Source organism: Chenopodium album, chromosome 24 (assembly GCF_948465745.1).
Source record: "Chenopodium album chromosome 24, dcCheAlbu1.1, whole genome shotgun sequence".
Lineage (NCBI taxonomy): Eukaryota > Viridiplantae > Streptophyta > Magnoliopsida > Caryophyllales > Amaranthaceae > Chenopodium > Chenopodium album.
Window position 1 is genome coordinate 9,243,743 of NC_137857.1, and position 71,565 is coordinate 9,315,307.

At 34.5% G+C, this 71,565-nt stretch overlaps 7 protein-coding genes across 8 annotated transcripts; 5 read left to right on the forward strand and 2 right to left on the reverse strand.

The window, feature by feature from the left end:
* Positions 1-1,143: 1,143 nt before the first annotated feature.
* LOC145612398 (uncharacterized) lies at positions 1,144-4,440 on the forward strand. Its single transcript, XM_081667773.1, has 4 exons — positions 1,144-1,261; positions 1,365-1,471; positions 4,061-4,139; positions 4,257-4,440. Exons 1-4 carry the CDS (start codon positions 1,259-1,261, stop codon positions 4,302-4,304), a joined length of 237 nt encoding a protein of 78 aa, XP_081523899.1. The 5' UTR covers positions 1,144-1,258; the 3' UTR covers positions 4,305-4,440.
* A 1,596-nt stretch (positions 4,441-6,036) lies between these two features.
* On the forward strand, positions 6,037-15,970 carry LOC145610187 (WD-40 repeat-containing protein MSI4-like). 2 transcript variants are annotated; one of them, XM_081665467.1, is made up of 16 exons: positions 6,037-6,167; positions 6,566-6,708; positions 7,607-7,670; positions 8,612-8,698; positions 9,229-9,291; positions 9,755-9,820; positions 9,936-10,010; positions 10,129-10,204; positions 11,899-12,094; positions 12,215-12,296; positions 12,743-12,816; positions 13,287-13,398; positions 13,481-13,555; positions 14,416-14,492; positions 14,858-14,957; positions 15,381-15,969. In XM_081665467.1, exons 2-16 carry the CDS (start codon positions 6,587-6,589, stop codon positions 15,480-15,482), a joined length of 1,371 nt encoding a protein of 456 aa, XP_081521593.1. In that variant the 5' UTR covers positions 6,037-6,167; positions 6,566-6,586; the 3' UTR covers positions 15,483-15,969. The 2 variants fall into 2 exon arrangements, with proteins under 2 accessions (XP_081521593.1, XP_081521594.1); XM_081665468.1 differs by lacking the exon at positions 6,037-6,167 and having other exon boundaries at positions 6,572-6,708; positions 15,381-15,970.
* A 708-nt stretch (positions 15,971-16,678) lies between these two features.
* On the reverse strand, positions 16,679-19,927 carry LOC145610326 (putative serine/threonine-protein kinase PBL16). The gene is made up of 6 exons (XM_081665652.1): positions 19,631-19,927; positions 18,865-19,160; positions 18,640-18,775; positions 17,713-17,849; positions 17,485-17,608; positions 16,679-17,380 (listed from the first exon to the last, which is right to left on the reverse strand). The coding sequence occupies exons 1-6, from the start codon at positions 19,695-19,697 to the stop codon at positions 17,004-17,006; spliced, it is 1,137 nt and encodes a 378-aa protein (XP_081521778.1). The 5' UTR covers positions 19,698-19,927; the 3' UTR covers positions 16,679-17,003.
* An 11,093-nt stretch (positions 19,928-31,020) lies between these two features.
* LOC145610522 (TPD1 protein homolog 1-like) lies at positions 31,021-31,557 on the forward strand. Its single transcript, XM_081665845.1, has 2 exons — positions 31,021-31,081; positions 31,247-31,557. Exons 1-2 carry the CDS (start codon positions 31,021-31,023, stop codon positions 31,555-31,557), a joined length of 372 nt encoding a protein of 123 aa, XP_081521971.1.
* Positions 31,558-34,950: 3,393 nt separating this feature from the next.
* LOC145610523 (uncharacterized) lies at positions 34,951-36,252 on the reverse strand. Its single transcript, XM_081665846.1, has 2 exons — positions 35,875-36,252; positions 34,951-35,829 (listed from the first exon to the last, which is right to left on the reverse strand). Exons 1-2 carry the CDS (start codon positions 36,250-36,252, stop codon positions 34,951-34,953), a joined length of 1,257 nt encoding a protein of 418 aa, XP_081521972.1.
* A 10,544-nt stretch (positions 36,253-46,796) lies between these two features.
* Positions 46,797-52,953, forward strand: LOC145610176 (transmembrane 9 superfamily member 7-like). Its single transcript, XM_081665455.1, has 7 exons — positions 46,797-47,051; positions 47,831-47,995; positions 48,126-48,235; positions 48,385-48,490; positions 48,577-48,689; positions 51,258-51,399; positions 51,477-52,953. Exons 1-7 carry the CDS (start codon positions 46,938-46,940, stop codon positions 52,632-52,634), a joined length of 1,908 nt encoding a protein of 635 aa, XP_081521581.1. The 5' UTR covers positions 46,797-46,937; the 3' UTR covers positions 52,635-52,953.
* Positions 52,954-60,260: 7,307 nt separating this feature from the next.
* Positions 60,261-69,546, forward strand: LOC145611939 (uncharacterized). The gene is made up of 7 exons (XM_081667322.1): positions 60,261-60,415; positions 60,603-63,215; positions 65,604-65,655; positions 65,866-65,941; positions 67,185-67,306; positions 67,391-67,484; positions 69,185-69,546. Exon 2 carries the CDS (start codon positions 60,632-60,634, stop codon positions 63,143-63,145), a length of 2,514 nt encoding a protein of 837 aa, XP_081523448.1. The 5' UTR covers positions 60,261-60,415; positions 60,603-60,631; the 3' UTR covers positions 63,146-63,215; positions 65,604-65,655; positions 65,866-65,941; positions 67,185-67,306; positions 67,391-67,484; positions 69,185-69,546.
* The last annotated feature ends 2,019 nt before the right edge of the window (positions 69,547-71,565 follow it).

The following is a 71,565-nucleotide window of genomic DNA, read 5'->3' on the forward strand; positions in this document are numbered from 1 at the left end:
CCACCAACAATCGCACGTCATCACGTCATCATCTTTGTCGTCGTCATCGGAGTCGTTGTTCGTCACAATACCTTCTCCACCGCACGGAACATTGGGTGTGGATTGTCGCACGAAACATTGGGTGTGGACTCCGCACCCAATAGTTTGTGTTTTTGTAATATTATAAAAAGAATCATGAATCAATATATGATCATTTAGATTGAGCCACGTTAAAAAGACCCTAGTAATCCACTTATAATTCACCATTGAAGTTTTCAAAAGCTCCAAAGTCCTCTATTCGTGAAATAGGTCAATCGAACCATGTAAATCCTTATATTTCTTATAATCATTATATTGCTCTCTCATTATGTACTTGATTGTTGACTATTTTTCCACAAAAATCAATACTTTCAAAACTTACACAAACCTAGGAAATTAGCAAAGATCGCATGAAATTAAAGTGCACCCCTAATTTGAACTCATAATGGTAAATTGGTTGATCAGTGTCACCCATGCATAAATTGGTTTTCCCATTTGTTGCAAAGTACAATCAGTAGTCCATTCTGCTCATTTGTCACGCATAACCGAATCGATTCCACTCTATTTCCTATTACTTGACAAATTATCTATACTTTAGTATTTAAAAACTATAACCAAGAAACTAAGAAAAGACACATGTCCTCATCCATTCTATTACACTTCTCTAACCATAGTGCCACATGTCATCTTACACTATTAATTTTTTATTGCACCATTTTTTTTAATTTTTTCATTAAACTTATACTTAATCTTTCATACACACTTCATCTCTTCATCTTCATCTCTCCCCTTTAATTCAACCTTTTCCTATTCTCTCTTTAATTTTAGCCCTTCCACCTACTATTTAAGCCTCTTTTTCGATTAAAGTTCCATAATTTTAATTTCTTTAATCATGTTTCCGATTACATATTATACCCTATAATAACTTACTGATATTTCTTCACTTATCTCTCAATACAATTTTATATGAATAACCCGTGCATTGCACGGGCCAGAAGGCTAGTTCATGTAAAAATGTAAAACCAATTACTCCGTAGTCTTTAATTTGTAACGTGATCCGGGATTGATTTTCATTACTCGCCTTTATCACTCATTGACTTTTTAACCAATCTCAAAAAATAAAACATAAACCCCAAGAGAGTGTAGCGAGTGCATTTCTTCAACTTGTTTCAGTCTCCCTGAGTTCGCTGAAACAACACAAAAACCTTGAGCAGATCGCGATTTCTCTTCGTCATCTCTCATGGTACCAATCTCTCTCCTCTTTCTCCACTCTTCTTCTTCTTCGATTCTTCATTTTCAATCAATCTTTGATCTGTAATTGTTTCTCTTTTAATGGTGTTTTTCAGGCTCAATCGGCAAAACCCATCACTAGTCCTGTTCCTCCATCGTTGCATCCAACCCTAGCTTTCTTTCTCCTCGTTTTTGGCCTCATTGTCACTGCTTCTTTCTTTATGTAAGTCGATCTCTTCCTTATTTATTGAAATTTTCAATTTCATTGAGTAATTGTTGGTTTATTGGGTCGATTATTTGTACTTTATGTTGTGATTTTGTAACTTATTTGGTGGGTTTTGATGTAAGATTCTTGGTTTTGAATTGGGATTTTCTGTTTAATGTTATATAGATTGGTATTTGTGTATGTGATTGTTGTGATCTAAATCTCTGAATTGGGTATTTTGATAATGTAGTTGAACCATGATTGAATTGTTATAATTGTTAAGGCCTAGACCTTGTGAATTTGATGATTCCAAACCTTGTTCCTTATCGTAATTCAATTTTATGTTTGTTGATGCTCTTGTTGGGCATGTTTGTGGTAGAGTTCAAGTAATGTTTTCGCAATGGAGATGAATTTCATTTAGTTTGTGGAAGTGGGAGGTTGGTATCCGGCTTTTATGCTTCATGAGGAGCTGAACTTTTGCAAATCGGGGATGCAAATGAAACCTCAGTATTACTGTCGCGAAATGGGGGGAGATGGGGTTGGGGAATTGGAAAGGGCTTATAGGCTGTTCATCACTATTCAATTATTCATTAATACTAATACATCAACACCTCATAAACTTATGACTTTTTATGAGTTCATCTTTAGTCCGGCCATTCACGGCCACAACTGGAATCTTTGCATGGGCTAGTGTTTTTTTTTTTTTTTTCCAAATCTTTCTACTCACTTTTTCCAAACCTATGTTTTATTCACAGTTAGTTTTGTAAAACTTCAGGCTACTTTACAGTGTATGTTGTGCTTTTTGTTCCTCGTAAAACCCACCTCCTCCCTTAAGTTTTTTTTTAACCCCATACCTTAGGGGGGTTTGAGTTATGTGTTTAAATTAAAAAATCATCAATCAAATGTATGGTATGGGTTTATATCATTCTAAACCCATACCTCGTACCTAAATTTTGTGAACCAAAGAACATGTGGGGAATAGCATTTCTTACACTGTGTTTGGATAGATAATTGGGAAGGAAAAGATAGGGAGGAGGGGAAGGAGAGGGAAGGGAAGAATGATGAGTTTTCCTTCCAAATCTTTCCATTGTTGAAGAGATCAATTTCTTACAATTTAATCCCTCCATTTCTCTCCCTCCAATTCCTCTCCTCCCTCGGTTGTTATCCAAATGAAAGATTATTCATCCCTCCATTCCCCTTCCCTTCTTGGCTTCTTTTCCCTCCATTTCCTTCAATCCAAACAAAGTGTTAGTCTAATTCTTAAATCAAAAGATGTTCCATTGGTGAGTGGTCCTTGAGATAAGATCAATGGCTAGTGTATATGTGTATGAGTTGTGAATGTATTGTTGTGAATCTTACAATAAGACTTAGAACTTACACAGGTTTATTTTGCTCCTGTGAATCCAGTCAACTGTTGATGAATATGCAGGGATTTTGATACAGAAAACTGAGGTTGGCAGTTAGGAGTTAAGATTATCTTTGAAAAGCTTTGAAGTCTCTAAGATTTTGACAGTTATCCGACCTCAGATCTGACCAGAAAATTAGGAACCAAAGAAGAAGAATAAACACTGAATTAAGTATGACAAACTGTTCAAAGAGTGCAATATACCATTGTGTTATTCTATTTCTTCCATCTCCACATGATTTTTTATGATGGTGCCTGTATTTTACTTTGTTATGTACTCTGACAGTAATATCTTTTGTTCTACTATATAAAAGTAGCTGTCTTATTTTAAGGATGCAAACTTAAGTTGTGGGTAGTAGGACATTTTTTAAATTGCTTGTATGGTAGGATAATAAATGACAATGTTGAGATGTATAAAAAATGAAGCAATTGTAGTATAGCATGATTAAATGAAAGGCATGTTTGGAAGTGCCTTTCAGATTTCTGAACGAGGCAAAACTTTACTTGTTCCAACTTCCAAGTATCAGTCTTTCATAAAGTAGCGGTGAGCAGTTTGAGCACTAATGTTATAGTTGAAGATAGGATTTTGCATTATGTATGATTAGTATCTAAGGGTATTATTGTGTAAATCTATGTTTTTTACTTATTCTTTTTTTTTAGATTTAATTTTCTCGTGTAAATTTTTTGAAACCTGATCGTGCTGAATACTAATATACTTGTATAAAAGTAAGTTTAACATCTAAGATGTAACCTCTAACTGGCTCAACATCTTACTGCTAACATTTATTGGCGATGAGCTATAGCTAATTTGCTAAACAATGGTGTGATTTTTCCAAACTGGCTGGAAGTGTTTGAAATGTTGGGAGTTCTTATCTTTCAATTTGGAAGCAAAGGTGAAAATAATCTTGGAAATCCTGAGTGAAAATGTATGGATTAATATGTGTATATTTCCCATTGACCAGTAGAGGCCAGATTGTTAGGAACATTTGTGCAGCACTAGTTTTATTAGAGAGTGAAATACTAATATGGAGTATTTGGTGTTTTGGACTTCAGTTTGATTTAAGTATGGATTTCGCTGCATTAATCTTGTATGGTATTGGTCGATCAATGTTGATTAGCTATGTCTGGTTATAGGGTATCATTGTTATTGGGGTATCATTGTTATTGTTAGTTCCAAATATTTACTCTAATTTTTATTGTAGATATGCGGCTACTTCTGCTAAGAAGAATCGAAGTCTTGCTAAAGAACTCGTCACTGGAGGAGTTGCTTCTGTGTTTTTGGTAAGCAATTATGCATTTACGCATCATCTAGTTTATATAATTTAACTATCTGAAGTTGATAGCCCTGTAGTAGTGTAGTCCCTCTTGAATTGACACAAATCTTTGTCTCTGTTGCAGGGCTTTGGATCTCTATTTTTGCTCCTATCAAGCGGTGTTTATGTCTGATTTTTAGTGTTTGCTATAGAGTATTGAGTAATAGTTAAAGTTGGCCATGTTTTGACAATTTTCCAGTTCCCTGTGGCTTATGAATCATGAACTGTAAATGGACCGCACCATGGTTTCTTCCATGAATCGGGTTGATTAGTAATGCTTTGTTATGGGAGGCTATGCTTTTTGATACTAATACAAGGTTAAATTTTCAAAATTCTAGTAATGAAGAAAGAAGTTCATTAGTCTTAGCTGAAAGTCAATTCAAAATTCAAATGGTGGATGAAGTAGGACAATCTTTACGACTTACCCCATTAATTACATGATCTATATCACATTAGAAATGTAAGTCGGTCTCTAATCTCTTTATAATTTCGCGAGCAACCTTCATCACTTACGTTTTATCTAGACTAGGTAGAAGAAATTCTAGGGAAAGGAATGGGAAATAGAAGGGGTGGAGGGATTTGGAGGGGTTTATGACCCTCTTAACTCTTAAGCTATATTTCAAAAATTTTGGAAGATAAATAATCTTTATTGATGGTAAATGACCAATATATCCTTAGTTAATTAACTTTATTTTCTCTCTCTTTTCTGCTAACCCTATTTTCTATTTCCTCTCTTCCTTTCTCTCACATGAATGGGAGTTCAACCCCAATTCAATTTGGGGTTTCAACCTCTTTTCAATTCAATCGCACACATGCATATTGTTGACTCACAACATGCATCAGCATGTGTATGATCAATTGTTTGGACTTGCATTTTCAATTTTTAATTCACTATTCAGCTAGTATCTCTTTTCAAGAAGGATGTAGACTCACAAGAATGGCAAGTTTTGGATTCAATTGCAAGTTCCAGACAAGCACATGATAACAATTCAAAAGGGTGGGTTTATGGGAATGATAATAGTAAAGTTTATACTGATGAAGATGAAAGATTGCTACTATAACTTATGTTGCCTTCACCATTGTGAACGAGATGACAGATTTTGAGGAATCATCTATTGGTGCACGTGATTATGTGTAGGCACTTTTACTCCATGAAGGATAGTTAGGCATCCCTTGGTATGTCATGGGAAGTATTTTTGTCAAGTAAATTTTTTTTTTCTTTCAAAGAAATACGACACTACTAGTTATGGAGAGAGAGATTGGATGGTAATTGGGAGAGAGATTGGATGGTAATTAAGAGCATTCACACCAATGAACATTTTTTCCAATTTATCAATCAAACACTAAAAAATATAATTTGGATAATATTTTACAAGGAAAAAGGATTAATCAAATCCTTCAATTATTAAAACAAAGATACAAGATGTTTCAAAAAAAGAAAAAAAAAAAAAAACAAAGATACAAGATAAAATCAAGGTTAACTTTGTCTCCAACTTCAAAAGTTAGCAACACCCATTTGAAGAAATAGAAATCAAAGTGATTTTGCAATTGCTATAAACAAAAGTTTGTAAATCAAGATACTAATGGAAAAAAGAAAGGGGAGAGAAGAAAAACACGTGAAGAAAAACGAAATAGCTAATGTAATCATCTTAAGATACCTGTTCTAACTAATAAATTACCGATTTTTAGAGATGTTGAATTGAATGACTGTGTTAAGTTTAGTTGGTCCAATTAGGTCAAGTTCGGTTCAGATTTTAATCTTACTAATTCAATGTGTTTATATATGAGCAAGTCAAAATTTGAATCGAATCACTTTCAAATTAAGCCGGATTTAGTTGAGTCAGGCCCGAGTCATGGTCGAACAAGCATCTCTCTATTACAGCGTTACTCCGAGAGACAGAGACAGAAAATAAATAGGGTGCTCCCAGCTCCCTAATTTTAGTGTTGTCCATATTAAAAACACAAAGCAGCTCAGTTCAACTGTAGACAAGAATAGTTAGAGCATCCCCATCAATGAGCATTTTTTTGCTCATGAGCAAAAATGGTGAGCAAAAATGGTAGAAGATGTTCCCCATCAATGAGCATATTGAAAAATGCTCATGAGCAAAATGAAAATTGCTCATAGGATGAGCATTTTTTAAGATGAATAGTAATCATGTGGGGTCCACAATGCAAGTAAAAAAAATAATTAAAAATAATATAGTAGAGAGAAATATAATAGGATATTAGTAAAAGTAAGAGAGAAGATGTACTAGAGAGAGAATGGGGAAGAATTTTTTTTGATCATTGGTGGGATAAAAATATGATTACAAAAATGCTCATGGGTTAAAAGAGAGAGAAAGTGGGTAGAGAGAGAATGAGGAAACCAATTTTTGCTCATTGTTGGGAATGCTCTTAGAGAAGAAGAAGAAGAAAATGAGAGGAAAACATCAACAATCAGCGGTTGATGAGAAGTACGCTCAATGGAAATCTCTCGTCCCTGTTCTCTACGACTGGCTCGCTAATCACAACCTCGTTTGGCCTTCTCTCTCTTGCCGGTACTCTACTTTTTTAGGGTTTCATATTTTTTCATTTTCCTGTTTAATTTCGAAATGTCGAATTTTTCTTGCCCTAATTCGACTCAATTCTCGTATTTTCTGGTTTAGGTTTTGTATTTTGATGAATTTGTTGCATTTGAGGAATTTTTTTTTTATTTGCTTTAATTTCTAGCTTCTTTTAGTTGTTGTTCGTCTTCTTTTGTTGTAATGGTGAATTTTATGTCTGAAATTGTTGACTTAGTTCATAATTGTGTTCATTTTGGTTTTGTTTGCAGGAAAAATAATTAATGTCAGTTTAGGTTCTGTTGAGAAATTGATAATTTTGTTTGTTTGTTTGGGTGGTTGTTGTTGTTAAATTTCGGTTGGCTTAATGCAGTGTCGAGTTAAACCTTAATATAGCGCTTTAATGCTTCGAAGTTGAGAATTTTGTTCGTTGTTGCTGATTTTAGGTAGTGTTGATATGGTGCCGAATGAAACTTAATCGTCACAGTTGTGTTTCAAGTTGAAAACTTTTGATAGTGTTGATGACTTGATGTGGTGCTGAGGAATGAAATGAACATAAATTTTTCGCCTTTGAAATTGTTTGACAGTAAGATTTATGGAACTACCTTATTTTCTGATTTTTGTAGTACATTTTGTGCAAGTATAGAGCTTTTATAATAAGTAATATTCCTGCAATTTTTGGGTGTTATAATTGGCATTTTGAAGTTTGAACTTTTGAAGTATGATGTTAATTTCAGAGTTAAAAATAATTAGCAGGTCTAGTTGCGAGGAGTTAAACACGACAAACTCACTTCAAATGGACGCAACTTAATTATTGTCATCCTTATAATTTACTTTAAAAAAAAACCTTTACTGTTAGTGTGTCTTGAATAATTGTGTTCATGGCCTTGTGCAGGTGGGGCCCGCAGCTCGAGCAAGCTACTTACAAGAACCGGCAGCGTCTCTATCTCTCTGAACAGGCATATTCTGCTTTTCCTCCTATCTCTCTCCCTTTAATCTTAATAGTGGTTAATTTCATAGTACATTGTTGTTGCTGTATGAATTTATAGTATAAATAAATAAAAAAAAATTCCCTTAAATTTCGTGCTTAAATGTTTTCATCTAATGTTTTCCGAGTTGCAATTCTTTTAAATTTTCTTTTCAAATTCTAGCTGACATGATTGAGAGACCTCCACTAAGGCACTAATACTCCATTTCTCAACAAGTATGTAGACGTTTATTGTTATAATGGATGCAAGAAAGATTAAATAAATCAACACACAAGAACTCAAATTTTATTTAGTTCACTATTGATGAGTTAGCTATGTTCACGGACAAGTGAGAGGAGAGTTTTATTGATCTTGAGGAAAGTACATTGCCTAGGCTAAAGTGTTAAACCCTTAAGGCGTTTATAGAGTTCCCTTAAAGCGGATTAGGCTGAATGTAGGCTCAGAAACAAAAAACCATAGCCCACACAACAAATAGTGAGTCATTCAAAGGAGGCTAACTGATTTAAGGCATATTCTAACATCTATGATGGAAAATATATCAACTTTCAATTATAATGGATTACATATAACATGTCACTAAATAATTATTTATACCTTATGTAGTTATGTTTTATTTGTTGTCACATTGTAGTTCATTTAGGCAACTTTCAGATTACAAGTCTGATGTAAGAAAACCCTCTTTGCTTGTTTGGGTGAGGTTGCTTGAATTGCTATCTGTTTTTTCTGCTACATGATTGTCCATCTCCAATCCTCCATTAAATTGTTTATATATGAAATTTTCTTTTGCATGAACCCAGCAAATATTTGTCAGAAAGTTGCATTCAAACATGATTGGAATTTAAATCTGTCTTTGCTATTTTAAAAATGGTCCTTTTTAATTGTGATGGTTTTTCGCTTATGTAATTTTTCAGACCGATGGCAGTGTGCCAAATACACTGGTGATAGCTAACTGTGAAATTGTAAAGCCAAGAGTTGCTGCTGCAGAGCATATCTCACAGGTGATCTTATTATCTTATGTTGTTCCCTGCTCTTCAAATTAAGTGCTTGCTTGACCAATTTTTCTTACTCCTATTCCATTTTATCTGTCGCTTATAGGTGGTTGTTAGTTTTGTATATATATAGAATAACTAATCTTTCGTGAATCTACATTAGAGACAGTCATTTCGAAATTGAGTTCAAAACTGTTTATTTTATTTTCGTTATAGGTGTGCTTTTCATCTCATAAGTGGCAGGATATGATTGAAGGATGTAGAATCTGCTTAATACTACTTTTGTCCCAATTTCTAACTACACTATGTAATCTGTGGTTGTGAGTCACATCTGTATTGGACAGTGGAATAAGGGCACGAGGTGTTCCAATTTCATATATATTTCTTAAGTAGATGAAGCACACATACAAATTTTGTAAACAAAAAAATATCACCCCATCCCATCCTGATTCATAAATATTGAAATGCTTTATTTTGTTGATTTTGTGTTCAGTTTTTTCATTTGATGATTGTAATATGTTAATTTCTTTTTGGCATAGTTTAATGAAGAAGCTCGCTCTCCATTTGTGAAGAAGTACAAGACCATTATACATCCTGGAGAGGTGAGGAAAACTTGTTTTTGAATTCTAGATGTTAAACTCGTTCGTATATGCGTGTATGTATTTTAGAATGTTCATATTTTCATGCTAAAGCCTTTGCTCGGAAATATATTATTTGTGATTTTGTGTATGTGACTGATGACTACTTTTCAAACGTCCTTTGTTTGTTTGTAACTTGTAAAAATATGAATAACACTATTCAAGCCTGGTGCCCTGGATAGGCTGTTTTTAGAGAGAATTCAGAAAGATGACAGTTTAAGTGGAAACATATAAAATTGACATACATTATAGCTTATTTTCAAATGTCATCAACTTTGAGAGTGTGTGCCTTTTCTTGAGTTGGTTTTACTCTTTATGCATGACATCTCATGAAAGAACTTTACTCATTAGTGTTAATTTTAGCACATGATTTCCTTTCTGAAGAGAGCATGAGCAATCATGGATTACTCCCAATGTGTTTTTACAGGTGAACAGAATCAGGGAACTTCCTCAGCATAATCATATTGTTGCCACCCATACAGATAGTCCTGATGTAAGCTTTCTCTAGACATATAGTAAACAATTAATATCTAAATGTTATAATCGTCCCTTGTTCTATTTTCATGTATTTTCTCTACAAAAGAAGTTTATGTATGGTTGCATTTTAGGTTTTGATTTGGGATGTTGAGACTCAACCCAATCGCCATGCTGTGCTAGGAGCAACTCCTTCTCGTCCAGATCTGGTATGATTTTTGTTTTTTATTTTTTCCTGTTCATTTCTCGTTATAATATGTCTAGGGTTATTCATTTTGCTTTAATTCCAAGGAATATGCCAGTATAATATGTCATGCTCTCTTGCAGGTATTGACAGGACATAAAGAAAATGCCGAGTTTGCTCTTGCAATGTGTCCAAAGGAACCTTATGTGCTCTCTGGAGGTGGGTAGGCTGTATTATTAGCACTTCTAGTTTTGACTTCATCTTGATGCTCATGTGATATATTTCTTTCTTCGGAATCACATTGATGTTAATATGCTATCATTTTTTCTCATAGCTTTGATATTATCTTGGAATGTCCGACTTCATTGATTCTGAGCTTGTTATTGGCTGAATATACTATTCAATGACCAATCATCTCTTTCTCTTTTTCTTTTCTTTTTTTTTTTTTTTTTTTTTTTTTTTTTTTTTTTTTTTTTTTTGGGTGGGGTGGGGTGTGGGGAGGGAGGGAGGGAGAGGGTAGGATCTGAGAACTGTGTTTGTTCATTCACTAGGTGCGAATATTCATAATTCATAATATTACAAGCACAAAGAAAAATATGCCAATCCAAAAAAAGCGCGCACACAGATAGCTAGTCTAGCAAGCACATATCCTCACCTTACTGTCTTCTATTGCATCCATGTGAAAACTAGCAAGCGATTCAATTGTTTGTAAATCCAGCATTGCGATTTGGAATTTTAGAGTGGTTTTGGTTCAAAGTGGGTTGAAAAATCAAGTCCGGCTTATCCAAATTATAGTTATGGTAATATATGTTGGATCATATTCTATTTGTAGAACAATAAAGTGTTTGTAGATGATTTTCACTCAAAATTAGAAAGTAATATTTGAATATGAAGGAATGAAATGCAAGAAGTTGGAAAGAGGGAACTAGGTAAGTAGTAGTATACGTAGAGATTGGAAAAAAGCTGACTCGATAGAGAGTGAAGTGAAATAGTGCTTAAATAATTGATTTTCTTAAAGGGAATGAGGAACTTATGTAAGGATGTACCATAGTAGTAGTGAGGTGGTTTTTTTTTTTTAGAACAAAAGTCATTAATCTTATTGTAAACATATTATTGTCCTGTAGACATTTTGTATTTACTTCCCTAGTGGTCAGTAGTAATACTTCTTAGGATATTACTCTATCTTAAGGAGATTATTGTTTGATTCATTCCTTTTTTCTGATAGCTTTGTTTAGGGAAATGTAGCATACCACATTACCACTAGGGAAGTAAATTCTTAAGTGGGTTGTTTTCTCTTGAATTGTATCAATGTAACCTGTCCACACTGTTTTACCCTAGCACTACATCAAGGAGGTAGGATACCTATAAATGTGATTTATTGGCCCGTTATATGGTGTACCATTGACATCATAATGTTTTTTCTGAGACGGGTGCCTTAAGGCTGTTGTTTTTGCTCATGGATGAGATTCCAGTGTTGAATGTACTACGATGGGGTATTTGGGACTTAACTGATAAAAGGAAATTGTGTGGTTTGTTTATTAATGTGATCGTGTGTGTTCTTTTTGCCAACATTACTACTGCCTTCAACTTCATATATTTCTGAAAATCAGATGGAGATCTATATAGGTAGATGACAATCATTGGTTGTAGATAATAACCATTTTTTTATTTAGCAGGTCTGTGAAAGATTAATATCCTTATCATAGACAAGCTTTCTTCCTGCTATAGATATCTTACCTATATAACTCCCCTTATATACTCCCACAAAAAGCATGTACAAGGACAGACAATTTTATTAGCAATGGCAGCAGGTTGCTTGAAAATGGAGCTCCATAAATTGTACTTGCATCACTTGCTTTAGTATGCTTAAATTATATTTGCAAAATTTGTCACACATATCAATAATTTTGCAGGGAAAGACAAGTCCGTAGTTTTGTGGAGCATTCAGGACCACATAACAACAACAGCCTCAGACCCTTCAACCAATAAGCCTCAAGGATCGGGGGCGACAATAGTGAAACAAAATGGTGAAAGCCCTTCTGTTGGACCTCGAGGTATCTTTCAAGGCCATGAAGATACTGTGGAAGATGTGCAGTTTTGTCCAAAAAGGTGATTTCCCAATTTTATGTTATTAGTAAAGTGCTGCCTATGAAATTTTTACAAAATTTGGGAGTCTTGAGTTTTGCAGTGTTGTCATTTGGTTTTGACTCTATTGCAATTATCTTGAAGCTCTCAGGAGTTCTGTAGTGTTGGAGATGACTCTTGCCTTATACTGTGGGATGCTCGGACTGGGTCTGACCCAGCCATTAAGGTAGAATATTCATTATTGTTTGGTGTTTTTAGAAGGGCTTTATTATTTTATTATAGTTACAAACATGCATACATGCACACCGGCACATGTGCACATACATAATATTATATACTATGCATGGTAGCAGATTTGAAAATGTATCTTTACCTTTTGAGCTACAAACATGAGTGACAAATGCTATTTTAATTTGGTTTAATTGATGAAATTTCCATTTGATCTCAGCAGTAAGAATTTTATATAAATTAATACTGATCTAATACTATTGTAAATTCCCTTAATTGATGCTATTGTGGATTTGTGATAGTGATTTTCAACCTTTTCAACTAAATAGACTATATGTTTGTTTTAAGTTGTAAACTTATCTTTTAAATTTCGTTATTACTATATGTAATTAACTCTGATTCTATTTGTTACGTGTCTTGGTTCTTTGGTCCTAAATTTGACAGGTTGAGAAGGCTCATAATGCCGATCTTCACTGTGTTGACTGGAATCCTTTTGATGAAAATTACATCCTCACAGGGTATGATCTGCATCACTAATTTTTCTGTTTATGCTGTAGTTCCTCTGTTTCACTAAACTGAACACTTCTCTTTTCACGCTTGACAATGCATTAATTCAATCTCTAATATTTTTTTTTTATCACCAAGTGTATTATAAATTTTTTCTGTAAGTATAAATTGAGGCGAATCTAACAAGATCCCACGTTACTTTTTTCCATAACCATAAATCATAAAAGTTAGTCAGAGTAGAGTATGTTAATATTGCATAAGTCAAAGTGTTGTAATCTTAAGTATTAGGTTGCTTCATTTATACATGAGATATGCTCATCTCTTATATATTCATATGAGAAGAAGGATAGGAATAAATTATGATCCCTTTGTAGGTCAGTCTGGGAGGTCAAAATATGCATAGCCTTACCCTTGCTAGGTAACAGTAATGACACTTTTATTTTTGTAGGAGTTGACATGGCTTCTGTGTTATTTTCTTCAGATCTGCTGACAGCTCTGTTCGTATGTTTGACCGGCGTAATCTTACTTCTGACGGAGTAGGATCACCTGTTCACAAATTTGAGGGCCACAAAGCTGCTGTTCTTTGTGTCCAGGTTCTAAATGTTTTTCGCATAATGATTGTAACCGCATTCTATAATCCTGCAAATTCTGCTCTTAACACATCCTTGATTTCAGTGGTCTCCTGACAATCCAACTGTCTTTGGAAGTGCTGCAGAGGATGGTGTTCTCAACATTTGGGACTATGAGAAGGTAAAGAAAATCAGCAGTTACTCTTGTAATGTTTTTGGAGACATGTGGATAAAACAACTATAGGCAGAGGGGTTCAGGAGATAGGAATTAGTTTAGTTGCTTGGACTTATGGTTTAACTTATGTGCCGAAAGTTGCTTACAGTAAAAAGAATATGCCAGTGTTCTAGCTTTTGATTTCATATTCTAGTGCCTATTGTATTTGTCAATTGCTGAATGCTCTCTTGCCCAAGGTCCCCCACCTTCCTTCTTTTAATAAATTTGAACATCTGCTAATATCTGTCTGAAGATTATTTAAAATTGACTTTTGAATACATACCAACCATGGCAAGGACATTATATATTTAAGTCATAGATCTAGTGTATGAATAACCATGAGACTCTTGTGCATGGGTTGCATTGTTTCTTGGGCATAAGCTCAGATTTAAGTTCCACAAATAATAAGTTTGGACACACTCACAAATGAGTTCCGCCACAGTGGAAATAACTTAAAATTATGTAATAAAGTTCAGACAAATGAGTCAGATATAACTCAGATAAGTTCAAATAATACGAGTTAAAATTCAAAGCTAAAACAAGCTCAGACTAGGTAATTTGAGACTAAATAAGCCAGATAGAACAAAGTCTTAAGATTTCTGTGCTTTGCTGATATTATAACTTTTTGGCATGTGTTATTAAAGGGTTATCCGATCGCGAATTTGTAACATAGGTAATGATTTTACAATACTTGATAAAACTTAGATATTTCAAGGATTTCATCTTATTATATCCTGGCGTTTTAAAAAAAAAAAAAAAAACATTGTTTCCGCATTTTTGTACCACTTGTACAACTTCTTTGATATGCCCTCTGCTATTTTTTCCAGGTTGGTAAAAAGAAAGAGCGTGGGGTAAGAACACCAAATGCTCCTCCAGGTCTCTTTTTTCAGCATGCTGGACACAGGTTTGGTTTTTTCTTAATATGTTTCTACACGTTAATATTTTCATTTCTTTTTGTGTTTATAGGATATTTTAAAGACTCGGAAATTTTTCATTCATCAAATCTTTCTACATGTTCCATTAAACCATTTTTTTTGCTAATATGTTTGTATTGTCATATAGTAGAATAATTGACATCCAAGTCTTTATTAAAAAAATTTAACAGTTCATGGTTCTGTCTAATGCTAGCCTAAAAACATTTTTGATGCAAATTTGATATTAGCCTTTGTTTTCAAAAGTATTTTGTTCTGACTGCTGTGTTTGTTCTAATAGATGAGAGGTCTTGAAGCCTTACAACTGAACAAATTTGCTTTTCTGAATTATATACAGGGATAAGGTTGTTGATTTTCATTGGAATACTTATGATGCTTGGACTATTGTGAGTGTTTCTGATGACTGTGATTCTAGTGGCGGCGGTGGAACTCTACAGGTACCAATCATCTCTGATTACATGCACTAGATGTCCTCACTCATGAATAGTGATTATCATGACCTTAATCATGATATTAGCTCATTCAAAGAGAAAGAAATGCGTTTTAGTTTCATTTAGGTTGAAGCATTCGTTTTGATGTCCCCGCATCAGCCTAAATTTAAATTAATTCTCCACTTTGTTGCTAGACCTAAATTAATACTCGAGCTATTGACAAGCCCTTTTTTACATTAGTACTTTGCCTTTGTTCAGAGTCAAAGCCTTAATATAAAGAAGCCAGCAAGTCCTTTGCTTTGTAGTGACAGACATCTACAATTAATTTTAGGCTGTATCAGTCTTCTGATAATCTGATTTACCTCATCATTTAATTTTGTTAGCTATAATCTGAAATACTGATGTCTTCTTACATGAATTTTTCTGCAGATATGGCGTATGAGTGATCTAATTTACCGACCAGAAGAAGAGGTTTTAGCAGAGCTTGAAGAATTCAAGTCACATGTTGTTACATGTGGTTCTAAATCATGAGGTGATATAGAATCTGTTTGTTGCTGATAAGCAGTGGTAGAGTACATGGTCTTCCAGGTCCCATGAATGTGTAGAGTAGACGATGGCTGATGAGAGCTGAAATCTATTTTAGTTATGTAGCATGCTGATGCAGGAAAGTTGAGGAATGGGACTTAGTATTTATGAAATTTAAGGGTTATGTTATACTTTGAGGGTGTTTGGGGGTGGTGGGGATCTTTTGCCGTTGGTTGTGGAATGTGATTTGTAATATAACTTGTGAATCAGTGTACTATTCTAGATTTAAGTATGATAGTATGTAACTAGAATAGGCTGAACAGCAAACAGCAGCTTATTATGCTTGATCCCTAGGATATAGATATTGCTCTAGCTTAATTCACCTTTGCAATATGTTACTCCGGTGTTCCTAGAATTAGGTGCACCCAAAGTCCCAAACGGCCAAAGACAGGTGAAGGAGTTGAGTATACAGTTGGGAACTTGGGACTCACCATTTGGGAGTTGAGCCATCCTTTTTTTGAGCTATGATTTAACTGAAGTAGACTTATTTGGCAATTATAAAATCAACCCTTTTGGTGTAGTCTCTCACCTTGCTAAGCTAATGCCTTTTGGTGTAGTACAAGTTTGGATCAACCATTGCCCTGAAATGGTTACTCCTTATGTACTCTCGGACACTTTGACTCTTGATGAATAAATTGCATTAGGTTGTTTGCCCTCAAAAAAATAAAATCAACCCTTTTTGCAACCATAAAACTAGACACAACTCTTTTGTCACAATCTAATTAAATTACCACCTTTGATACTAATCTCCCTCCTCTTGTTCTTGTTTTCTCCTCTTTTGGAAGTCTTACAACATAACCAATCAGGCTATCTTGTCCTTGTTTTCTCCTCTTTTGGAAGTCTTACAACATAACCAATTAGGCTATCACCATCGCTATTGGCCACCCTCTCAGAAACAAAAAAAAAAAAAAAGAAACCAAATCAAACCTTTGTAGCTACTTGCTAGTAATGAAAGCCCTAAAGATGTCATCTGGTGTGCCCTCTTTTGGCATGAAGAACAACTCTAAATCAAGCTCTAACTTTATTCTACATAAAATTTGAATATTGTAGCATGCCGATATCTTCTTTTTTTTTTTTTTTTTTTTTTTTTTTTTTTTTTTTTTTTTTTTGCTAGATTGATTAATTACACAGTGAGAGCAATATCTTGTACACAAATTAGCTTAATGAAAATCAGATTATCCTTCAAGAATAATACAGGCTTTTAGCTACAAGATCCTAAGTTCCTAATACATACTTCGTACAAACTAAGGACAAATTGTGAAGGTTTTATCAAGCCAAAAATACAAAAAACTTTTTAAACAAGTATATCAATCAACTATCCCACCTCCCAATTACTATGATCGATGATAAATAAGGTAAAACCTTGGTTAGAAGGATACCTGATTCATAGCATCTCATTGTCTAAAAGAAAATATATCAACAGACTACATGTCATAGACGACAAACCTTAGTTTATTGTACAAGTAACTAGATAGTTTTTGGAACCTCGGCTTGGAAAGTCAATGTGGCCTGACCATTCAAAATTTGAGGTTCATTGATATCGATCTGAAGAGGCTCAAGGGAGTCTACTATGTCGCGCATAAGTGGTCTAGCCTTGGGGTTGCGATTCAAGCAATGATAGGCTAACATGGCTGCCTTTTGCGCGCCTTTTACAGGATAATCTCCTCCAAGTCTAGGATCTATGATGTTAAGTAGTTTTTTCTTCTCTTTAAGCAATGGAATAGCCCAGTCTGTAAGGTTTTGCTCTCTAGCTGGTCGCGACTTGTCTAATGACTTCCTTCCTGTGAGAAGCTCAAGTAAGACTACACCATAGCTGTAAACATCGCTCCTAGGAGTTAAATGACCTGCAATTACACATCCACCGGTGACTTGTTTAGTGAACATTGTAATAAAATAATAACCACTACTCCCTCCGTCCAGAATTAATAGTCATACACGGATAGTTTACCTGTCATGATATATTCCGGAGCTGCATATCCATATGTTCCCATTATACGAGTGGAGACATGAGACTTGTCGCCAACAGGCCCATCTTTAGCGAGGCCAAAATCCGAGAGTTTTGCATTGTAGTCCTGTAATATATACATGAATGTTGAATGAGGGTATGAAATTAAGCACATTGGCAACATAAAGATAGAAAACATAGTAAAGTATAATTAAAGCGTAAGTTCCCCACCTCGTCCAACAAGATGTTAGATGTCTTGAAGTCTCGGTATATAACAGGCTTCTCAGCATCGTGTAAATAAGCGAGTCCTTTTGCAGCACCAAAAGCAATCTTCATTCTGATACCCCAAGATAGGGGAAGCAACACTCCTAAAATAAATTTTTATGTTATGAGTTAAATAAATACGAGGAAGTCCCACTTAATCAACTTGATAAACAAAATTTGTTTATCAAATTTCAAAATGGTAAATAAAACAACATAAATGCCTAGTTACTATGACATTTTCGTAAATATATCAACAACAGTGGGACCTATATTTAATAGAAAGTTGATTTATTTACAATTTTGTCATTTGATAAACAAATTTTGTTTATCATATTGATAAACTTGTATTTTCTCAATAAATACAATTGGACTTACATTGGCAACAATTTAATTATTTACATTTGCGAAAACAAAATAATCCATGTTTATCGAGGATACATTCACAATAAGCACATCACAATTACAAATGTTGATTTACACAGCATGCATAATCATAAAAATTGCAGTATAAATAAAAAAATATATATAAAAAAAAATAAAGGTTAATCACGCAAATTAATTAAAATTTATGCTTTTATGCTCATTTGAGCTCAAAATTTTATTTTTTTAATTGCCCATTTTGTTTACAAATTAGCAAAAAATTCTACTAATTTTCATTTTCCAAATGACTGTCCAAATAAGCAAAAATTAAACCGTATTGTTGCTTACTTAGGAGTTGGGTGTACCTACTTGACTACCTCTAGGTACACCTAGTTTAATATAGACAGTTTATACACCTAATTTCTAATTACATCTAAATGCAACTAACTCATATTAAATGACTTATTACAAAAACTAATCATACTATATTAAGTTATTAAACAAATTAACTTGCATGGTGTAATAAAAACTTACTTGAAAACAAATTGTTCTCAACACTGCCTCGTGACATATACTCATATATCAACACACGATGATCCTCTTCACAGCAATATCCAATCAACTTCACTAAATTAGGATGTGAAAGTTGTCCAAGAAATATGACTTCGGCCTGAAACCCAAAAAGTTAAATATGACCTATTTTTTTTTTTTTCAAACACGTTAGCTGTATTATGGGACAGATGGAGTAATACGACTTACCAGCCATTCTCTGTGACCTTGATAACTATTGTCCCCGTCGTGAACCTTAACAGCTACTTGAATTGGTTGAATGCAATCTCTTAAATCTTTTGAAATGAAACCTTTAAAAACACTTCCAAAACCTCCTCCTCCTAACAAATGATCTGGTCTAAAATTTTCAGTGATAATTTTTAGTTCTTGGAAGGTGAAAACTAGGAGTGGATTTGTCACTGAATCGCGGCCGCGTAAATCCTCCACTTCCTTAGCGTTAGAAGGCAATTTACTCTCTTTCACAACGTCGCTCTGCGTTGAAGAATCTGAAAATTTCGTGCACGTTTATTACTAGCTCATTCGTCGCAAAAGTCATGTCTACGACTCTACGAGTGTATTGTATACAACATGACATATTTACCAGAATTTTATTTGTTGTCTAAAAGCCACTCCAAATCCAACAAAAGTCACTTCAAATCACTTAAAATTTAACTACGCGTTAAAATAACAATTTTAAAACTTCGAGGTGACAATTGCTTTTATTTGACAAGCACACGTGGGCACGGCCGAGTTGCCATACCACAGGTTATCAGCCCAACCAAACAACACCTCGTTCCTCCAACCCCTATATTTTCCAATAAGAATCGAATCCTTTTCACAAGAGACCAGATATATGACTGTTGTATACTATACACTCGTAAATAAGTTTTTGTGATCATTTTAATGAGAGATTAGAAATAAAGAAAGAAAAAATTAATTAGAAATGAATCAAAGAACAGAGAAAGAAAATAAAAACCTGGTTTGGGATCTGAAGAGACTGTGTAGATTGAATCATGCCCCCATCTAAACCAACAATTACCCATTTTTCTTGTAAAAATTTAGCTGTATTATGGCATCCTCGATCGATTTTCGGGTGATAATCCTCTTGAATAATGTTGTACTTACAAGCAATTCTAGATCTTTCAGGTGGGTGTTCTTGTTTAGAAAAGGAAGGATAAAGTGATATACACAGGGGACTTAGAAGAAGAAGTTGTTGTGATGATCAAATAAAATTGAGTGCCACTACTATTGACTGGTAAGTGCTTAGATTTGAAAACAACTAAACTATATTGGGTTCACACTCTTAATAGATGGGATATTATTGTTGTTAGTGCCCTTTTGTTTTCATTTTGCACACCTCATCACTTTATCCCGGGAATTATATCATATACTCGAGTGTAAAAATACCTGATATAGGTCAGGTACTATGTGAATGAGAGTTTTTAAAAGTACACCCGTGTGTATAATGGACATCGGACACATACCCCTTTGTCTCCCTTAAGTTATGATGAGTTGAAGACTATTTGGATTATTGGGTTTTGCTTTTTTGGTGCTTCTTTTTGTGTTTTCTTTCTTGCCCTTGAAGTGTGCGTGCTTTGTTGTGTCATGTGGGAGTTAGTGCGTTTCTGCGCATTTTCATGGGCTCACCACTCATCATTTTCTGTCCTTCCCCCCAAATATACAAAAACAAAATTAACAAAAAACAAAAAATTATTTGATTTATTACAATAGCATGATTATAACAACCCAACAAAGCTACATTAGATTTATAGTTGGTACTTCGTAATTTCGTATAAATGAAATTTTATTGATAATTTGTCTTCATAAATTATAAACAACATATTGATATTCCTTGATTTCGGTATATTTTAAATTAGAGAAAGTATTGTTGGATTTCCGCCATACTAAGGGCACGTTCACATTTACTGATCGAATTGAGGTGAACTGAACAGAATTGAACTGATTGTAGCTGAACTGGACTAAACTAAACTAAACTAAACTGAACTGATTGGAGCTGAACTGAACTGAACTGATTGGAGCTGAAATGAATATTTTATGAGAGAAGGAAATTAGGAGCTGAACTGAACTGAACTGAACTGATTGGAGCTGAGCTGAACTGAATTGAACTGATTGGAGCTGAACTGAACTGAAATTAAGTAAATGAACATGCCCTAAATTAAAGATGATTGTGGGTTATGTTTCATGTTAGGCTCGTATACTTAAAATTTAACTTGTCTTAAAATTTTAAAAAGGATAGCCCGGTCACAACTCAAGTCCATATGTCATTATATTATGTTGTGTCTTTTGATCTTGTCTGTGTATTTAAGATTTTTAGCCAAATTCATTTGATGTATTTTATTGTTCTTTTTGTTGTGACGTACCAAGCCTTCTTATGCTTCTTCAAAAATAGAAATGCCTTGTCTAACTCATGTTTATGTTATGCCATGTTAGCTTTTTCCGTCTCATCTTCGAACGGAACATACAATAGACCACATGCAACTCCAATGATGTTCAAGACATAAAAAAAATCACACACATATCTTGCCTAAGTTACCACGTGCTCGTGTTTGTTCCATGCTTTTTTCATGCCATCTCTAAACAAAACTCATAATAGAGAACATTCTAACCACAAGCAAGTCAAGTGGTAATTCAAGACATGCGCTACGAGTAATATACAAGTACTACATAACAATTAAATTAATACAATGATTTTAAAAAATAAAATAAAATACTTACAAGTATACTTGATAGTTCATACCCATATATATACGAAGTATATATCATCCTCATTCTTTTCCTCTCATATGTGAGTTTTTCTTGACCACCTACAACTTAAATTAAAATCATAATATATTCCCTTTGTCCCTTAAACGAAATTCTTATTTTTCTTTTAATACATGTGTTATAGGAAGTTGAATAAATAAAGAAAATACAAAGTATAGGGATGATTATTTTTTTTCCTAACAAAAAGTATAGCTAGGATTTTGTTAATTTACAATGTATATAAAAAATTCATGATAGTGAGATTTAACTGAACAAAAAATACATAAAAAAAAATAGTGTAATTTTAATTTAATTATTGATAAGTAGTCAGTAAAAAAAAAAAAAAAAAAAAAAAAAAAAAAAAAAAAAAAAAAAAAGAGTAGATAAATAATTAAATTGTTTATCTAGAAATTAGATCTTTTGGTTGAATATAACTTTTATCTAAGAACGAAGTGATTACTTAACCATCAAGATCTCTAGGAACATCTAGTCCATGTTACTTGTACTTTCTATGCTCTATGATGGATATGCATGTGTATTAAGAAATCATATCGTGGACCATCTATATATATTGGATATTTTCCTTAGTAAATTCAGAGTTGTTCACATTTCATGTGAGATGATTATAAAAAGAATGCACCCCTTGAGGATGATCATGAGGAAAAATTGCGCATACCCCTTAATAATATGAGTCCCGCGAGAGTAAACAATTGGGAAGTTTGAATCCTTAATTGACTTGTTGGACTACATTTAATTTGGGCAATTCTATGGCTTAATTTGCTGCCTTTTCTCTTTTTATGCTATTGTCATGTGTAGCGTATACGAATTATTGTTTATGGTAGCTTGTGTAGTCAATTTTTTGTATTGACAACCAAGTAAGGGTTGACTCACTTGATAAGGTTCTTACCTCATATTTTAGAGAATTAAGGTTCGAATCTTACCAAGTAATGAGCGTATTAGCACTACTACAAAAAACCCCTATCGAGTCGCCTATAAATGACCTAACGAGTCACTTCAAAGGCAACTTCACAGCCACTGACACGATAGCTTCCAACTTTAGGAGTCACCTCTGAGGCGACTCGATAGCTTTTATATAAGTCACTTATTAGTTGTTAGGCGACTCTATATGTTAAGCTATTGTGTCGCTTGTGTTGTAAAAGGCGGCTCCATAGGTTAATCTATTGTGTCGCTTGTGTTGAAAGAGGCGACACATAAAAAATAACATTTTTTTCCAACTATTTTTATGAGCTCATATAATGTCAATGTTTATGCTATTTAGCATGCTTGATCTATAATTCTTTGTCTAGAAGGTTGAAGTTCTTGTCATTATGTCAAAGTTATTGTTTATATATATATATATATGATCGATATTGTAACTATTTTAAATAGGAAAAATTAACAAAAATAATCCGAACTATTGACCATCTTCTCATTTTAATCCGAACTACTCTTTAACTTAGAATAAACCAGAGTATAGGGGGTAGTTGCTCATATTAGTTTAGGTAAGTAAGCAACCTGCTAAACAAGTTAAATTATATGTTTAGGACCCACTTTTAATTTTTTAATTGCATTTACTCTTAATTTCATTTTTTTTTATTCCTCTTTCCAAAAAATAAACCAGTTTCAAAAAAAAAAAAATGTACATACTAGGAAGCAGGGGGAACGAGTAGTAGTTGCTCTGATATTCTATTCTCTTGGGTCATATTTTTTAGAAGTTAATTTGGTGTAATGCACTTTGATTAGGGGATTGATGCGATGTTGATTTTTTTTTTTTTTTTTTTTGGTATTTAGTTGGTCAGATCAATTTGGGATAAGTATAGGGGGTACTTGTGCCAATTTTGTTGTTTATTCTTTTGTTGGTGGTATAAGTGCAGTAGAAAGAATTACGTTTTTCTTCTAAAATTTTCATAACATTGTATTATGCCTTGATTATTTAATCATTCCAAAATTTCAAGTTCCAGATGACATAAAAACTAACCTTACATATCAAAATTCATAATAAAATAAATGTGATCTTACAAAATGATCTAACAATTCCAGTCAAAATGATCACATACAAAGATCAAAATTACATAGCCCAAGTATTATTAATGTAAAGATTGCACACTACCATCAGCATTGAATAATGCTCCAATCCCAGTAGGCATATTAGTTCTTCCACCTCTCCTTCCACCACCCCTTCCACCACTTCTAGCTCCACCCCTTCTACCACCTCTTCCACCACGTACAGCACCACTTCTTCCACCACCTCTACTGCCCCTCCCCCCTCTAATCACTCTTCCTCCTCTGCCAGTTTTCGAAGGCTCGGCAATGGCAGTGTGGTGTGTTGGTTCAGTTGAAACCACCCCGATATTATCATTCTTTTTTGGTCTCCCCCTTCCCCTCTTAGCAAGAGGCTCCAAAGATTGAATGTTGTCTTTGTCGGGACACTTCCTTTTATTGTGATTTTTTGACTTGCAAATACTACATTGCATCTCTATTCCATGCTTTGTTAGCTTTCCCTTTTTCTTAGGGTCCTCCATAGGATGCTTCCTTCTGTTTTTCCTAGGCCTCCCTGGTCCTATTCTAATTGGTGGTGGATCAAGTGGAGCAACAACGGTAGGTCGGTGTCTCTCTCCTGGACATGGATTAATTGAACCACTATAAATTTTTAGATGGGTTTCCTTGCTATACCAATCATCAACCCAATCTTCAGCATTTTGATGCATAAGAAAAATACAACTGATGGCATGACAACATGGAATTCCGGTCAAATTCCATTTTTTGCATGTGCAGCTTCTAGCTTGTAAATCAACTGCCATGGAGTCCAGCCTATGATTCACTTGGAACTGATGTATGTTAGAAGGTAGTGCACAACAGTAGGCAGCTTCAGCTTTCTCTTTCTCTAGTTTATCTGTAACTCTTGGACAGATTTTATTAGTCCATTTTTCCTGAGCATTTCTTTTTAACACCATTCTTTGCATGAGAGTAGCCCTTATATCTTCAAGCATGTCTATGAGATGTTTATTTCGTGCATGTATGATATACCCATTCCAAGTTTCAGCCATGTTACTTAAAATTACATCACACTTTGTTGAAGTCTTCACAAATGCCCTGCAAAATAAGTTGGGATTGTGTTTGTTGAATGCAATTACAGCACCGGGGTTGACCTCCTCCATCTCCTCTAAAGCATCTTTGTAATATGCTTCATTGTATGCCTTTGCGACTTTCCAGAACATTGCTTTTCAGTGGCACTTTTCTTTTCCCTAGGAGACAACTTTTCTACACATGCCTTTCCTACATCACCACCCAACTTTGAAACATGAGCAGTACAAACAACAAAACAGTCCACACACCTACATTTTAAAACAATGGCAGATAAAGTCCTAACCTCATTATCACTATAAACCCTCTTAAACCCATCCTCAAAGTTCTCTGCATTAGGCTCAAGGTAATATATGTCATCAATCACTGAATAATTACCACATTTTTTAGCCAACTCCTCCAAAGTAAACCAACAAAGCTCATCAACATCTACATCAAATGATTTGTCCACTCCACCAACATACTTTACCCCAGAAGGAAGCCTCTTAAACATACCACCATGCCAGAATTTTAAGGTAGCAAATCCCTAATTTTAACAACATACATGATTTAGAAATGCAATTTAACAGCTATTTTAGATATTTTAAGAAATGAAATTTAGATACTTTAACAAAAAAAATAAAAAAAAATAATAAAAAAAAAGCAACGCAATTTAGCAACACTATTTCACAAACTAACATGTAATTAGAGGTTGCGAGGCAAAAAATTTCATCCCCAAATTGCAGTTTCAAATAATTGAAAGTTTGAAATACGATTAGATATCGAATATTGCATTAAATTACCATGTCTACAAACCAATGTTCGTCAGTTCTCGTCTCGTCTCGCCTCTAATAAGCTCAGTGAATATTAAATTATGTACTTCGCCACTAAGCTCCAATAACATCAACTGCAATGAAATTTTAATGGAAAGTTAAAATTGAAGCAAGGAAATACATAATTAGATATGAAAAAAATTTGAAATTTACAAAATTTGATGACATAATTTGAAGATAAAAGGTCATACATGTGAAATTGATCTTTGATGAAGGAACTTTCATGGAGGAAAACCCTCAGAAAAGGCACGATTGGTACTCCACTGTAGTTTGGGTGGTGATAGCATAGAGAAGAAGTAAATACAATTAAAAAATTAAAAGTGGGTCCTAAACATATAATTTAACCTGTTTAGCAGGTTGGTTACTTACCTAAACTAATATGAGCAACTACCCCCCATACTTTGGTTTATTCTAAGTTAAAGAGTAGTTCGGATTAAAATGAGAAGATAGTCAATAGTTCGGATTTTTTTTGTTGATTTTTCCTTTTAAATACTCCCTCCGTGTTTTTTTAAGTGATACATTTTCCATTTCCGGCCGTGTTTTTTTAATGATACATTTCCTTTTTTGGCAAAACAATACATTAAAATATTATATATCTCTCCTCTCATGGTCCCCACCCAAACCCACTACTACTTTTTTATTATATCTTTCCTCTCACATATATTACTTTTCAATAAACTATTAACCCCACTATTTTTCTTTAACAATTTTTTAATACTCCACTATCTCACTTACCTCTTATTTTATTTAAGTCAATTAAATTGCCTAAAACTATGTGCCGGTCAATATGTATCACTTAAAAAAACACGGAGGGAGTATATTGTTTATGGCAGCTTGTGTAGTCAATTTTTTATACTGATGACAACCTAGTAAGGTTGACTCACTTGATAAGATTCTTACCTCATATTTTAGAGATTTAAGGTTCGAATATTAGGGAATAGAGATCGATTTTTTTATCCTCAAGTACGTACTACCTCTTATTTAGGGATCATGTTTAAGTTATAGTTTTTCGTCATAATACTCTTGTAGTCTTGTATACGTATACCATATTTACTTACTCATTCTGTTTCTGCAAAAGAATTTCGGATCTGAGTTGTAGGGGAGCTCGTTCGTCTGGTCCAACCGAGTCCTGCAAAACAACGGAAGTCAACTGCGTCGGGGGGTGTTCCCGAGAAAGCCCCTCCGACGGTCAAGTCAGTAAACTGTGTTAGAGAGAGAATTTTTTTAGAGAGAGAGAGAGTATGGGAGAAATTAATTACCTCGCTAATCTGTGAAGATTAGTATTTATAGGAGAGGATTAGCTAATTTGATTAGGGTTAGGATTAGGGTTTCTGGCCGGTCTGGGCCGTGTCAGGCCCTGTTAGGCCATATTAGGGTTTCTCGGGATACGTGCTGTGCATGATGATTAAATTTTCCTGTTTAGGGTTTAACTAAGGGTATTTTGGTAAAATCTGTATTTAATGAACGTGGGCCCACAAGGGGTCCAAACACATTCTATTAGACTTGATAAGTTTAAACAATCATTTTGATCTTATAGCCAAAATATCTGGGTAGAATGCATGGAAAAGATCAGATTAATTAAACTTGTGCAGTTGTAATGTACTATGCAAAAGTTTAACGAATAAATTTAGTTGCTTTCCAAACATAGTTTGTATATATATTGCAAATATAGTTGTATATTGTACTTTTAGGTTTGTTTTTCCTAAATTTATGTTACGTTAAGTAACTTTTCTGCAGCTAACCTTGTCAATAGGGTTGTACACTTGTACATACACAGTGCGGTTTAGACTGCACCAAACCGCAATTTTGCGGTTTGCGGTTTAATAAAATGACCAAACCGCTGCGGTTTGGTGCGGTTTCCAAAATATTTAGATCAAACTGCACTTTAAAGCGGTTTGCGGTTATTATATTATATTTTTTTAATATATGAGCTAATCTTTGACGAGTAGTTAATTAAAGGTTAAAAAAAAAGAGTTTAATATGTGAATTATAAATTAATAATAACAAAATAAAATAAAAGTTTTGTTATTAAAAATATAATTAAAATGTTAATAAAATATGATATGGTTAATCCACAAACCGCACCAAACCGTATTTTGCAGTACGGTTTGGTGCGGATCTTTTTAAAAGTACGGTTTAAAAAATTACAAATTGCAATTTTGCAGTTTGGTGCGATTTAGGATCCAAATTGCACCATGAATCCCCTACTTGTCAAGAATCTATAGCACAAAGCACAACTTCAACAAAATGAGGATTTGAGTTTGAGGATGAAGAATTTGTTGTAGGGCCTCTTGGATCAATGTCGGCAAGAAATAGCCCAATACAATTGCCAAAAATTGCGTGAACACATGATCCAAGAAAGATTTGACGGCAATTCAATTTCTATGTTTCTTCTTAAGATGAGTTGGTGTAATGTTGTGTTCGTCTTTTTGTAAAGGTTGTTTACTCCCTTCGTACTTTTTTTTTAGTGTTACAGTTTTGACTGATACATAATTTTAAAATAAGAGATAAGTAGGATAGTTGGAGTATTAAAAAATTATAAAAGAAAGATAATAGGGTCATTAGTTTATTGAAAAGTAATGAATGTGAGAGGAAAGATATAATAAAAAAGTAGTAGTGAGTTTGGGTGGTGATCATGGGAGACGAGAGATATAATATTTTAATGTAGTTTTTTTGCCAAAAAAAGGTTAAAATACGACCGGATTTGATAAGTGTAACACTTATTAAAAACGGAGGGAGTACATAGATTTTGACTTAGTTGAAATAGTTAAACTCCAATATAACATACATTTTACCAAATATTATAAAGATTAGGAAATTTTCACTTTTGCTACAACTCAAACACCCTTGCTTCACTTTTGCTACCACTCTAAATTTTTTTTTTTTTTTTTTTTTTTTTTTTTTTTTACTGCGACAAAAAACATATGTTTTGCTACCACTTAACAGAATTAGTAACTATTTCTGTTAGTGGGACCCAACCACCTTCTAGCCATCCCTCGCTCCTTCTTTCCAGTCGCCCCTACTCCCTGCTCACACCAACAATCAACCACCAACAACCACCCAATCACACGCACAACCGCCCCTGTCTCACCACCACGCACAACACCTCCCTCCACCGTCACTTCTATCACCATCAGCAATCAACTCCAATTTCCCCTACTCCATTATCCACCAAGAACAACACCCAGGCAGCAGCAGCCACAATTGACCACCATCCGTGTCGATAACACCGCTGCACAACCACCCGATACTCCCATCACCGCTCACCCCACGAGAAATTAACTGCAGCAGCAGCGACATCAAGCAACCAATAGCAGCGGCGACATCAAGCAACTAATTTTGGTCAATCGCAGCAGAAGCAACCAGCTATAATCCCTACCAATAACACCAGCATCGACATCAAGCAACCCCATTCGGCCCCACCCCTCCCCGAAACCATCCTAAACAGGTAAAAACGAAACCCTAAAATTCGTTTAATTAAGGTGCTTTTAAGGGTGGTGTTTGGGGTTAGGGATGCCAGTTTTAGTTGGGGGGAAACGGGGTTGCTGGCGCCGGGAAATCGTTTGGGCGCCGGCAGCCAATACGGAGGGGGAAGGGGCGGTTGACGGGGAGGTGGCTGAAGGGATGGAGTGGCTGAGATTTTTTTTTCTTTTAAAATTTTTTTATTTGTTTTTTAATAAATTAAATTATTATTTAATGAGGTAATGGGCCCCACTGAACAGAACTCAAACGGTTTATGTTAAGTGGTAGAAAAAGTTATATGTTGTAACTTTTGGTGCTAGCAAAATAAAGTAGCTAAAGTGAAATAGGGGTGTGAGTGGTAGCAAAAGTAAAAATTTCCTAAAGATTATTGATTTTGATATTGTCAAGGCAAATAAAAGAAATTAAAAAAGCCGTTTTTAAGACCATATTAACAAGTTTGACATTTATAGATTCTCACATATTACGAACGGTGGATAATTTCGCCTTTGAAGTGACTTTTTTTGCCTTGGCAATATCATCAACTCCCTTAATTATTCACCATTATAGAGTCGTCATCGTCAATATAATCCTCTTGCATTTACTAGTCCTTGTACATGATTAGCATGATTTTTTCGTTATGTAGTACGAGTCTAAGTTCTATACTTTTAATATTTTAATTTTTTTTTTAACGAATGATGTAGAACTCTTTGTGCATATGAGATATTTCTCCGGAGAATGAGGACTAGCTAGTTATTTTTTTCGTCTCAAGAGTTAGGGAGATTTTAATTAGAATTTATATTTAGCTACCAAAACTATAGCTAGGTAACAAAAGATTACAATTATTGGCAACAAAAAATTAATAAATGATTACAAACTATTGTATTGAATTAATAAGTTTGACATTTATAGATTTAGGCCCTGTTTGATTCACCTTAATTTTGCTAAACTGAACTTATTTTTACTGAACTGAACTTAATTTTACTGAACTAAAATTATTTTTACTGAAATTAAATTATTTTACTGAACTGAAATTATTTTTACTGATTTTCTATTATAATTCTTCTTTAAGAAAACTGAATTTTACTGAACTGAACTTATTTTTACTGAACTGAAATTATTTTTACTGAACTGAAATTAATTTTACTGAACTGAACTTATTTTTACTGAACTGAAATTATTTTTACTTAATATTATTTTTTTAAGGTGAAAAGAACAGGGCCTTATAGATTTTCTTATATTACAGGCAATGGATAGATATATAACTTAGCCTTGGAAATGGATTTTTTTGCGTTGGTTATATCGGAACCTATAATTAATGGCAGATTTGATAAAAATAACCGGTTGGTAAAGTTTGGAAAGATTTTTATCGGAATATTTAGCTACTAAAAATTAGATATATAACAAAAGATTATTGACAACAAAAGATTATTAAAAGATTACAAAATATCTCATTGAATTAAAAAGTTTGACATTTATAGACTCTCACATATTACGGGCAGCGCGGCTGCGCGGGTGGATAATTTCGCCTTGAAAGTAACTTTTTTTGCCTTGTAATATCAGCTCCTTTTTTTTTACATCAAAAATTTCTAGCTAGCTCATAGTAAAAGAGTCTTTCAAATTTTCAAAGGACGATAATCTCAAGAATTTTTTTTCTCTATTCAATCAATCCAGTTAGATAGTCACAGTTAAATTTAGACATTGATGGTATGCAATAATTTTATTTTTTTTTAACTATATATAGGAGTAGAGAGGGGTAGAAATTTTTTTTATATACACCCGCATGGTAGATGCATGGTATGCACCCAGGGATGAAATAGTTAATTTGAGTAATTATGTTGTGTATTCGGGTGTATTACATGTATATAAATCAATTTGATTTGATTTGATTTGATTTTTTTTTGTGTTTTTCTTTTATTATGTTTTATTGTGGTAGTGTAAATATAATGTATGGTTAGAAATCTTATGAACGGACGGAGAATTAATTCTTTGATTCCAACAGTACAGATCGAAATAAAGACATCACATTATACACTTTCTAAATTAAATCCCATATCTTTTTCTATCATAATTACAGTAAAACAAATAAGGAATGTATAATAAATTAAAAATGTTTTCTAAAAATTCTCATTCCAATGCTTCCCTATAAATAGGACGTTTGCACCATTAGCAAAAGCCATAAAACCCTTTCAAAGAGAAAACAAAATTTACAAAACATCTATATTTAAATTCTTGTTAATTCTTTCCAATGGCTTCATATGTCTATTTCCTTGGTGCAATTCTCTTTCTCGTATGTCTAATTCATGGAGGTAAGCATTACAATTAATTTTTTCTTGTAAAATTTAAATTACATGATGATTATAATTATTAATTTATTATATACCGCCTCTGTTTTTTGTTATTTGCAACATATGATTTTTTTTATATCTCACAAATAATACCCTTTTGTTATAACATGAAATTTTTTCGTATAGGAAGTAGTAGTTGCACAAATGCAGACTTGAAACTTGATCAAGCGCCAACTGAAGTAAAAGTAGGAGGGAAGCCTGAGTTTAAATTCAACCTTCATAACACTTGTGAATGTGTGTTTGTGGATATAATATTAGCTTGTGATGGATTTCAAACTCAAAAACCAATCGACCCGTCGATTTTGAAACAAGATGGTGGAGATTGTACCATCAATGGTGGGAATCCTATCACTCCAAATTCTACCCTAAGTTTCAATTATGCTGGGGACAAATCTTATGACTTCACCTTGAAGAGTGCTCAAATTGCTTGTTCTTAGAAAAATCAAGTTTATATCTTAGTGATCTAATAATGATCGACAACTAATCACGTGTACGTACACTTGAAAATGAAACGTACATTTGTAATTTCAATAAATAATATCTATCATTACTTTTATCTCGATCTCCTAGACTCTTCTAGTTTGATTGATTTAAGTTTTCTCTTCCATCTTACACTACATGCAATTTTTCATAAAATGATCTTATTATTTACATCATTAACCTAACAATATATCAAGATTAAGATTTAAGACCTTATACAATCATTGGTACTAAGGGTTATTGTGTTTTAATTAATTTAACAAGCAAGTGTAATTAAAGAAATATATACTCACTTATATATATATATATATATATATATATATATATATATATATATATATATATATATATACACACATATACACACACATATATACTATGTCATATTAACATAGTAGGCAATAGGAATGTTTATGATTCAAGAGCAATGCAAAGATACTCACTTATATACACAAATTTAATGACATCATGAAAAATAAATTTAATTTACTCGTAAGTGTCCACCAAAATTGAAATGACAAAACCTAAAATATAACACCCAAAAAATCATTAGAAGTATATTGCTACATACTAAATTACTAATTATTGAAACCTATGCTAGGAAAGTGGTAATATATATAAACTAGTTTTTGACCCCGACGATGCCCCGGGTCGTTGTTTGTAACTAAAAAATTATAATAAATAAAGTGCAATATATTGGCGGTTTTATATATAAAAAAAAATCACTTATTTATTTTTGCTAATATTAGTAAACATTAAAATTCATCATTCAATATGTAGCAACCTAAACTTTATAGGTAACATTAGATTATTTTTCATTTGTCGTAAAAATTCCTTCAATTAAAGTAAACATATATGTAATTTTGTAAGAACAAAGTAAACCTTATTTTGTTTACACAAAAAATTAAACCTATCTTGTGGTTAAAAGAAAAAACCTTTTAAAACTACTATGCATTTTTTAGTTACATACGAAGTAATGAAGTATATGAATCGCGAATGAGTAATTGAAAGAAATGAAATTAATTTTGTAATCATATTGTTGTTAAAATATACACATATAAATTGACAATTAAAATTGGGTAATGTTTAATTGGGTAATACACTCTTGAAAATGGTATAAATTTAGGAATTCATGACATAACACACGTAAATCAGTGTAATTAGTGTTTATATTTTCATGATTTCCTAAGTTTACACAATTTTCTACTGCGTAATGCTTATATGTAGCCCTAAGGGCTATGTATAACATTTTCCATTAAAATTTTAGAATTTATGAACATGAATAACTCATTTAAATGCAACTTTATTACGAAATATCATAAGATGTGTCATTGGCCTGGTGTGCCACATTATTTGTCAAACATAATGACAAGTGGCGAGATTAACGACACATGGCAGGATTACAATCCTTGCCATTGAGTTTTAATATATGTATATATTGATAAACTTATAATAAAGTATCACCTAATTAATCAATAATAATAGACATCCAAGCTACTCCATCCATGGACAAGAATATTTCTTTTTTTTTTTTTTGACAAAGGATACAAACAACTACATATTAATATTAAAGCAAATAGAATGGACCGCCGCTTCGCCTGCAATTTGATGAGCTCTGTGTACGTGCCGACGATCCGCCTTGTAGACACTACACACCCGGAAACGCGAACCTAGTAGCAAAATTCTCCGAATAAGCCATAAATAAGCAACATTACCCTGGCCCTCCCCACGAAGCAAGGTGACAAGATTATATGAATCTGTAAAGACCGAAAGAGAAAGGACCCCTGATACGTGTCGTTTGACAGTATTAAATTGATAATTTATTTACCTAACTTAGACCTTCAAAAATATTTACAAGTAGTAAAAAGGACAAGCAAGGGTCGATCCCACGGAGAGATTGTTAATCTACTATACTCAAATAACTCGTAAAATACAATAACTATTTACACTATTTACATGTGATGGGGGGTTTCAATGATAATAATCAACTAGTACTATAATGAAAAATAGAATTTAAACTACTATATACAATCGACGACATACTTAACCAACTCCATTAATAACCTTTACTCAAATTAAACTATTGGTGACTATAATTAACCGGCCTTGCATAATTAATCAATTTAATTACTAGACTAACTGTAGAGACTTTAGTAACAAAGACTCCCTGTCTTCCCTTAGTTTAAACCGATTTTGAACTAAGCCGAAATTGACTCTAAACCAATCTAATTAACACAAATATGGTCGCAACTTGCATGAATTAGTCTTGGCAGCCTTAATAACTAGGAGACCTCATTAGTCCTAACTAATCCGATCACATAAATGTCAGATTATTTAGATTGAAATTGCTCTCTAACTTAAACCAAACCATAATCGCAGACTCGATTTAAAATTAGGGACTACTCTTCTATACAATTTAAACTAAGCTAAACCATATAGATAGCAATACTTTACAATCCAACAATAGAAAGATAACAATCATAGCTGAACTGCAAAATTAATAATTAATACCTAGCAAATTCAAATAGCCGTAAATTGAAATAAACCATGCAAATAGATTATAAAATTAATAATCAAATCATCACACCAATAATCCAATAAAAGTAATTAATCAATCTTAGCAAAAACAATCCAAAATAACAGTAAGTGGAACAATTGAGTAAGAAGACTTATGAACTATACTCCCAAGAACAATCGTACAAGACCCGAATTCGACCCCGCGAATTGTCGTCGTTCTCGTTCTACCTTGGACTCGAGACTAAGCCCTCCTCCAATGGCTATCTTCTATACTCCAATTGCCCAATTATGAGTCAATCGAACTATCTCACTCGGATAATATTTTCTGGTTAAGTTGTGTGTTTTGAGAAGGAATAATTGGGGGGTTTTTATAAGTAAAAACAACCTAGGTTTTCCCGGATCAAAGAGATAGAATTGAGAACAAAGATAGAGATTCATCTTTGCTTGAATTTCGGAGGTAGTATTGATCTTCTTTGATTAAGGAAGATGATGGTAGTTTGGAGTCTTATTCTGGTTGATATTCACGCCCCTTTTCCTCTTCTTCTTATCTTTTATTTTTTTTTCTTTTCTTCTTGCTTTCTTTTCATTTGGTTGCACGTGATCTTCAGTGGTGACACAAGTGGGCTTCTTGAAGCTACTTTGCATTCTCCATTTCAAGTCCTCCTTATTATTTCCCTTTGACTTCCTACCAAAAATACACAACATAATATTAAGTATATATCACTTATTATAAAATAGTTATAAAATAAAATACTAACATAAAATAAGAACTATAAATATTAAATGGACTAAATTCATAAAATAAATAATTGAAAACGATTATAAGACTAATATTAGGGACTAAAAATATAGTATATTATGCACTTATCAACCCCACAATCAAAAGCCCACTGAAGGCCATACATGCATGCCAATGCCTCCGCATGTAAAGGAGAGGAGCAAACCCCGTAGTTACTACCACCACTGATCCGATCATCCAGTGGGTCGTCATTATCCATGCACCAAACCATACCTGCTTGTTGAGATTCTTTAAACCAAGAGCCATCTATTTGAAGAGAAGCTAAAGTACTCCCATGGGGAGCTAGGCCAAGCTGAGCAAGGTAAAACCCAGGCGGAGAAAAGGCACCACTATCTATCCCCGCAATATTAGGGGGGTTTTCTGAGTTGACAAAAATAGAATGAGTATCCATAACCTCGACCAACATAGAGTGAAACGGCCGAGACGGCGAGGAATCCCTAAAGATCCTAGAGTTACGACATAACCACAAGGTCCAAAGCGTACCGACGAAAGTACCAAGACGAGTACTAGAAGGACCATCCTGACTGATAAAAAGTCGGTTATATTCTTGGATCCAATCTGAGAGAGAAAGGTGTCCATTAAATTCTGAGCGAATGCCAAGGCATCCACCCCTCCAAACCGAGCGCGCATTACAACACATTCTGAATAGGTGCTGTAAATCCTCTGGTTCCGCAGAACAGAGGTCACTGAAAACATCCTGAATCGGAACTCCTCTGTGATTGAGTTCCACCTTGACCGCAAGAGCGCGGTGTAACAACTTCCATAAGAACAGCTTCCATTTAGATTGCAACTGGAGAGACCACAGAACCTTCCAGAAAGAGTCAGTAGCAGAAGGAGTAGAGGCCAGAGAAAGCTGTTGCTGAAGCATAGCATAACCAGTTTTAACCGTGAACTTTCCAGAAGAGGTACCCGCCTAGTAACAGAAATCATCTTGAGTTGTATCAGGGGCCTCCATTGCCAGGATAGTAGAAGCATCTGCAGGGACAAACGTGTCGGTAACTTTGGTAGAATCCCATCCCGTGGCCTGCTGATTAATGAAATAACTGACCGTATGAGGGGCCAAATATGGTAGAGGAATTCCAGGTTTGAACTCCGGAATGCTCCCATTGACCCACTTAGCTGAGCTAGCTAGGGTAGACTGGCCGTTACCAATTTTCCAGCTACAACCCTGTTTCAATAGAGCATCCGCTTTAAGTAACCCCCGAAGGCCATAAGAATGCCGACCAGAATAAAGGGGCCAAGTAGCAGGGGTATTGGAGAGAAAGGTTGTGCGAGCACCAAAAACTTTTGAGACTAGCAGCTGCGGGTTAGAAAAAAGTCGCCAAACCTGTTTCATTAACAACGCCTTATTTAAGGACGACACGTCGACACGCCGCGAATGCCCAAGCCACCCAACCCGCGAGGAAGGTGCATGGTTTCCTTATTAACCCAGTGCATGCCTTTATTATCCGAGTGCGCCCAGAAGAAGCGCATGAGCAAGGAGTCAATTTTCCCCGTAACAGAGACCGGCAACTCGTAGCAAGCAAGCACATGAGAAGCCATTGCAACAAGAATTGAGTTAATGAAAATTAACTTCTGCGATTGAGAAAGCCGGGTTGCATTTAAGCAATGGATTCTGCCAATAATTTTGTCGATGATGAATTGGAAGTGGTCTTTCTTCTTTCCAACGAAGTCAATAGGAGCCCCCAGGTGACGATCGAACACATGTACATGCTTCATTTGGAATATAGATTTGAACCCTTCCTTAAAAGGCGCCCCGATATTCGGGCTGAACTTAATCAATGATTTTGATAGGTTCAGCTCCTCACCAGAAATCTTTGTAAACCTCTGAATAATCTGCATGATATTAGTACACGAGGCAGTCGTAGGCCGAAAAAAGATAAGAGCATCATCCGCGAAGAATAGATGGGAGATAGTAGGGCTTGTTCTAGATAGCTTAATTCCCTGAAAAAGCTTCAAATCCTGGCCCAAATGCAGCATACGAGAGAAAATATCCATGCAGAATAGGAAAAGATACGGGGAGAGAGGATCACCTTGGCGAAGACCACATTGTGGTTTAAAGGTGTCCGAGGTAGTATCGTTAACCAACGATTTATAGGTTACTGTGGCGAGGCACTGTTGGATCATCTGTAACCAACGAGCCGGAAACCCATATGCTTGTAAGACCTGCAAAAGAAAACTCCAATGAACTCTATCATAAGCTTTGCTCATATCAATTTTTATCGATGCTAGCCAATTAGTGCCAGTTTTAGAGCCATTGATTTTTCTCCATCAGTTCATGGCTTAGCAAAATATTTTCCGTCATTACACGACCTTGAACAAAGGCATGCTGAGAATCCAAAATGAGAAGGGGAAGATATTGTCGTAATCTGGCCACCAAACACTTAGACGCGCATTTGTAAACTGTATTGCAGAGGCTAATCGGTCGTAAGTGGCCCATCTCTGATGGGGTACCAATCTTAGGAATCATAACAAGAAGGGACTGATTCCATTCCTTCAATAGATACCCCGAGTGAAAGAAACTCTGAATGCCAAGAACCACCGAATCTCCCACTACATCCCAGTGAGACTTAAAAAATTCAACTGTAATTCCGTCTGGACCTGGAGACTTACAATTCCCTAAGGAAAACATGGCTATACGAATTTCAGCGGCCGTGAAGGGACGTTCCAGATTAGCAAGTTGGGAGGAAGTGAACCGAGGAAGATCCAGCTCTCTCAGGACAGTGTCAATTTCCGAATCATAAGGAGGAGGAGTCTTCGATTTGAAGGTATTCTTGAGAGAATGCACTACAACATTCTGAACATCCGTCTGACCAAACTGAAGAACACCTTGGTCGTCAAGTAAAGAAGTAATGTAATTCTTCTTTTGGCGACTTTTGACTTTTGAGAACAGTAACTTAGAAGGACAATCACCATTGAGAATCCAATTTTTCTTACAACGTTGTCTCCAAAATTGAAGCTGTAGTAAGATACTATCCTTCGAAGTAACAATATTAGACATATACAGAGCCACATCAGGGACAGATAGAATTGATTCCCCTGCAACAGTGAGGTCTTTTGAAAAACTTCTTCCAATCCACACCCCAGAATTTCTTATTATTAAGACACCATTTCCTAATTAGAATCTTAACGTCGGCCAATTTTGTGGAGAGAATAAACATTGGCGAGCCATGAGTATGTCGTAGCCATGTTTCCCGAACAAAGTCATGTACCTGAGTATAGTCGAGGCACCAATTGTCCAATTGATAAGGACGATTTGACATATGGTGAAAGGGAGAGTCGTCGAACACTATAGCAGCATGATCAGAAACGAGGATTGGTTGATTTATCAACCGACTATCAGGATAGTTATGAAACCAATCTGGGGTCATATAGGAGCGGTCAAGCCGTTGTAAAATGAGTTTGTGTGCTTCCCGATTGTTTGTCCAAGTATAAGGGGGGCCTTTGAAGGGGGTTGAAATTAAGCTAGACTTTAACCTAAAATCAATAAAGGAATCCCAACCCTTAATTACACTTGAACCCCCCATCCTATCATAATTATGCTCAATTTGATTGATATCACCAATAATCAAACAATTAGGGGCAACGGCAAGTAAATCTAAAATCAAACCCCATACTTGAGGTCTATCTTCTACAACAGGAGCACCATAAACAAACATCACACATCTACTTATTTCATTAGGAACTTTTATATTACAAAGTACAACGTTTGAACAACAAAAAACGCAAGAAACATCTTCCGATCCAAACCCCAAAACCGCCAATCCTCCGCTACTACCAATCGAGTCAACCCCAAAAACCGAGGTAGGATTAGAACTAGTAAGTAAGCTAGTCACCAGTGAGACAGGCACTTTTGTTTCACTAAGAAACAAAAAGTTAGGAACAAAAGAGTGAAGTAACCAAAACACATAAGGGAGCTTGGGGGAGTTAACGTCATTGAGACCCCGACAATTCCATGATGTAACAATCATGGATCCCTTGGGAGCTGTGAAGGGCCAGCCGCCGAACCATCAGTTGCACGCCTAACAGAAGACAAAGTAACATTAGTAGCATTCAAAGACGATAAGATCCCTGTACCAAAAGAACCATCAGCACCATTAAGTTTCTGAAATTTTTGAGACGAAGAAACCCAACAGTCTATAAGCTTCCTCTTATATTTGACATGACCTGTATGACCCTTCCTTGATTCCACATTCAAGAGAGCAGAAGAAGAAGAGCCATGAAAGCCCAAATCAGCAGCTATGTCAACATCAAAGAAGCATTTGTCACGAGTGAATAACCCAGTTGGCGAAGGAGGGGTATAAGAGAAACCCCCTTTCCTGTATAAATTTCGATTTCTAATCTTGCGCCGCTTTTGATACCAAGTAGAACCTGCATACCCCAAGAAAGGAGCCTGATCATAAGACCTGCAGCGGTTAGACGATCCATGGCATTTGCGTTTCTTTGGTGAACCCCTCTCGGCCCCAGATGAAGATCAAGGAGAATACGAGGGTCTGTTGTTGGGCATCCCATGAAATAAACTTGGGTTAGGAGCAGCAGAGACATCTACTAGTTTATCAGACAGTGAGAGAGATGCAAACAAGGTAGGAACCGCAAAGTCCATCGAAATTGCAGCATCAGGTACCTAGGCAGACAGACCCCCGACCTGCACAGACTCATAAGTCACAGCAGCATAAGAATATCCAAAGCCAATAGAATAATTAGCAGCATAATTAATATCATCATAATTAATAGGAGCAGCATAATTAGAAGGAGAATTAAGAGCATGAGAATTATTAGCATCAGAAAAAGTAGCAGCAACATTATTAACATGATGCAAGGAAGAATCAGAGGCTGAGTCCTCTGATAATTAGCTCTCCTCAAGCGCAACAGAAATTCTGAACCCTCCCCCGAAAGTAGCTTGAGTACGAGTTGCTGTAAAGGGTGCATAAGGATCCCCAGAAAGCATGACAGCACGTTGATGGTGTTCTAGCGCCTCTGCAGCGCGATTTTCTTCAGCAAACCTCGTTGAGTTTGGATTGCGGTAGGACTCGGGAGTAGTAGGGTCCGTTTCAGAGGAATTAGTGGATGAATTTCCCTGTTCTGAAGCAGAATTGTAAACTGATTGCTCCGAAGAAGAAGAAGAAAAGGGGCCATTAATTAGATGCGACATATACCCATTCTCGTAAACCCCATTAATTGGGATGAATTCCGGCTCAATATTATCATTATTATCGCCATTAGGAGCTCCCTCATTCCCTTGAGCATCCGGATCATCATTATCCCCTGCACCCGAAGAGTCGGAGCCCGAGTTATCTGAGTTATCGGGCTCTCCACTTGCGTCTGAATCGGGATTATCATCCCCATGTTCATTGTTATCCTCAGGTTGTTGCTCATCCCCATCCGCACCAGAATTATCATCATCGTTGTTCCCATTATTATCACTATCACCCTCCATATTAGCAGCATCATTACTCGAACTACTATTACCGTGCTCAAAATCTTGTGCTAAGACAAGAAGATTGACCCTAGTGTTGCGGGTTGTGAAGACATCCTGAGTACCCTCAATCATATTGGTGTATAGAGGTCTAGTATTTGGATTATAGAGCACCGTATACCCTTGAGCCTCGAAAGCTTCCAGACGAGCATGAATCCTTCTAGTAGCCACATAATCCGAAGAGTGACAGAATTCATGATCATGACCCACGACACCACATTTGTTACAGAACAGAAACACCCCTTCATATCGAAAATAAATCCAAATGGGGTCAAATTCCCCGGGAACAAAACACCCTGGAATTAAAGGCTTAGACAAATCAACTAACAACTATCCCCGATATTCCGGCTCTTCCGGAAGCCCATCCCATCATAATCGAGTGTTTCGACAACCCCCACCAGTTTTAGGGTTTCTACAGCCCATTCCGGGTCTAGGATGCCAAAGGGGAGCCCATACACACGAACCCAAAGTCTAGTTATGTCAAAATTCACATTGGCAGGGACAGTAAACCTATTACATCTACGAACGTTGCAAATACGACCATCTAAAACGAAAGTGTGTTGCTCAAGTAAAGCCTCTACGTCCGCCAAATTTGAGCATGCAAAAACGTAGTAACAACCAGTACGATGCACTATAATATTACCTCGTGTGAGCCATTGAGTGTCAACCATTTGTTGAACGAGCGCTCGACATGGAGGATTGGGCCCAAAGAAACGCCCAATTACCGCTTTGTTCCAATCGATATTTGTTAAATAATTCTCCAATGGTTGATTTAAGTAAACCCCCGATTGGTAGACCGTCCAATAATTGTTGTGCGCCATTACGAAGAAGACAACACAGGCAGTAGTAATAAAGAAGAGTAGAGTAAGGCTGAGGGAAGAACGAGAAGTAGACTTAAAAAAACTAAGAAAGGTGGGGAACAGAGGAATTAATTCCTTATAAATTCCCTCCTAAAAAACGAAGGACACTAATCATTCACAAGGCCTTGGTCACAAACACGTGTAAACAAGAAGAAGTGATAAGTGTCAATTCATGTGAAGTGGGCTGAAGAACACCACCTTTGGCAGCAAGGAAGTTCACAAAATTATAATTAGTGTTTATAAAAACACAAGAAAATCTGATTGGGTGAAAACAAAGGGGTCCCAAGCTACTAATTAATTAAAACCGTAGTGATGGGGAACCTGTAGGTGAAAAAAAGAAGAGATTATTGTAAGAAACCCAAGAATGCTCAAGAACACAGACTTCAAACCCTAGAAACCTAGGAAACAAATTTGAGAATTTGAGAGAAAATAAGAGCTGCTTGCTTGAGAATTTGAGGATGGTTTTATTTTGTACGACAAGAATATTTCTACGGAAGCCAATTAAATAAACATTCACCATGAAATACATGTTTACGTACAACGAATCATCTCTATGATTTCCACTTCACTTGACATCATCTCAAAGCAAATTGAGTACATACTATCCTCACTCAATTCCTTTGTTGCTAATAATTTTACTAGTGTTGGTTTGATCTTTGCTAAACTCTTCAACAATGTTGTATGATCTTGCGCAACTTTCTTAGCGCGTTTGGATGCTCGTTTCCCATCCTCATTAAAACAACTATTCTAATCTTCTACTCGAATCCACACCCTTAAAATATTAAGAACATGATTGAATTCTTCGAAATTGTTATCATCAACCTCCTCTACATCCGAATATGTGCATATTATATTAACATTTATATTCAAGGCTTGTGGTCGAAAACCATCACTAGTACGTTCTATGATACACCCCTAAACCCTAGTAGGTTTAATAAACGGATCAAATCGGAGGTATGGATGTGGTTGAATAGGGTTATCAACTAAGCTTTCCAACACCTAATGACTATTCACTTCATGTTTTTGTGTTGCCTCTTCAACCATGACAACTTGCAAAAGCTAGCCATTCATGATTAGTATTTATATTATTGTCTTATTCAATTCGTATAAAAGGTTCAACCATACGATAAAGACCATTAAGAACAACCTTCTTATAGATAAAGACCATTAATATATATATTGTGGAAGGATATATTAACTTTTTTTTTATTCTTTTATTTATGTATAAGGTTAGATTTGTTTCCTAAATATATTCTTAAAAAAAATTAAAGACATATATTTATTGATGATTGATTATTGATTGATAGGTTACTCTTTGAGTTGCTCATCGCCATCAACATCAAGATGACAAAATCTGCGGCAAAAAAATGCTTATGAGTCTAGGACGATGAGGATTAGTCCTTAAACGGCGAAATCTATAGCAACTCATCATATAATTGGCGACTTGTTGAACAAAGGGTCAAATACGTAAGCCTGATGGTTTTTCTTTGTAAGTTGTGGTGAAGTTGAGGGAAAGCATTCCTAAGAATATCAATGTGCCACGTAGTCCCTTTTCTGTTGCGCTAAGTCAACGTAAGGATAAGGAGGATCGAACCCTCAACCTCTTATAAGAGCGAAACTATTTCACCATCTAAGCCAATTATCAAGTATGTTATTAATTTGTAAAAAAATTTATATAAGTGCAAACCACAGGTTCAATTTAAAAACAAATACTTTTAAAAAAAAACTCAATTTTAACAATGACAATTACAATTTTATAAAGCCTTTAAAAAAATTTATCGACTGCACGTCTACAACAATAGCAACCCGGACAACTCCTGGGCTACTCATTAGTTAGGAGTTAATAAGATGGTATAAGAGAGGTCAATTATTGTGAGAATTTTCATAGGATAGACATGAATTGAATATATATATATATATATATATATATATATATATATATATATATATATATATATATAGAGAGAGAGAGAGAGAGAGAGAGAGAGAGAGAGAGAGAGAGAGAGAGAGAGAGAGAGAGAGAGAGAGAGAGAGAGAGAGAGAGAGAGAGAGAGAGAGAGAGAGAGAGAGAGAGAGAGAGAGGAAGGCTCATGTAAGAACCCTCCTCTATATAAGAACCCAATCTTATATAAGAACCAATCTCAGCCCTTTATTAGTTTTTATCTAACCATCTAAAATGATCCTTTAGTAATGGCATTTCTGTAATTTTGAGAATTTTGTATTTAGAACATAGAAAAACAAATTTAGAACATAGAAAAAAAATTTAGAACATAAGTAGAAAAAATTTAGAACATAAGCAAAAAATTTTATAACATAAGAAAAATAATTTAAAAGATAGCAAAAATTTAGAACATAAACAACCAAAAAAAGTTAGAACATAAGAAAAATAATTTAGAACATAAGTTGAAAAAAATAATTGTAGCATAGGTAAAAATTAATAACATAATCTGAAAAAAAATAATTTAGAACATAGAAAATATTTAGAACATAAGCTGAAAAAATAATTTAGAACATAGGAACAAATTTAGAACATAATCTAAAAACAATTTAGAACATTAAAAATAATTTGGAACATAAGTAGAAAAAATTTAGAATATAGGAAAAACTTTAGAACATAAGCTGAAAAAATAATTTAGAACATAGAAAAAAAATTTAGAACATAAGCTGAAAAAATAATTTAGAACATAGGAACAAATTTATAACATAATCTAAAAAACAATTTAGAACATTGGAAAATTTTTGGAACATAAGTAAGAAAATTTTTCGAATATAGGAAAAACTTTAGAACATAAGTTGAATAAAATTTAGAACACAGGAAAAAGTTTTGAACATAATTAGGGTTCTTACATAAGAAAGGGTTCTTATATAAGATGGAGTTCTTACCTGATCCCTCCCCTATATATATATATATATATATATATATATATATATATATATATATATATATATATATATATATATATATATATATATATATATATATATATATATATATATATATATATGTATGTATATATATATGTATATATATATATATATATGTATATATATACACACACACACACACACACTAGTTTTGTGCCGAGAAAATACAAGTATATCTTCTTGATAAACAAAAAAAATATGTTTATCAAATGGCAAAAGTGTAAATAAATCAACAACATTTTATATGGGCTCACATCGTGCTCACTAAGGTTTTGAGCCAATAAAACTTGCTTGATTCGTGCTCGTTAAAGTTTCGAGTTGAGTTGAGTAGCTCACAATCTGCTCATTAAAATTTTGGCCCTTCTGAAATTATAGGCCTTTATTTTTTTGTTCACTTTATATAGTTTTTTTTTTGTTTATTATTAAAAATTTATACTTTCGTTTTCGATAATATAAATTTACTCTTATTAAGTGTCAAATTTGTTTAAACATAGTAACTTTGTTTGTGAATTCTATATTAATAAGATATATTATCGAGTTGGTCACGAGGTTATCGATTAGAGTTAGAGCTTGCTCAACTCATGCTCATTAACTTCCCGAATCGAGCCGAAATCAAGCCAAGTTTTGACTGAGGCCCTGTTATTTTGAGCTTCTGGGCAGAAGAGAGCAGGGGACAGCAGAGCAGAGCAGAGCAGGTTTCAAGATTCCTGAGCAGAGCCGAGCAGAGCAGATTTCAACATTATTATTAATAATATTATTAATATAATTGTTGTTGTTGTTGCTGTTGCTGTTGCTGCTGCTGTTGTTGCTGTTGCTATTGTTGCTATTGCTGTTGCTGCTGGTGCTGGTGCTGGTGCTGGTGCTGCTGCTGCTGCTGTTGCTGTTGTTGTTGCTGTTGTTGTTGCTGTTGTTGTTGTTGTTGTTGTTGTTAAGTGCATAAACGATTTAGGTGAGTGAAAACATAAATATATGTGTACCATATTTAACATATGTTAATAGTAGAAAGATAAAAGACAACGGTTTACTCATATTTATTTCACAAAAAATTTAAAATAAATGATTTAATGAGTAATAATGATTTTACTGATAAATTTGTCTTAATCATATATTTTTTACCCTAAAAATAATAATAATATACAAAGTACTACTTGAAAACAATCCTCTCTTATTTTTTATTTTTTTTTAATTCTTTAAATGTATGGAACGATTTGAAAAGTAATTCAACTCAATTAACTAACAATCAATACCAATATAAAATGTTTCTACACATTGTGATTCTAATATCAATAAATGTTTATAAAAGAAATTGTTATTAATTGTTATTATAATTATTGTTATTTATTTTTTTGAAAGAATTGTGATAATTATTAGAAATTATTAATTAATAATTTATTAAATATTATTTCTTAATAGTTTGAATTATTAAATATTATTATTGATAATTATTATTATTAATTATTATTATGATTAATAAATATTAATTATTATAATATTAATAATTCTTCAAATTTTTTTTAATATTAATAATTATTATAATTATTCAAAATAATAAATTATAATTAGCAATACAATATTAATTATTATTGTTGTTATTATTAATTATTATTTGAAAATAGAGCAGAGTAGAGCCAAGCATAGCAGAGCAAGGCAGATTTCTTTTGAGCAGATTTGATTTGAGCAGAGCAGGGCTCAGCAGAGCAGAGCAGAACAGCTCTAAAGAACGGGGCCTGAGTTAAGTTTGAGTGACCCACTCAACTCAATTAGCACCCTAAGGCTTTCAATCAATCAATCATCAATCATCAATAACTATATACTAAAAGACACACCAGTAATGACACGTGTCATCTTCTGGTGTGGCCTTAGTATTTTTTTTTTGCTGAATAAAATGTTATTATTAAGGAAACAAATCTTATACAAAAATATTTTTGTAATCTTATACAATATAATTGCTTAAAGTAACATATTTTGACATATCGTCAATACAAATCTTTATAGCTAAAAAAAAGAAGTACATTCCACTACAAGAATATATCATATTTATTGTTTTTTTAAAAAATGGTTTATATAGTTATTTATTTGAATTCATAATTCTACTACAATGTATTCATATAAAATCAATATTTATAGAAAATTAACAACGTATATTTTATTATCCTTTCGATAACTAATTGTCATAATAATAATAATAATAATAATAATAATAATAATAATAATAATAATATTCTGTCAATAATCTACTGTACATATACTAAAATAGAGGAACCTTAACTAAAATATTACACACGTCACTATTCATTACAAATCTCCTACAACCAGTAAAATTTATTTCTCGTACAATTCAATCTTTATATATTATTTCATATTTTTACAACACATTATTTTATATCTAATACATTTTTTCGTCTTGATCAAAATTTGTCAACTATATTTTCAGATATTTTTTGGTTTATAAAAAACCTAATTAGAATGATACATATATTACAATTATAAGTTAATAATGATTACTGAAAATTACCGTGCATAACATGGGAACTAACCTAATTTAGCACTATTGACAACATTGATTATCCACCCTACTAGTAGAGACTAGTTCCACAAAAATAAAGAACCAAAAAAACTTAAATCTCACGAATCCCTCATTTCCTTTAACTTGGCCATCCTTCCCGTCTTCTTCTCTTGTACTTCGTACTATAAACACTGTTATCAATCAACCCTCTTCATCTTTCTCTCTCCTCCCTCTTCTCGATCTCAAGATCGAAGATGGGCTTCCATGGCAGAAGCTCATGGATCTTCTCTCTCCTCTGCGCTCTTCTCCTCTTCTCTCAAGTTCACTCCTTTTACCTTCCTGGTGTTGCTCCTCGCGATTTCCAAGTGGTAATTTTTTTTGGTTCTCTTCATTTTGTTCTTTGTTTTGTGTTTTCTACTTTTGATTTGCGTTTTTGGGTTGGAATTTTTGTGGGGTTGGGTAGTTGATCTGTTTTGATTTGGGGATTAGGGTTTTTGGTAGGATCTGATTACTGTTTAATTCGTGTTCTTATTGGTTTTTATTTGGATCTGATTATATGGGTTTATTTATGTCTTTATAGTGTGTGATTTTATCTTATTTGACTATCCTGATGTTTGAGATTTTGGGGGATTTGATAAGTGTAGAAAGATCTTAAATTTTCACTGATGATTTGACTGTGAGTTATTGAGTGGAATATATTCCAACCTGAGGCACTGTTAATTGTAGAAATTTCGATGATTCGGTGCAATTATAGCTTCATACTATCACTAGTTGTGGATTGATGGGCCGTGTTATCGCGAAGCTAAAAGCTGATCCTTGATTCAATTAGTAGAGGATCTGAATATTAGTGAGAATGTTGGGATGGCATTCAGTTGATTTGGTTAGTTGGATACATTTGTGAAAATAGATTGATTTTTGAATTTATGAGAGGTTGCTTTTAGGTTATTAGCTTTTGATTCATCAGACTTATTGGTGATTGGGGGTGGAGTGGACTGGGTCGGCAGGGCTAAAAGTGCAATACCCCGTTTTTATTTGATGCATCATGTAGAGCTCGGCGATGTTGTTCATTGAGTAATATGCTTATGAATGCTACAAATACTTAAATCGTACAGTAAATGATTTCTTTTTTTTGTTGGAAATTGTGCAGGGAGATCCTCTTCAAGTGAAGGTCAATAAGCTTTCATCTACAAAGACCCAGCTTCCTTATGACTACTATTTCCTGAAATATTGTAAGCCACAGAAAATTATCAACAGTGCTGAGAACTTGGGAGAAGTTCTTCGTGGTGATCGTATTGAGAATTCTGTGTACACTGTAAGCTTGCATTTTTTTGTAAAATGTATTAGAATATTATTTTTACAATTTTCTCTGTAATGTATCAGCTTTTGGACCACAAGTCATGGGTTTATGATATTAAGACCTGACATTTTTATTGGTATGACAGTTCAAGATGAGAGAGGAGCGGATGTGTCAGGTTGGTTGCCGACTGAAACTTGATGCTGAGGCTGCTAAAAATTTTAAGGAAATGATTGATGATGAGTATCGAGTTAACATGTAAGTACTGGTGGTTTGTCGGCTGAATTTTCTTTTATCTACACTTGAGCACCATAAATCCCTCTGGTTTAAATAGTTTAAATGGAGGTTTTAAATTTTGGCTAATGTATCTATGTATGCCTGCTTACATTTCTATTGTGTTGTAACAGGATTCTGGACAATCTTCCAGTTGCTGTGATAAGGCAAAGAAGAGATGGACAAGCCAAGGTTTACGAGCATGGATATCGTGTAGGATTTAAGGGAAAGTACTCTGGGGTAAGTTGTTTGCAATTCCATCTACCTGTGGATTTTGTATAGCTTTTATTTTTCCCCAATATTGATGCCCAAACTTGCTGTTGCAGACTAACGAGGAGAAGTACTTTATCCACAACCATCTAAGCTTCAAAGTGATGTACCACAAGGATCTGGAAACTGATGTTGCTCGTATAGTTGGTTTTGAGGTTACTCCTCACAGGTTTGCTTCCTATCCTTGCTGAAAACATTGATTATTACTTGTGTCATCCTTTTTTGTTTGTTTGGGTGTATACTAAATTCATGTATTCTTATAATTTCATTTGCCTCATAAATTTCATTTCTTTAACTTTTGGCTCATTAATACTGTTACTTTTGTCATTGAACTCTCAATAAAATTGTGCTAAGGGGCCAAATTTATAGCTTACTCTATCAGCAGAGCTTTTTGCATGTTACATTCTGTGTTTTTTAGATGGAACCATGGATCTTAAGTTATTACTACAAGTGATTATTGCATCTAGTTTGATGTGAATGTTTAATATCAGACATGTTTTAAGCATATTGTCATTTGAGGTATACCTCATAGTTCATGCTGACTATTTAGTAAGAAGCTGTTGGATCAATGATAGTGATTCTTTGAAAATTGTTGGTCAATTCTTTTGGGTTTTAATAGAATAGTATGTGTTGATAATTATCTCCACTTCTGGCGCTTCCTGAACTGATGATTCTAGCAATAATGAAGGACTGTTCTTTTCAACTTATAAGTGATGTGAACTCATGTAAATTGTTACTAGCCATCATTCAAACTTGTTAGAACCTTTTTAGCGTTTATTTAACATTCTAACCTCAATTTAACTTGTAAGATCCGAACTTATTTTTGTATGGGGAATAGGAAATAGCTCTGTTTGTTTGTGCCACAAGTAAGGCTCAAGTAAAGCTAAAAAGAGCATCACTTTTCTTCAACCAGGTTGTGTTTTGACTATAAGTTTATCAATTGGCATAATAAATTATTTATAGATATATATGTTTTTCCTTTCCTCACGACAGGCTCTTATTCTTTATTGTTGAGCCAATGGCGCATCTATATATTTTGTTTGCTACTCATCTACTTCCTCCTTATTTTAAGTTGCATCATTTGCAAAAACATGGACTCCTAGCCTCCTAGGTAGTTTTTGGAGATGCTAGAGATAGAGAGAAAGAAAAATAGGGACCCATGTGATATGAGAGATAGAGAGAATATATTTACTAAAAAGGAAAGTGATGTATCTAACTTGAAACTTCCTTATTTAGAAAGTGATGCATCTAAAAAGAAACGGAGGAAGTATATGTTGTAAATCTTATAATAGGTTCGTCATTTTGGTGTTGGTCATGATATGGCTGGCATATTGCCCTGAATATGTGTCCTACGCTTTGCATACTTCTTATAAACTTAAGATTTTTATTGGGTTATTGGAGAAGTAAAAAGGCTCCATATTTAGAGAAGAGGAGCAAGGAGGAGGGGGGGGGGGGGGGGGGGGATGATTGGCAGTGCTTAGCATTTAGACACTATCTTGGTAGAGCCCATTTGTAATCAAGTATTTAAGTCTGAGCATATATTATTTTTATGCTCATTAAGTCATTTTTGTGTGAGATGGTTTGCGCTCTGGTATCTTTACATGTTTGTGCAGTTCATTTTATGTCTGCCCTTTGGATCTTAGCATTTGTTATTTGATGAAAATATCCAAACTTGGGAACTAATATTGTTTTGGTCAAGAATAGTCATTGGTCAGCAGCTGGAATTACTTTTTAGTTGATAATGATATTTAAACACACCTCTCTATGAAACTATAAGAAGCTGTTGATGTGTCAGTAATCTTTCAGGAGATTAGGATGCCATATCCTTACTTAAGAATTTAGTTTATTAGGAGAATGAATATTAACTAAAAGAGGGTCCTGTGAGGTTTATGCTGGATATTGATTGATTCAATGAAGGGGTAATGCTTTAACCACTGCTTCTGGCAGACAAATATCAATTCCCTTTATCAAATGGAGGATGTATAGAGAGAGGAACAAGGAATAAGAACTTGTGCAATCATTTGGATTTGTGATGCAGTGTTAATGATATATGAAGTGAATAAGTGTAGTGAAAGGCTAGTTTTCCCCACCATATTGTCATTCTATAATATTGGTATGCGAATGATGACACTTTTAGTGAATGCTCTAACACTTGATGCTTTTCAGACGACATGATACATCAACTTAGTATACAATTTTTTTGCTTGAAGGCATGGAACTGTGTATTTGTGCTAGTGAGCAGCTGAGTGTCTGAGTGTTGTTAGTCCTCCTTGCATTCTAATAGTTCTATAGATATTCTCATAGCCCTTTTAATCCCTTTTTTTCCGCTGCCGTATAGTTGTGCAAGTTGTGTAAGTGTGTATATAACTTGTTGAAAAACTTTGATGCTCAGTGTTCATGGATTTGGGGTTAACAGCAGATTACTAAATCTGACAAGTTTCATTCAGTCTCATTATTGTGGCACTCTGAATTAATCTATACCTGTGAGATGAATTACTGACCCACGAGGTTACTCGGTTCAGTTTTGTTGATCCATGCTTCGTTCAGTTAGGCTTTGGATTTGTCCGCAATACTGATCTATTCAAGAACTCATGATGAAAGACCTGTTGGATTTTTTGTTCATTTATATTTCTAAATAAAATTTTAGCATCTACTCATTGCAATTGTTTAACTTACAATTCTATGAGCATGCATCTGCATTGACTACTGGTATGAGTCTCTTTTGCTTTTGTAACAGTGTTGCTCATGAGTACAAGGAGTGGAAAGATCAAGATACTCAAGTGGTGACATGCTCGAAAAACATTGCTCAAAGCGGCACTCCGCCACAAGAGGTTGACACTGATAAGGAGGTGGTGTTCACTTATGATGTTACTTTTGAGGTATGTTATTTCTCTAGACAAATATCACTATTTTATGACTATTATCCCTTTCTCTCATTATTATCTGCTCTTTTCAGGAGAGTGATATTAAATGGGCATCTCGATGGGATACATATCTTTTAATGAATGATGATCAAATCCATTGGTTTTCCATCATTAATTCCTTGATGATTGTCCTTTTCTTATCTGGAATGGTCGCCATGATCATGATGCGAACACTTTACAGAGATATAGCCAACTATAATCAGTTGGAGACCCAAGATGAGGCTCAGGAAGAGACTGGATGGAAACTAGTTCATGGGGATGTTTTCAGGCCACCTCTAAACTCAAGCCTCTTGTGTGTGTATGTTGGAACTGGGGTTCAAATTTTTGCAATGACTCTGGTCACTATGATGTTTGCATTGCTTGGATTCCTTTCACCGTCTAACCGTGGGGGGCTAATGACTGCTATGGTTTTGTTGTGGGTCTTTATGGGTTTGTTTGGTGGTTATTCCTCAGCTCGTTTGTACAAGATGTTCAAAGGCACTGAATGGAAGAAGAACACATTGAAAACTGCCTTTATGTTTCCTGGTATACTCTTTAGCATTTTCTTTGTGTTGAATGCCTTGATCTGGGGGGAGAAATCTTCTGGTGCCGTGCCTTTTGGAACTATGTTGGCGCTTATGTTGTTGTGGTTTGGCATATCAGTTCCATTGGTGTTTGTTGGTAGTTACCTCGGATTCAAAAAGCCACCCATGGAGGACCCAGTCAAAACTAATAAAATTCCTAGGCAAATTCCTGAGCAGGCTTGGTACATGAAGCCCATCTTCTCTATTCTCATAGGAGGCATCCTTCCTTTTGGTGCAGTCTTTATTGAGCTTTTCTTTATACTGACATCCATATGGCTAAACCAGTTCTACTACATATTCGGCTTCCTGTTCATTGTCTTCGTTATCTTGATCATCACATGTGCTGAAATAACAATAGTGCTATGCTACTTCCAGTTGTGTAGTGAAGATTATCATTGGTGGTGGAGGTCGTACCTGACAGCAGGGTCCTCTGCTCTATACCTGTTCTTGTACTCCATTTTCTATTTCTTCACAAAGCTGGAAATTACAAAGCTGGTTTCTGGGATCCTTTACTTTGGATATATGCTAATCGGTTCATATGCATTCTTTGTACTCACCGGCACCATTGGGTTTTATGCATGCTTCTGGTTTGTAAGAAAGATTTACTCTTCCGTGAAGATCGACTAATTACTGCAGTAAGGCCAGAATTTAGGGTTTTATGGTTATTCATCAGTGAGATTCCACTCAAAACTGCAGAAGAACAAGGTAGGAAGATTTTGTGCCCGTAGATTTGTATGTTCTTCAAGTTCAGCTGAACTCTTGAGCTTCAGCCCGTGCAGAAAAAGATATCATTTTGCAGGTGTTAGTGTAGGCCACGATGTGTACTAATGTGCTTTCAGAATGTTACTTGTCAAGATATTGTGACTGGATCACATCTTTAATACTTCGTATATGATACTGCAATGTTTTTGTTAATTTTAGCTTAAATGCATTTTATTTAATAGCAGTTTCAATTGTTTTGTTGTGGCTGGTCTAGTATGAACTGCCTTGGTGCCTCACCGTACTGTTTCGGAACAGCACTGTTTGCGGGGAATGTGCACGTAATTTAGATTGTACTGGGCAGATCTTTGAAATGTTCAGTACTGCATTCGCTAGCTTTTTGACAACACCAATTTTGATCCAATTACCTTTATTATGCAATACTATGCACAGCTACTAAGTGCTTAGGTACCGCATGGTTGTGATTTGTGATAACAATTGTCCCACTAGACCAATTATTACTTGGTGTGAATGGAGATCTAATGACACTTCATATTTACCCTCTATAGTAAACAAATTGAGTGTATGAGTCCTTAATATGGTGTAATTATGCTCAATAGTTTAGTTCTTTCATCAAATTTATAACATCTGGATAAGGCAGTTCAAACCCTCAACCTCTTATAACACATATGACTATTTAACCATTTAAGCCAATATTAACTATGTTATTTGTATGAAAAAAGTCATATAAGTGTCACAAAATTCAATTAAAAAATTATAATAAAAAAAATATATTCAAAGAATAACTCAATTTTGGTTTTACAATGACAATTGCTGTTTTGAAAAGCCTTTTAAAAAAAAGTTACCAATTGCACGTCTACAACAGTAGAAAACCGAGGCAACGCCCGGGCTTACTCATTAGTATATATATTATATGTTGCTCAAGGTGAATTTAAGAAAATAAGGATGAGTTGGGATGGATTGACAAGCTATGTGCCTGTGTACCACCTGCCTGTGCTCTATACTGGTGCTGCAAATCTAGTGCAAAAGCTGCCTTAAGTTAAAGAACAAGAAATAAACCATTAACACATTTTCTAAGGCATTGAATTTAGAAAATACATCACTTTATAATTTGACAATGTGATAACTGATAAGACAAAGACAAGTTGGTTTGCGGCTTAAGGTGCTACTCTTGGGTGTAGATCATGCATGACAGGCCTTGCTCCACTGCTAGCAAATACATTTTGGTATGGTAGGGCATGATCAAGCGCTATTGCTTTCAACTTTTGGAGTTCCTCGATTGGTGTCTTGCAGATAATAAGGCGACAACTGTTGATATAGTAAGAATGTCACTAATTCTGCTAAAAATGCCTATGACAGTTGCAGTTCATTTGGGCAATCGGGTTCCACAACTATTGAATATGCAATGGCAACAATTGTTGGGTATGCTATAGCCAACAATAAACAATGAGGCTACTAAAAAATTTAATGGTACTTGTAGCTCCACTATGTTTACTCTCAATCAGAGGTTTTTAGTGCGGCAGGCGACATGGTGCGGCAAGGGTTACTTGTAGGGTGTTTTTTGTATTTTGGGGTTACTTATATATATTATCAATTCAATAACTTAATACTAAAACAGACACTGGGAGTGACACGTGTCATATCCTGATGCTGTTTTTTTCGTCCAAAATTCCCTACTCTTTTTAGACAACTTTTTTAAAATATATTTGTATAATAATACAACTCTAATAATAATTATCCAAATCTTTTATATCATCATAATAAATATATTTCTAATTATTTGGCATTCATAATTCTCTCACATACACATTTACCTAAAATATTATTCCAACTCTTAATAAAATATAATAATAAAATTGACATTTATGAAATCACTTTTAAACGACCTTTTAATATAGATATAATTTCTGTATATATCTAATAGGTATGTTTTATCAAATTTTATTTGTTAGATATAATTATTTTTTAAAAAATTTAGACTTACTGTGCATGGCACGAGGCCTAAGATAGTTTATGTATAATTTTATGTGATTTGTTAATACGTAATTTATTTTAACATTGTTTGTCAAATTCTATTTCATGTTATTAAGAATAAATTACTAATTCACCCAACATAAATCAATACACAAATAAATAAAACTTTTAAAAACATTTTATGTATTAAACAATGAAAAAAATAAAAAGGCAACCGTGTGAAATTCGGTAAAAAATATTAAACTTATTACCGTTGATGGAGTAGGCTCTTCTGGGTTGAGATAATTGTTATCCAACAGAGTATAAACCTCGATTTTACAATTGAGGTCCTCATCTTCGTCCTTGTATACGCCTTGTCTCAGCCTATAACTTGTTATCGAACCAACTTTGTCATGACAATATTAAGTCCGAGAGTCAAATCTCTTCTAATAACAAATCTCCATTCCCGGCTTGTTTGCCTTCTGAGTCAAATCAATATCCCGAATATGAGATGGATGATATGACCAATGATAAGAAATTTAAAGGTTGTATAAATCGATTATTATCCCAAACGCCATCGCAAGTAACATAAGCACGTAGATTAGGAAATTTTGTCTATTTATTATTATTATTATTATTATTGTTATTTTTTTTGTTACTACTGTTATTTTTGTCAGAAAAAAGATTTTTCATACGTATTTTATCAACTATGCAACAAATTTACTTTAATAAAGTCAATTACAATTCTTTCCACGATATAAGACTAATATAGATCCCTAACTGGACAAACAATGTCTCGTCATCACTACCACAAAGATATGGCAATGTTAATCAGTATAGTGCTCGTAGAAAGGGTAGATCGTCATACACCACGAAAGTCAATTTAATGTTCTTTCATCGAACGTGTCACAACCATCTCAAAGACTATGTACTCATAAGTTTTTTTAACATTTTAGTGCTAATTTTTTATCTATTTATAATAATATACAATATGGAGTATTTACCTACTATTTCTCTCAAATTACAATTGTAGGAAAGACCAAATTTTAGTATTGATAAATTTATCCATGATTTAAGAATCATACATTTATTAAATCAAAATTAATCACCATCTGATCATCTTCAATTCTTCCTGTTAATTCTACCTGGCTACACCAGTTCATTACAAAGATCAAGCAAAAGGAACATTGAATTGTAAGCACAGAATTCTTAGGGTGCAATTGCAATTATCACAGAAGTCGCAAATAATGGGAATTTTGCATTACAAGATTAGCATCATTCATCAAATATAATTAGAATGTAAATCAGTAAATTATGGTGTTCAGTGACTCTACAGTGAGATGATGATGATACCAGTGATTAGCACACTTGGTGAGGGACTGCTAAAAATTACTTTTCAACTAGAAGTGTATAGAGTAATATTGTTAGAAGGTTAAGTGATTGTTGGAGTTAGGGTTTGACGGTGGGGAAAAGGTGGCTGAGATTGTTTTAAAAATTTTTGAACCAATCACATGTTGACATGTGTTATGATTACTTATTATGACAGGTTGTTGTCCAGTTGGGAGTTGGGACCATTGGACGCAAACTAACAATGAGATACTCATATCAATCAATATATATACTATCAACTACTTTGTGCTGTTTTTTCCCTCCAAAACGCCCTTCCCCTTTTTATTTTATTTTTTGTCATTTTTTTGTCGATATATACTATCAACTACTTACTATAAAATTTGCACAAAATATTCCCCATATCATATAATTGTAATAATTTTGATTCTTAGATCATCTCCAATGGTGAGACTCAACTTTGAGTATTGAAATAAAAAATGAGTTGTTTTTTACCTCCAATGGTGAGATCATACCCACTTCTCAATTTAGCAACAACTTATGCTAAGTCTAATTTTCCAATGGTGAGACTCTCTAAAATATACAAATGTCACTTTCAATTTATGGCCCATCAATTATTGTAAGATTAAAAAATAATAAAAAAAGGTAAAATTTAAATAAATTACAAAATATATTAGAATATTAACAAGGGCCCACACTTTTTGTCAAATGAGACTCAAAGTTGAGTATCTAAACTTAGCAACTTTCTTTTGGAATTGCTAAGTTTAGAGAGTAATATACAATTGAAGGTACTAAAGTTTGGCAAAAGTTGCACAAAAGGTATTAAAGTTTGAGAAGTTGCATTTAGAGTACTTAACTTATTATACCAGGTAAAAACTCCAAATGGTAACTTGCTCCAACCGGTTTCCCCCTTTTATTCCTTTTTTTTTTTAAAAAAAAAAAGCTTCATTTCCTTCATCACCATTCACCAACTCTCAATTTTCTCTCTCCACCATTACTGCAACAAAAGTCCTTCATTTTCTCTATTTTCTCTCTCCTTAGAAAACCTTCAATTTAGAAGCAGCAAATAAAAAAAAAATTAGAAGCAACAATTTATTTATTTATTTATTTAATTCAAATTCTAACATTCCTGAATTGATTGGTAACAAGAAGAAGAACTTCAGTAGATTCATTAAAAGTAGCACAAGCAGCTAAATACCCAATTATTTTGAGATTGAATTGAGGGTAACCGATTACTTCTACTACATGAAAAGCATCCCAAGAAATTTCAAACCCATAAATTAAACGAAGATAAGTTAATTTGAGAAGTGCAGTGGATTTCATTTGTGGGTCTGTTGATTTGATTTCGCGACGAATTTCTTCAATGGCTTTTGAGAGGAAAGATGAAAGGGGTGTTGATAATTTTGGGGAATGACGTCGAATTCCTTTAATTAAATCATCTAATGAGCGTTGCAAGAATAAGTCCATTATTGATGAATTCACCACTGATGAATTGGTTTGAGCTTATTTTATTGATGACTTTGATTTGATGGGGTATTTTAGAATTGTGGAGAATCCATGATTGAGTGTTGAAGGTTTTGGGAGAAGATTATAAGGTTTTTTTTAGTGGAAAAATGGAGCAAACATTAGTACCTTCTGACTTTATGACAGAAATTTAATTTTCCTTTTTTTTTTTTTTTAAACCTGTTGTAGAAGGTTAATTTTCAGTTGAGTACTCTGACAGGCTAAAGTCGTAGTCACCTAATCAAAAGTAATTCCTAAATCCTCTAACTATGTAGATAGGGAAGAAGGGTCGAACCACAGGGAAACAAGTCGATTTATTCCTAATTAATTAAAAGTAATCTAAATTATCAAGTAACAATTTGTTGTTATTAAAGGACTATACTACAAAGAATATGATTAGGGAGAAATAAAAGCAGGAGGAATCAAATAATAAAAGGCCTAGGGCATAGGTTCACCAATACACAATATTCCAAGGTAAAACATAATAATCAATCATCAATTAACCAGATCATAAAGGGCTTTCGCTACGTATTTCAATCGCAAAGTTAATCTACCGGTATTAAATCTCATCTCTCGAATCTCGACTTAACCATTTATAAATTAGTCTGCCTATTGAAACTAAGCCTAAACATCAATTCTCATCTCTCGAATCTCGAATCAATATTGCTTAACTCATACAATTAAACCAGCGCTAATCTAGTTGCAGAACATTAAACCAATCAATAGGAAATTAATCTAAAACATTAACAATCAACAATAATAAATTACCCCTTCATATTATTTATTAGATCCCCATAAACCCTAGAAAGAGAACTACTCAGACATGATTTAAGCTAAACTAAACAAAGGAATTAAATTAAGTATGATTAAAACAATAATTAAATTAACAAGGCAATAAAAATTAAAACAATAAAAGAAACATAATAAAATAAAATTAAAACTAAAACAAAGTAATAATGATAAACTGCAATCCAAACAAAAATAATAACACTATGAAATCAAGAATGGAATACGGAGTAAACTTTGCTACTAATAATCAAAAGCATAGAAATCTTAACTAGAAAGGACGAAAAAGACGAAGCGAGGTAAATAAAACAAAAACCTAAGAAATCCTAACTAGCGTGCAATTACGGAAATCTAACTAAGACTAAAAACAAAATTAATTAAGCTGACTAACTCCCTGATCACGTACTACTACTCCTATTTATATACAAAAGACCCACCGACTTAACTATTAAAGAAGCCCACTAATGAGAAAACATCAGTGGAGCGCCTGAATGGGCTCGATCAGCTAGCAGCGAGTTGGGCTTTGTACTTGGGCCTTCTTGACTTGAGTTCAAGATATTTATTAGTTTGGTCCGTGTTGCTTGTGAGAACTTGGGACCCTTCTCTTCTCTAATCAAGCTCTTAATCACCGAACTAAATTTATTTAGTACGATCTTGAGCTTTAAATATTCGGTCATAAAATACAATCCGAATCCAATGTCTTTGCATTGGCTCAATAAGCTCGGGAATTGTCATAATTCTTCAAATTCCTACAAAATAATATCCACTCTACAAAAACACTAGAAAACGTATAGTAGTAACAAAAATAGCTCCGCAGAGCTCAAATTAGCACAAATATGACCGTGGGACGGGGAATAAAAATATATATAAAATAGACTCATCATACTCTAGCTGCAACTTTTGAAACGTTAATACCTTCCCTGCAACTTTTGGCAAACATTAGTACCTTCAATTGTATATAACTCTAAGTTTAGATACCAACTTAGGGCATGTTCACATTTACTTAATTTCAGTTCAGTTCAGTTCCAATCAGTTCAGTTCAGTTCAGTTCCAATCAGTTCAGTTCAGTTCAACTCTTAATTTCCCTCTCACATAAAATATTCATTTCAGCTCAATTCAGTTCAGTTCAGTTCCAATCAGTTCAGTTCAGTTCAGCTCCAATCAGTTCAGTTCAATTCAGCTCAGTTCAGTAAATATGAACAGGCCCTTATTGGTATACATTGCAAAAAATACTCTCTGTCTTCTAAAAATACTCACTTGAATCTCACCATTGGAGAGGGTCTTATATTTTCGTATTTATATTAATATTCGATTATTCTCCCTATCTTTTACTTTGTATATTTTTAATTTTTAAATTAGAGTTGTATGTGTCGTATCATGCCGTGTTGTATTTCGGTTTGAAATTACATGGGTTGGTGATTAAACTTCAACACTTACCCAACCCATTTAATGAACTTAATGTGTCATGTTGACCTGTTGACCCGTTTAATTAACAAGTCGGAACCCCTTGACACAAACCCGCTTTTTCTGTGTCCGTTTCATGTCATGTTGTCGTGCTATATGAAAAGTTATTAGCCTCATCTAATAAATTTATCAAAATTTCCATAATTTTTTAGGGTTTTTTCTTAGTCATGTTGAGTTGTTATAATTTTATTTTTTTCATGATGTTTTTATTAAAAAAAATTATTAATTTTCTAATTAAAAGTAGTGAAATTACCGTGCATAACACGTACCCTGATATAGTTTAATAGTAAACCGAAGTAGTTCACTCGTTATGGGATAGCTCAAGTGGTTAGAGTTTTTCTTCCGATTCCCATCACCATGCCCTTATGCCACTCTAAGCACCAAAAATAAATGAGATTCTTAATATGTAGACTATTAGTTTGTAATCTTTAAAACCCTTGTTGTAACATTAGTTTAGTTTGTAACAGAAATGGGCGGACATCCATTTTAAAAAGGCAGTTTATGAACGGCAGCCGCTACGCATTACACACAGAAAATACAGAACAACCAACGTTTTCTCTTCACTATGCTCTTCAATCTGTCCTCCATTGAAGCAGCTTGTGAGCTTTCTATCCTCCATTGAAGTAGCTTCTGAGGTAATATGGTTTTCTTTTGTCATTTAATCACAGAATATCAATTCACAATTTACTGTTAATCGTTAATTTAATTCAATTTAATTGAACTCTTGGGTTGTAATTTAATTGTTTAAAGGTTTGATTTTTGGAATTCATATTGTTTAAGCAAGAAGAATTTGATTCAAATTTGGTTGTTAATGTGTTGCAGAACCCTTCAATTAATGTCAGGAAGAAACTATGAAAATGATATTTTTATCCCTGGGCCGAGGGCGGCTGCTGCCCCTCTTACCTTGGCTCAGGGTCAAGAAATCTGTATTTGTTCGTCAGAAATCTGCATATGCTGCTGCCCTTTTGAGTTCTTGGTTCACTGATTCTAGCTCTGATGAACAAACTGTTTCGAATCCTAGCAGTAGTAGTAACTATAGTTATAGTAGTAGTAATAGTAATAGTAGTAGTAGTGATGTAGAGGATCAATTGCATGAGTTAGACACCAAAAGGGTTATTGAAATCTTGAAGGGTTTCGGAAGTGACCCGAAACAAGCCTTTTTGTTCATTTTCGAGTTGAAGGAACGAGGGTTTCGACACAATGTTGAAACTTATGTCTCGGTTATTAGGATATTGTGCAATCGGGGGAACTCTAGAATGTTGGAAGGTTTGTTGTTGGAGGTTATTAGGTCGAAGGAGGAAGAATTGGGTTTTGGCATTAATGAGTTGATGGAGGTTGTTTTCGGGTTACTTGAGGTTGAGGTTGAAATGAGTGGTTCACTGGTTAAGGTGACTGATGCTTTGGTGAAGGCTTATGCTAGTTTGGGTATGTTTGAAGAGTCGGTTGATGTTTTGTTTCAAATACGAAGACGGTGTTTGGTGCCTTGTATATACTCTTGTAATTATTTAATAAATTGCTTGATTGAGAAGGGTAAGTTGGACATGGCTGAGGCTATATACCAACAATTTAAGAGGATGGGTTTGAACCCCAATGTATATACTTACAATCTTATGCTTAAAGTTTTTTGTAAAAAGGGTGATACTAAGAAAGCAGATGATGTACTTACGGAGATGGAGAAAGCTGGCGTAAAAGCAAATGAATATACTAATGGCACTATAATTGAAGGACTTTGTTCACTTCTAAGAACAGATTTAGCATATGAAATTCTTAAGCAATTAAGAGAAAATAATGATCCTGTTGACAATTTTAGTTATGACATGGTGGTTCATGGCTTCTGCAAAGAGAATAAATTGAATAAAGCCGAGGCTGTTTTGCTTGATATTGAGAACCAAGGGTTGACACCCGATGAGTATAGCTTTGGTGCTTTGATTCATGCATATTGTAAGAGAGGAAACATTCAAAAAGCATTTTGTCTAGAAAATGACATGCTGTCTAAAGGTGTGAAAACAAACTGTTTCATTGTGAGTTCCATTCTTCAATGCATTTTTTCTAGGGGATCTTTTACCAATGTTCTCAGTCAATTTAAAACATACAGGGACAAGGGGGTTGTTCTTGACGAAGTTTGTTATAACATTATGATCAATGCTATGTGTAAGTTGGGTAGAGGAGAAGAAGCTCTGGAGCTGCTTGAAGAGATGAAGCACAAAAACTTGGTCCCGGATCTGATTCACTACTCCACTGTGATTAATGGGTATTGTCTTGAGGGAAAGCTTCTTGATGCTTTGAACGTGTACAAGGAAATGAAACATAAGGGTATTCGGCCTGATCTCATTACTTGCAATATACTTGCAGGTGGTTTTGCTAGAAAGGGGCTTGCAAAAGAGACTTTGTCATTTCTCGACTACATGAAAACACAAGGTTTGACACCTGATGTTGCTACACATAATAAAATCATTGAAGGCTTCTGTTTAGCTGGAAATGTAAGAGAAGCTGAAAACTATTTCAAAAGTTTGGAGGAAAAGCACCCAGATAATTACTCTGCTATGATTAACGGGTACTGTGAAGCTAGACATACACTGGAGGCGTTGAATCTTTTTGTCAACCTTTACAAGCACGGAATGTTTCTGAAGCAGACCTGCTGGAAGTTGCTTAGTAGCCTTTGCATAGAAGGTCAAGTTGAGAGTGCATTTGATTTGTTTGAAACATTGCTAGTCTCCGAAGATTATAATTGCATCAAAATGTACTCAAAGCTTATGTCAGCGTTGTGCAATACTGGAGATATAGAAAAGGCTAGGTGGTTGTTTGACAATTGGATAAATAAAGGGTTGAAACCTGATGCCATTATGTACACAATAATGATAAATGGGTTTTGCAAGTCTAATCTTATGTCGGAGGCCTGGGATCTTTTAGGTGCTATGAAGGGCAACGGTATTTTGCCTGATGTGGTCACTTTCACAGTTTTGATAGATGGTTGTGTAAAGTCAAGCTTAAAGAATTCTCGTTCGCGCCCAAACATGTCTCTATGTGAGAAAGCCACAGAATTTGAATCTGAGATGTCAGAATTGGAGCTGAAACCTGATGTTGCCTGTTATACTGTGTTGATTGACAAACGCTGCAAAATGAATGATATCAAGGATGCTATTAAGTTGTTCAGAGAAATGATGGATAATGGTCTGCAGCCTGATAATGTGACATATACAGCTCTCCTTTCTGGCTGTTATAAAGTACAAGATGTGGACACAGCTGAGACACTTTTTGATGCGATGACTGCACAGGGTTTACAGCCTGATCAAATAACCAGATCACTGAAGTCAAAATTGGAACATGGTATATTGAAAGCTAAGAAAGTGCAGTTCACACATTGAGCAAGCTGGCAAATGGTTTTAGCTCCTAAAATCAAAATCAATGGGTTAGCTCTGTTACCATTGCTTGGAGGTTAGTTAAATTCATATGATACTGTTCATTTCTAATTGTTGATATGATTGTGATTGACAACTCTTATTACTATAGAAGGTCAAAATTCTCATTAATTCTTTAATCTATTATGCTTTGTTTTGATATGTCTATATAAGTATTTAGCTTTAGCTCATTAGCTGTCAGCAAAATATGTTTAAAGTTATGGACGCTAATCATAAGAGATAAATTCTACCTCTATTTCCCAAAGTGTGACTCGCTTTCCGTTTTGGGGTGATTCTGAAAGTTCAACTTACTTTTACCTTATTTATTATTGGCCATCCCATATTAACATCTTACCCCCCTTACCCCTTAATATTTACACCTTTCCACTTGCTCTCTCTTATTATATAATTTATATACCTTTTCATGCACCCAATTACAGTTTTTTTTACTCTATCTCTCTATCCATGTCTTTCTTATACCCATTTACTGTTTGCAAACTATTCTACAAACAAGAGTCTATGGTAAGTGGGTAGAATTTTGAGATACAAATGGACCAAGAGAGTTATTCTCTTGATTCGTAAAGCCTTTGTATTTTCTAGAAAGAGAGTGTTTTATTAATTGGATATGAGCAATAAACTAGTTGAAGTGGTTTTGACATTACTAGGGGCTATAATAAACCAACCTTGCATTACTGTCAAGAACCGTTACAAGGAGGAAGCAACATGAAATAAGGGGGAGACAAGGGGCAGCAGCAAAAGGAGGATGAGCGCATTACAACACTAGGAGACAAAATTAATTAAGAAAGCACTAGGGAGTATAGCAACATGGACTGATTTCTGAAAGCAGTAGAAGACAAGCTTAATTATTGTTAGGTTATCTTTGTTATCTTTTGTGACCTTGCTAAATTACATAAGGAGTAGTAGCATATGCAGTAGGGCATTATGTGAAAATTGTGAGAGATTTGTTGCCTAAAACTGCTAGTTGAGAGTAATGTCCTATGCTATATAGAGAGTAATAGTCTAAAGCTATCTAGAGAGTAACCTATCATTCGTAACCTCTTTTGCCATTATCTATCAAACATCAAGCTTTCATCTTTATTCATTTGCCTTGGTAAATCAGAAAATACTAGGTCCGAAGTTACATTAGGTTTTTGTTTTCTTAGGGCAGTATGTATGAGAAAATATTACCATCTGAGATATATATTTCTGGCCTTTTACTGGTCAGCTTATAAGCTGGATCAACCAATTAACAATATCTGCTTTTGAGAGGTTTGAAGTTTGAACATATTGCATTACTCTCAAAGTAGCAAATAATTACTCAAAAGATAATAATTTTTTGGGAAATTCTCAATGGTAGCCATACACAATTGTGGATTCTCAATGGTAGCCAAATTTTTTCAATAATCTCCTAAATAGCATTAGTATTAATATTTTTCTCTATTATAGCTATATTTACGTAAATCTGACCAAATTAACCTAAAATCAATAACCATAGTTAGCTAAATTTCCCTCCTAAACTGTAAACACAATTTCCTTCCTAATATATTGGGCTATGTGAAGTTTATTGAAAATTCTGTCCAAGATCTATAATTTCCCACATAACTTCACAAGAAAATCTTTTGAAAAGTCATTAAAAAAATGGGTAGCTAAGCAATGAATGATTACAAAGTTTCCGGAGCTCCATATACAACTATTATTTAAAGTGAAATTATAAACCTCCGTCGATAGCTATAATTAAGGATACACGGACACTCAATTCATAAGTTAAAAATTGAAGAACAGGACATATCATATAAGCCAATGTTGAGATTAAGATTACATCCAATTTCATTTTGATTTACATTCTAAAGAGAAGATTTTGCACAATAAATCATGATATTAATTGAATAAAAAACAGGGAAAGCAAGCTTTTAATCCATTAAATTTTGGGAAAAAAACTGAAAAATCAGGGTAAAGTAGGGATGAATTACTTTGCCAGTGTTACAATTTAGCATGCACCTTTGGCAGAAATTAATTAATGGTTTTAATTTTCAATCAGTTGAGCGTCCCTTGCAATTCAATGTAGAAGAGTTTCGAACATCTTCACTGAATGATAAGTGAGGGTAATTGGGTTTGCATTTACTTGATTAACAGGGGGTAACTTAGTATATTACAACTTTATTTAACTATGGTTAATGATTTTAGTTTAATTTGGTCAGATTTACTTACATATAGCTATATTAGAGACTAATTAGAAGACTAATGCTATTTAGGAGATTATTGAAAATAGTTGGCTACCATTGAGAATCCGCAATTGTATATAGTTACCATTGAGAATTTCCCTAATTTTTTTTATGCATTTGGAAAATTGTTTCAATGCACTCTTATTAGGACATTATTTTTCTTTTTTAATTTATACCAATTTCTTATTCACTAATATTTGCAGGTGATTCACAAGATGTTATCTGGAAATGCAACATACTTCGTGGAATTAAAATGTAAGTGTACGAAATTTTCACTTTTTCAATGTGGCATGTGGTGCAACTTTGATATATTGTGAGTTTTAGAAATTACATTGGGAGCTTTGACAGGTTTGGGGCCTAAACTCTACAGATGAAGGGACGACGTAAACATTTTTTATGATATATTTACTTGAAATTACTTAAACGTTGTTCTGATTCATATACGAAGTATTATTTTCCTTTCAGTTGGTACAGGGAGCAGAGACTTTTGAGGGAAAAGCAGGAACTCAGCATGATGCTATCTTGTTTTGTTGATCTTGAAGTAAGTTATCAGCAACATTCAACAAAAAAATTTCTTACCATGAGTTTTACTTTTATAATTGCAAATGTTAAAATGAGCTAGTCTTTAGCTAAATTTGCATTTGACATTGAATAAAAACATGGGCAACCAATACGCTTACTCTGCATAAATATATAAACTATAGCAATGTATGAAAAGGCTAAGGCGCACCAAGGTGATTTGAATATTTTGTGCTTAGGTGTGCCTCAATAAAGTGAAGCTCAAAAGGTGAAAAAATGCTGTTCGCCTTAAAGGGTGCTCCTAGATGAGCACTTCATCAAAATCTCTTTGTGCATGACCCTTATAACCTTACACCTAAGTCAGACAAGCTTTTTCACGCTAGAATCTATAGGCTAAATCTCTAAGTGATTTAAGTAGAAAATTTTGCTAGGATTGCATGTTAGACATGTATCAGGGTAGTGATTGACTACTTAAACTTAAATTTCTCAGATTGGGTCAATTATATAAGGAGAGAGGTGGGGGGGGGGGGGGGGCTTTTGCAGTTGCCATATGCTGAAAGAGTTTCTTTGTTGAGTATCTGGGACACGGAAGTTCTGCTATTTGCCTACTTTCTTAGGTGAGGAATTGCTTCATTTATACTCCATTTCAAGAAAAATTGTTACATTTTACTTTTTTTTCAAAACCAAAGAAATGATTCGAAATTAAGAGAGGGAAATGGAATAAGTGGGTGAAAAAAATAATTAGTTTAAAAAATAAGTAGTGGACCCAATAGAGTAAGGATATTTATATTTATAAAAACGGTAAGTGAATGAAAAAAATTAGTAGGCCAAATGTCTCAAAATGGAAAAAGGCACAGCCGTACCGGGTAATCATTTTTTTAAAAACATCCCTGAATTGAATGTTTTATAACTACCTGTTTAGGTAGAAGAAAGGTTCTGGGCTGTGTAGATGCTGAGACATATACTTGAATCTAGTTCCAATGAGGTCTTGGCCTAGTGGTTAAGACTGAGGGGCGCTGTGTTCATAAGATTGCTGGTTGAAATTCCAAACCCCCATTTATAGTTTGTATTGCCCTTGTAGTTTATATGGACCAAAAAATTCATATATACTTGAATCTAGTGTTGATCTTGCCAGGATTGTTTTTTATCTTTACGTTAGAGGGTTTTATCTGTTTCTTTTTCTTTGTCGGTGTCAATCTGGGGTCAAGTAGCCCAATGCTATGCCTGTTTAACCAAAAATCTTCTTGTCTGGTGTGGTCATGCAGGTCCATACAAGCTTGTTTCTGTCTTAACTTTGGTCTGCAGTTGATTACTGCTTTTGACCGATTTCTTTCAATTTTGAGAAGCAAACATAAGAAGATAATATGCATGAAAGTCATTCGCCAAGGTGGTAGGATTGGAGCTTTTGATTAAAATTCTGGTTTTCTGTTGTTTAAAAGTTTCTAATTACTAATATTGGGTATGATATCAGGCATTGGACTTTGTGATGTGAGCTGAGCTTGGAAAAAGCTTACAGTAGGGGGTTTCTGCTCTAAAAGTCCTTATGGTTTAACATTATTCAATGGGTAAGTAACCTGCAAATCTCATCATCTTTCTAAGCAAATCTTCTGTTGCTGAATTATTTTAGTGTCAATTTGATAATTGGCATGTTTCTGGGATATAGTTATATTATTGTGGATTGTCACTTGGTGTGGTTGCGGCAATGTATTATGCCATTAGAAGTGTGTCTGTGTTTTTATATAATTTCTAGTACTGAGCAGTAATTTAAATTTAGAGATGTTCTTTCTTCCAATTTACTCAAACTCAGGTACTCATGTCAATCTAACACAGTTACGTGTACAGGTGTTCAGTATAGTTGTAGTCTGATAAAATTCTATAGCAGCCCAAAATGAATTGTCAAGTGTTCATACCCTTGTTAGATTGTTAAAGGATTGGACTATGGCTATGGGTACTTGAGGTGAAGCGAAGAACTTGACTAGCATAGCTCTTTCTTCTTATGGCTGTGTTCACCCTTTCTGATGTTATGGTGGTGCTAGAGTTGTGTGTCCTGTGACCACCAGTGGCGGATCCAGGAATTATACCTAGGGGGTTCGAACTTCATCAAACACCCAATATCCGAATGCACTGATATAAATCGGGTATTCAAGTATAAAATAGAGTGTTCAAATAAATACCAATACACAAGTACATAACAAAATAAGTCCAGATTGCAAAATAATTATTAAAAAAAAATAATAATAATTTTTGAGATTTGTTTCAAAAATGCTCCAAACTTTTCAGGGTCACACACTACAATAATTAAAAAAAAAAAAAAAAAAAAAAACATTAATCAGTACTGCACTACTCTACTGCCCATTTAAGTATTTAACAGTTAACAATACAATTATAAAAGTATACAACAAAACAATCAACATACTAACAATTAAAAAATTGAAATACTCAAAAACAGATTATTCATTATTAGATTTACAATATACAATTAAAAAACAATATACAATTAAAAAAACAATATACAATTGACAAATTAACACTTAAAAGAAAAAAGATTAACAATGTTCAATTTAAACAAGTGAAAAACATATTAAAATATTTTAGATTTTGAAAAAAAAAATATAATAAAAAATAATAAAAAAAAAACTGAGAAGTACAGCAGCACGAAATTGCAAAATATTCAGCATATAAAGGAGGTGGACTTGATTTGGTTATCTGAATGGGCCATAAGCTGCTCGATTGCAAAGGTGAAAAAAAACGAAGAATGCATTACTATAAGTCTCGAACACGGGACCTTCAGTCCAAAATTTACTAACTTATCCAACTGAGCTGCACGGCCAACATTGTATGTATTTGTTTTGAGTATAATTTATATAGTTTTTCTGTTTTTTTTTTTTTAATAGAATTTCCATTTTTTTTTCCGGATCTAACGGGGTTCAGTTGAACCCCCTGAACCCCCGCTGGATCCGCCACTGGTGACCACTATCTTGGTTGGTAGCACCTTGCTCTTTGTCATTGCCTTGACCATTCATTTTTATATTGTTTTGTCAATTTTGTTTAAAAACATTATTATTAGTTATTTTTCCTTCCCTTGATTTTGTTCCTGACTCATTTCTTTACCATGAAGAATCACCTTACGTGGAATGCCTAGAGGCTAGAACAATACATGGAATGCCTTATGTGTGGATTTTAAATACCCCTTCCCGTCATTCCAATTTTCCTCTTACTTTAATGGCTCTTCGTCTTTCATTTGGATTGTGCTCTTTTCTTCCAGATTCCAGAGACTAGAATACTCTTCATTGAGGAGGATGAGATTAAGGTTCTCGCAGCTGCTTGATTTAGAAAGCCAGAAATAGAGAAGTGTCGTCAGCACGTTTGGTAAGTGTTTATAAATGGGGTAATGGGAATATAATGATGTATAAATTTGTAAGAAGAATCAATATTTTTACCATGGTGATGCTAGTTCACCCCAAATGCTCTTTTTTTTCCTCTAAAATTTTCAAAACTATTAACATTTGGGGGGTGATGACGGATAATTATTAAGAAAAACACAAATTAGGGGGTGAGATTGCATTACTATGTACACAAGGATAATTTCCTCAAAGGATGTTAATTGTCAAATTATACTTCAATTTATTCCCATTACTATTATTTATTACGGACTATTAAACGGGTTGTGAGGGCATTGTTTGGTCTACTTCTCTGGAAAAAAGGGTGTGGTTGTTCTTGCATGGAACTTGGTTGCACTGGTACATGGAATGTAACGAAACAAGCCCAGGAATATAATGAATGAACGAGGTGATTAATGATATGTTTGTTAGCTTACCCTGATTCTATGAGCATACATAATCGAATTGCTCTAGATCTATATATACTACTCGTACGTATTTGGATCAGTGGTGTAAGCTACTCTAGAATTTTTTTTTTTTTTTTTTTTTTTTTGGAAAGGCTCCAAGAGCATAGATTAGTATTAATAATCAACCAAGATCAAGCTCAGCAAGGGATACCACCCCTTGCGGAAAGTTATCAACATACAAATGCTCGGAACCATCAGGTGGGTATTGCTGATCAGATTAGTCACTGATAGTGCATCAGATTCCAATTCTGCCTTTCCAAAACCAAGTTCCAGCGCAATTTGCAAACCCATCCTCGCTGCCATAGCCTCAAGCACTTTAACAGAAGGTTTCCCTGAGATGCGTTGCACCTTGGCTGCCAAGATAACCCCCCGATCGTCTCTTATCACTGCCCCAATGCTGGCAGCAGTTTCGGAGATGACAGCCGCATCAGAGTTAACTCTGACCAGCCCTTCAGCAGGTGGCTTCCACACACTCTTAGTCACTGCAGCAGGGGGATGTAAGCTCACAGCATTGCTATAGTTGTTGTAATCCTTCACCAACCTAAGAAAACCCAGTACCCCAATGTCTCTGTTCTTCCAGGGGTTCTCAAACACCACCGAATTACGATATGACCATGTTGCCCAAGCTAACGCTGCAAACACTAACAACTCACTCTTACTAACCTTCCCTTTCACCCACGCAAAGCGATCAATAAAGCTCGCATCTGGGGCATCTCGAAGCAAGTCCACAAAAGGAGAGAACTCCCATACTTGGCTCACATTTGGGCAGAGGAAAATTGCATGAATGATACTCTCTTGCGCGCTATGACACAAACCACAAACACCATCATCTCTGATGTGTCTCTGCTGCAATCTTCCCATTGTTGCAAGTGACTCCGTATACGCCCTCCATAAAAATTGACAAAGTTTAGGGGGATCTCCAATATTCCAAATCGAATTCCAAATTGCAGCCCTATCCCCTCCAAAACGTGCAGTCCAGCCACGCACATGTCCCATCCTTGCCAACCAATAACCCGACTTGGTGGAATAAATTCCATCAGCAGCAGGCCACCAATACATGGAGTCTGTCACCTGATTTAAGCTCAACGGTAATCCCTGGACTAGAGCAGCATCTTCGACTGTCAAGTGTTGATGTAATGCTGTAACATCCCAGCAGTGTCGTTCATTGTCAATTAAATCCGCAACACAAAGATCCGCAGCACTCTCCACATTAAAAGTAGGAATCTTAATTCCCTCCTCACTTGGAAGCCAGAACTCATCCCACACATTAATATTTCTGCCATCCCCCACCCTCCACTTTAAGCCATCAATCAAGATCGATTTCGCACCCCAAATACTTCGCCAGACAAAGCTCGGGTCATGACCTCTAAGAGAAGATAAGAAGTCACCATTCTTAAAGTATTTAGCTTTAAGAACCTTAAAAATAAGGGAGTCCGGGTTGTTCATAAGCCTCCATCCTTGTTTCGCAAGGAAAGCTTGGTTGAAAACTTGAAAATTTTCAAGTCTCTAAACCCCATACCACCCAGAGACTTCGGTAGACACAATTTTTCCCAACTCAACCAATGCATTTTGCGTTCCGTCCCCGAAGAACCCCACCAAAACCGAGCAATCATAGCATGAATTTCATCAATAAGGGTATCCGGAATGTGAAACAAACCCATCATATACGTAGGAATTGCTTGGGCCACCACTTTGATCAACACTTCTTTCCCGGCTTGAGAGAGCAATTTTTCCTTCCATCCTTGCATTTTCTTCCATATTCTTTCCTTAAGGCACGCAAAAACCGCCTTTTTTTACCT

Bases quoted from the DNA above. Each gene is read 5' to 3' on its own strand.
- LOC145612398 (XM_081667773.1), top strand. The intron at 1,472-4,060 runs GTAAGTCGATCT...TTTTTATTGTAG, and splicing joins GTCACTGCTTCTTTCTTTAT to ATATGCGGCTACTTCTGCTA. The intron at 4,140-4,256 runs GTAAGCAATTAT...TCTCTGTTGCAG, and splicing joins GAGTTGCTTCTGTGTTTTTG to GGCTTTGGATCTCTATTTTT.
- LOC145610187 (XM_081665467.1), top strand. From the start codon at position 6,587: ATGAGAGGAAAACATCAACAATCAGCGGTTGATGAGAAGTACGCTCAA. The intron at 9,292-9,754 runs GTGAGGAAAACT...GTGTTTTTACAG, and splicing joins CCATTATACATCCTGGAGAG to GTGAACAGAATCAGGGAACT. The intron at 12,297-12,742 runs GTAGAATATTCA...TAAATTTGACAG, and splicing joins GGTCTGACCCAGCCATTAAG to GTTGAGAAGGCTCATAATGC.
- LOC145610326 (XM_081665652.1), bottom strand. From the start codon at position 19,697: ATGGGTAATTGTTGGTTTAGATGGGGGCATGATTCAATCTACACAGTC. The intron at 18,776-18,864 runs GTAAGTCGTATT...TTTGGGTTTCAG, and splicing joins AAGGTCACAGAGAATGGCTG to GCCGAAGTCATATTTCTTGG. The intron at 17,850-18,639 runs GTAAGTTTTTAT...AATTTATTTTAG, and splicing joins TGAGAACAATTTGTTTTCAA to GAGTGTTGCTTCCCCTATCT.
- LOC145610522 (XM_081665845.1), top strand. From the start codon at position 31,021: ATGGCTTCATATGTCTATTTCCTTGGTGCAATTCTCTTTCTCGTATGT. The intron at 31,082-31,246 runs GTAAGCATTACA...TTTTTCGTATAG, and splicing joins CGTATGTCTAATTCATGGAG to GAAGTAGTAGTTGCACAAAT.
- LOC145610523 (XM_081665846.1), bottom strand. From the start codon at position 36,252: ATGAAACAGGTTTGGCGACTTTTTTCTAACCCGCAGCTGCTAGTCTCA. The intron at 35,830-35,874 runs GCAATGGAGGCC...TTCTGTTACTAG, and splicing joins CAGATGCTTCTACTATCCTG to GCGGGTACCTCTTCTGGAAA.
- LOC145610176 (XM_081665455.1), top strand. From the start codon at position 46,938: ATGGGCTTCCATGGCAGAAGCTCATGGATCTTCTCTCTCCTCTGCGCT. The intron at 47,996-48,125 runs GTAAGCTTGCAT...TTGGTATGACAG, and splicing joins TTGAGAATTCTGTGTACACT to TTCAAGATGAGAGAGGAGCG. The intron at 48,690-51,257 runs GTTTGCTTCCTA...CTTTTGTAACAG, and splicing joins TTTGAGGTTACTCCTCACAG to TGTTGCTCATGAGTACAAGG.
- LOC145611939 (XM_081667322.1), top strand. From the start codon at position 60,632: ATGAAAATGATATTTTTATCCCTGGGCCGAGGGCGGCTGCTGCCCCTC.